The sequence below is a fragment of the Rutidosis leptorrhynchoides genome, chromosome 4 (genome assembly GCF_046630445.1).
Source record: "Rutidosis leptorrhynchoides isolate AG116_Rl617_1_P2 chromosome 4, CSIRO_AGI_Rlap_v1, whole genome shotgun sequence".
Taxonomy (NCBI): Eukaryota; Viridiplantae; Streptophyta; class Magnoliopsida; order Asterales; family Asteraceae; genus Rutidosis; species Rutidosis leptorrhynchoides.
Window position 1 is genome coordinate 457093861 of NC_092336.1, and position 72089 is coordinate 457165949.

The following is a 72089-nucleotide window of genomic DNA, read 5'->3' on the forward strand; positions in this document are numbered from 1 at the left end:
AGAGAGTTGTCTATATCATTGTAACAATTTGTGATATAGTGTATTTTTCTCTTTGGAGGCCGGTGGTTTTTCTCCTGTTTTGGAGTTTCCACGTTAAATCTTGTGTTGTGTATTGTTCTTATTTCTTTACTATTATTATTGGGCTGGGTGGTGGGAATTAGTGAGACCGTAATTTCCCAACAACTGGTATCAGAGCGTCAGGTTGGACGGGGGTCTCGATTATAGGAGTCGGAGTATGCTCTGTGGTTGCCACGGGATTGGATCGTCCACATCAGAAACGAGTTCTATTGATCGTATAGGGTATCTGGTTAGACAATATTTTTTCTGATTCGGAGTAAGTGGTGTCTAGAATTTGTAGTGGACCGGGTGTTGGATTTTCCAATTTAACAGATCCTGTGCGCCACTCCACTACATCTGTCGGCCAGTCGAAACGTGAGCAAAATCAGAGAAAGTGTTGTTTATAGGATACGGATACGATGCCGAAGTTTAGTCCAATGAGGTTTGATGTTGAGAAATTTGATGGGAGGATCAATTTTGGCTTATGGCAGGTTCAAGTCAAGGATGTGTTGATTCAGTCCGGGTTACACAAGGCCTTGAAAGGTAAACCCACCTTTGTTCCCAACAGTGATTCTAGTAGTAAGTTCGATGAAGAAGAATGGGATGATATGGATTTGAGGGCAGCAAGTGTGATTCGTTTGTGTCTTGCAAAGAACATGCTTGTAAATGTGCACGGGTTATCAACGGCAAATGAGCTTTGGGTTAAACTAGAGCAGTTGTACCAGGGCAAGGGCATCTCAAATCAGTTGTGTCTTAAAGAACAATTTCATACCCTGCGTATGGATGGGGGTTCAAAGATTTTAGATCATCTAAGTATTCTTAACGGTATTGTTTGGGAACTGGAGGCTATTGGAGTTAAAACGGATGATGAAGATAAAGCTTTGAGGTTGATATTATCTTTATCATCATCATATGAGCACATGAAACCTATTCTAATGTACGGGAAAGAAACATTGAAGTTTGAAGATGTTACTAGCAAGCTCCTATCCGAGGAGAAAAGATTGGAAGGTAACGGGGTCTCGTCATCAGAAGCTACGGTACTTTTGTGTTCGGATAGGCAGAAGAGAAACTCTAGAAAGAATCTGACATGCTGGAAGTGCGAAAAGACTGGGCATGTAAGGGTTAATTTTCCAGGTGGAGCTAATCCGGCAAATGGCTCCAAATATGCTAACATTGTCACTGTTGTTACGGAGAGTGACGAATTCTTCTGAAGTCACGTCATCCTCATGGTGTGTCCACGCCACCATGGAAAGGGATATTCGTTAGCGGTTCTACAATTGCACATGGGCATTGGTTTGGCATTGATGCAGGTTGTGTGGTGGAAACGGATGTTGTAGCTGATGGAACTTCCAGGGAAAGCCAAACAGGAAGTTGCACCATAACTGTTCAGCTGGTTATACAACATGTGCTGAGGTGAAATTCTTGGAATGTGATATTCTAAGTGCTATACTCTTTATGGTGGAGTATGATAATTCTGTTTAGAGTTATGATTGTCTGTTATGACAATGATTGTCGGGTCTAGAAAATGTTCGATGAAGATGCAAATTTTATTTCTTGGGTTAGAGGTAATGTCATCGGCATGAAGATGAGGATCTTGAAGTTGTCGTCGAGGAAGCATCTACGTCGGTTTCTTTTGCAAAGTGAAAGCATGGTTATCTTCTTCTATCCAAAAGGTGGAGATTTGTTGGTTATAGTTTTAGTTAGAAGAAATGGATATGGTTGCTTTGTATTTATGAATGGATGTTATCCCACATAGGTGGGAGGAAGAAGTGGGAGGGGGTGACTTGGTTATAAAAGGAGTGTTAAGCCTCACTTCCAAATTGCACCAATCAATACACTTTAAGTATTTGATTATTTCTTTCTTTCTTACCCTTGTTTGAAAGTTGTATTAGTTAAATATTTTGGAGAGTGTAGTTGGCTTAAAAGAGTCGTCTATATCATTGTAACAATTTGTGATATAGTGTATTTTTCTCTTTGGGGGCCGATGGTTTTTCTCCTGTTTTGGAGTTTCCACGTTAAATCTTGTGTTGTGTATTGTTCTTATTTCTTTACTGTTATTATTGGACTGGGTGGTGGGAATTAGTGAGACCGTAATTTCCCAACAGAAAGGAGAACATGTTCCTTTTGGTCTACGACATGTTTGACAGAGTATTCAAAACCTGACAACCTAGGGACAAAGTTATCATCCAATAATATGGTGGAGCTATTGACGTTACGATGTATGACAGAGAAACTGCGTTTGTCATCATCGTACATGTGGCTTAATTCGCGTGCAACACCAACACATATCTTCAATCTTTTGATCCATGTGAGTTTCTCTTTGTACGTTTATATGCATCAAGAGACTTCCCTTTGCACAACGCTCGTTTATAATGATCTTCTCACTTTGTTCGTCACAGAACCCGATAAGAGAGACAATATTCTCATGTTTGAGAATCGAAAGCATAGAGATCACCCTCCAGAACTCAGTGACTCCTTGTTGGTTCTTTCGATCTATTCTCCAGGCAGCAATTTTCACCGACTTCCCGGACCACAAGAGCCGTCCCTTGTAAACTTTTCCAAAATCACCTTCCCCAATGAATATGTTATTGCTATTATCAAAGTTGTTGGTGGCTTTACGTACGTGTTCAAGTGGGATTTGTAAGTGAGCCAACTCCCTGATTGAAGATTCCATATTTCTGTTAATCAAAAGATAGAGATCTGAGTACAAACCAATGGAAGTAAAAGTGAAGGGAACTGAGGAAAATATTTAAGAAACCACACACACATATGCGGAGCTACTTATAGGTCTCCTTGTTACAGGACTTTTTCAATAATCTCAACCGTTAATAGAAGAAATTAAGCTGTAATTTCCAAATTAATACTGAGCAGTATAATATAATGCCTATCTGAGACAATGTGGTATACATAACTAGATTAGTACTCCACAGTCTGGATCTTAATGTAATAAAAAATGTATGTTAATCTTTATATACTGTCAAGCTGATCTTCGTTTCAAAGATTATTAAAAATAAAACTGGTATGGTATAAATGGCTCCAAGAATAAAGTGTGGAATGAGAAAGTCTTCAAGAATAAAGTGTGGAACGTGCCGGTTGCGTTGAGTGAAATACAAGTTAAAAGTTTCAAATGGGTGCGAGAAGATACAAAGACAAAGACATCGAGTGGCATACATGGCTCCATAATCCATGTAGTTTTCTTACATAAACGTTATTAACTTGTACATATGGTGCCATCTTGGCACTCGTTGTGTTGTATGTTGAGAACTTTGGTAGTTTTCTTTTTTGAGCGCTACCTCGTTTTCTCTACATCTTACAAAGCATGTGGCATACTGCCACATGTCACACAGCCATTCCCCTTTTATCTTATCGCTTACATGTCACTATACTATTGGCTATATTAATCCACCTACTCACCCCTAATTGTACGACACATGGCAAAAAAAAATCCCCCCATCAAATATCGATTCATATTCAGTTGCCAATTGATCGGATCAAAACATCGATTCACGTTCACCATCGATTCATATTCGAAACATCGGCTTCCAAAGTTCAGACACCGATTCAATTGCCAATTGATCGGATCAACCACACAATGATGATTCAGTCGAAAATGAAAATATGGCGATCAATTGTCCGACGATTGTGTTCCAGATTAAATTTGGCAGCGAACGATGAACGGTTGGTCTAAACCGCAACGATTTAGGGTTTATATGCTTAATGGCGTCAATCATAGCACCAATATGCAATTAAGGTAATTTCTTCAATTTCATGCTCAATTAAAAACATTTTCATTGATTACATTACGGTTGTTCTTCAAACTGATACAGATGGTGAAACACAATCGATCTATGATTTTTCAATCTATGTTTAATTATGTATGTAACTATCTGAAGAATATGTGTGTAATTTTTTTAATGATTTTGGTTACTTTGTATGTTGATGAATTGTTGGTTTATATCTTCTTTGACTATTTTATTTTTGGGAATTTTTAATGTTGATGAATTGATTTTGGGAATTTTGTATGTGCTCTACAAATTCTGTTTTTTTAATTGTTCGATTGATGTTAAATGAACCCTAAAATCATTTTAGTACTTAAATTTTTTTAAGGTTATTGTACAAAACACCCCTTTTTTGATTAAAAAGTTCCAATACAATAGATACGGAGTATTTAGACATTTAGTAGTACATGCTTTGCCCACCTTACAGCAGTTTCATATATGCTTTTATTTTGCTATTTACTTGAAAAATTGAAATTAGGATACTTGGAGCAATGACATCTCATCTTGGGCAAATTGTACATCTGGTGAAGAAGTTTGTCCCGACCCGTAAGTATCTCTTTTAACGTTTGTTTTCAGTTAATTACTTGATCCATTTTATTCCTGAAAATATCTGTTTTTTATTTCTTTCAGGTGGGCTTCTGAAAGCATAAAGTGTTCATGCAATTATGCCCACAGAAATGCTACACCAGGAACCACTTTAGGAGATAATAACTCGATTAATTGCTCATTCCGACTTTATTATGAATAACATAGAATCACTTTTATTATATATATATATATATATATATATATATATATATATATATATATATATATATATATATATATATATATATATATATATATATATATACACCTTACTTATACAAAACGAGATTAACTTTTTTTGGGGTGTAATACCGTACCGAAGGTCGCAAATTGGGCAGATTGCGTAATGTGTTGGGTGTGATTATTGATAATGTCTGAAGTTTATTGATTTTCTAATCCATGAATGTTAGAGTTGAAAGTTTTGTTAACTTCAAAGCAATAATTTTGTGGAACTAGGGGTTAGTTTTTGTTCAAAAACAATGTAATGTATAGGGTTAGTGTGGAATGTAAAATTGTTCATTATACAGTAGGAAAGAATGTGATATTATCTTAAAGTGTTAACCTTCATAAGTAGCTTGGAGTCAATGTAAATACTAATGTTAATATTTTTCAGAATAATATGTTTAAAATCATGAAGTTGATTTTTGTCATGGTTTATTGACCCTTTTGGTATTGTTGGATGTATTCAACCATGAAAATGAAAGGCTGCTTATGTTGGCTCTTTTTAATGGTTATGTATTGTTTTCATCATTATTCAATTACCTTAGACTTTTCGTGCAAATATCACAATTGTTGGTACTATATATGTTTGTAGATCCGATTAAACATTGCAAGACAACTGATGCATCTCATCCCTTATTTTACATCTTTCTTTAGATGTGTTTAATTATTGCACGTTATGTTATGTTAGGATTTAAATGATGTAACTTTGGTTAGTTTATGTTTGACCAGGTCATCATGGTTTATTTATGTTTAAGTAAAGCCATCTTTACATATTTTATGTTGTATTTAGTTATATATAGAGGTTAAATGAACCTTATAAATGTGTTTTTATTTTTATGTCATTTTTGGAGATAATGCTGGAGTCATTGTTAAGCCCAAAGGAGAAATCAAAGGTAATTATTGTTAAGCTGTTGGTAATTGTCACATTGACATAGTATAAAGCTCGGCAAGTGAGGTTTGCCAACATACCACTAGACCTTTTACCATTTAATCTAAGAAATAATAATTATTATTTTATTTTTTATTTTTTTACGTTTTGTTGTGATGTGCGTGTCGGCATAGACCTGAATCCTGACCTTACATATAATCTTGCATTTAGTTTTTGTGGATATGATATTCTATAACCATTGTTTGGTGTTATTTTGTATATATATAGGATCTGCAATTACTTGACCCATTGTAAAAGAGTGTGATGACCCATTGTAATACGTATATGAGCTTAATTATTAATTATCATTACTTAATATTTCTGTTATACAATTATCTAAAACATAGTATAAAGCAAGGGATATATGCTGACGTGTCACTGTTAATTCGTATTTGAAAGCTTTACGCGTTTGAATCAGTTTTATGTTCCACCACGTAAGCTTTCAGGTAGCACGGAATTACTAGGGGAAGCACGGAATCTGTCTTTGACAAGAAGTAATAACTTGCTACATCTAAAGTTAAACGGGTATTGCTAATGTGCCATCTTCTATGGCCTTCATTGAAAAGGTAAATTCCGTCTTGCAATGTTTTGTGATGTTGCTATTGATTTGTTTTATTGCTCTCATTCATCTATGTTTATCCTTGGACAAATTTGTGACTTTTAAATATATGATGGTGTTGTACAAGCACATAAATATTACTCCGTACATTTCTTTACAGCTTGACCAAGATGGGTCAAAGTTGCCACATTGAGTCTAAATATTGTTTTTTCTGAAATTATTTAGTTGAAAGTTTTCTATGTTAATTGATATTTATTATTTATTATAATATAATATAATATAATGTGAAGGGTACAATCTATGGTGCATCAATCCAAAACGAAAGCATATATGATATATAAAGTTCCTGCATAAAGGTGCTAATATTGAATTTAGTGACAAGACTAACTTGCCAAGACATACCACTTTTTTAGTGACATTCGAGATTTTATGTACTTCCATTTTATATTGAATTTATTTAAATGATCTTTTTATACAATTAAAACTTTACTAGGTTATATGTATTGTGTTTTTATTTTTTAACTACTTGAGTCTACTAATATCTTATATTTGTGTAGGTAGTTGAGTATCAAATTGGTGGAGGCTATGCATTTGCCTAACAGTTCTATAGGAGTGGAATTGATTAATATGTTTTGCATGCTTTAAATGGTCGAATATCAATTGTGTGAAGGCTAGGCATGTGCTACTGGAAGTATTCAAGTGTGTGCTACTGGCTATGCATATGAAAGTTTCACCTGGTAATTCACATGAACTGGCATCGATCCCGTATTAGTTGGAGTATGCACGGCCACACATTTGAGCGGTTCCTACATAGTTGAACGTGTTGATTTGTTTTTAGAACTATTACATGATGATTATTTTGTGGTATCCGGTTTCAATTTGCAGGTAAACATTATCGAAGTAATTTTAGGAACTTTATTAACCTCCTATAATCACAAGTCTAATTGTCGTAAGTTTCAAAGTTCCAATAATGCCTTTCGTTATGTGGTTAATACTTGAAGGTAATATTGTTTGAAGGTGGAAGTTTTGACCCATTTATTTCTAATGTGTAGTTTGTGTTGTTGATTTATACATCAAATTAATTGGTAATAATATACAGTGAGAAAAGGAATACTTTTTATGTGTTATGTCTTACACATCTTATATGTACAGGAAATGCAGTTATGTTTTACCCATGTTTTCAAGTAGATAATGAAATGGAATGTTGGTGAAAGAATCTACATACGATCTACGATGTCAATCATTTTGGGGAAAGCTAGAAGTAAAAATGGTATATAAGGTCCTCCTTTGGAAGACAAACTAACGCTATGGAGGTTAGTAGTGGCACTTTTACTCCCGTAATAACACAGTAAACCATACGCTGTAACTTAAGACTACACAACACACTATATTATATCAATGCAGGACAACTAATAAATGTCTGCAACTGCATCTACTCAACAACAGGTTTCCTACTAGCATGTGCTTAAAAAGAAACGATAACATCAACACAAACAAACCTGGTAACGTTGGCTCGAGTTTAATGATTTATATTAACTAGAAGTAGCATATTGTTGGATAACGGGTGAAATAGATAATTTAGTAGGTGTTTTTTTACTGTTCATGTTGCATTTATAATGGGTCGAAAGAGTCTTATACACCTATTAATAAGAATTGGTGTTTCAAATATGATCACAAGTATATTATGTCAACAATAATAATTTAGCTTTGGTCGTTTACTTTTCCCGATTAAATATATTCGTGTACGCTGCCTTGAAAAAACTCACAAGGCACATTTGGTTAGATGAAGTTGGAAGGATATAGTGAAACCATAGTAAACCAATCATGAATCTCAAGTACTATCTACGCAGTATTTTTTATGCCACATTTTTGACATCAGTAGATCATTTATTTCAATGACCCTATACATTTGCACGTAACACACACGTTCTAACGACCCGTCCTAATCCATCTGGACGAATACATTACATTTGATTACATCGCGAGGTACTTGACCTCTATATGATACATTTTACAAACATTGCATTCGTTTTTAAAAGACAAACTTTTATTTCAATGAAAGTTGACGGCATGCATACCATTTCAATACATCCAACTATAATTGACTTAATAATAATCTTGATGAACTCAACGACTCGAATGCAACGTCTTTTGAAATATGTCATGAATGACTCCAAGTAATATCTCTAAAATGAGCAAATGCACAGCGGAAGATTTCTTTCATATCTGAGAATAAACATGCTTTCAAGTGTCAACCAAAAGGTTGGTGAGTTCATTAGTTTATCATAAACATTCATTTCCATCATTTTAATAGACCACAAGATTTCATATATATAATTATACACGTAACCCGAGTACAAAATAACACGCGTAACCCGCGAATTAAAAATCATTCATATAGTGAACGCTTGATAACCGACTTAACTTTAATGCATAGAATATCCCCAAACAGAACTTCTCGTCTGTATAATAATAATAATCTCGAAGTACTAAAGCATCCGTACCCCGGATGGGACTTGTCGAGGTCCATAGATCTATCTTTAGGATTCGCGTCAATTAGGGGCCATACCCGTTTCCTAATTATTAGGTTACCAAGCTAAAAAGGGGTGATATTCAATATTCATAATCCAGCCATAGAATGTAGTTTTTGATCACTTGTGTCTATTTCGTAAAACATTAATAAAATCAGCGCATGTATTCTCAGTCCCAAAGATATATATAAAAAGAGAGTAATGAAACTCACAATACTGTATTTTGTAGTAAAAATACATATGACGATTTTGAACAATGCAGGGTTGGCCTCGGATTCACGAACCTATATCAAGTATATATATTAACACCTCTAATCGTAATCGAACATATTTATATATATTAGATTTATATGTTATAAATGTTATCTTAGTAGATTAGGTGTTTCATTAGTAACTTAATTAAATGTATTTATTTTGTATACTTTAAAGAAATAAATATATTAATATAGTTTTTGTTAAGCATATTTTTATATGACTAATTTTTATAGTCATATTTGATAATAATATTAATAGTAGTATTGATAATAGTAATATAGTTATAATGATAATAATAATAATAATAATAATACTAGTAGTAAAAATAATAATAATGATAATAATGATAGTAATAATAGTAATAATAATAAAATGTAAAATGTAAAATTTTAAATAGGATAAAGATAATAACTTTACTAATAATGTTACATTTTGATAAAAAATGATAGGTTTAATAATAACTTTGATAATTTTAGTTATAATAATATTTTTAATAGAGATGATAATAATAATAATAATTTTAATAATAATAAAAATGATAATTTTTGTAAAAATGATAATAAAGATAATAGTTTTTAATAATACTCATAATACTTAATTAATTAATAATAATAACACTCACACTTAATAATAATAATAATAATAATAATAATAATAATAATAATAATAATAATAATAATAATAATAATAATAATAATAATAATAATAATAATAATAATAATAATAATAACATTTATAATACTTGTAATAATAATTGTAATACTAGTTATAATTAATACTAGTAATAATAATAATAATAATAATAATAATAATAATAATAATAATAATAATAATAATAATAATAATAATAATAATAATAATAATAATAATAATAATAATGACAATAACAATAGTAATGATAATTATAAAAATAAGGATAAGGAGTATACCCTCTTATAAAGCTTTTTATAAAAAAAATGCCCCAAACGGGACTCGAACTCGCGACCTCTCGCTAACCCAACAACCCATCAAATCATCGGACCATTTCTGTTTTTCCTAATTGAACCTGTATCCCATTTATATATATATCCGTTCTATCAGCCCAACCTCAATTTAAAATACGGCCCAATAAATAAATTCCCTAAGATTGCACTAGTCCATCCTACAATGATTCAGCCCAACAATAATCAAGCCTAACTAGCAGCCCAAGAAGGATTCTGTTATAAAAAATATATATATATACCCCCGCCTAGTATCGAACCCGCAACCTCCTGGTAAACCAACGCCTCTTCTATCCACTCTTCCAGCTCTACTTATCTGATTATATAAGGTTTTAAATTTTTATTTAACCTGATTTATCTATTATCACTTATCATCATCAGTTATCATCAACATACAGCATCATCATCATCATCTTACTGTAACACTATAATCATCACCATCAACGTTATATCTCGCCATCACCATCTATATTATATCATCGTATCATCATCAATATTCATCGTCATCATCACTTCATTTCATCGCATCGCTACAGAAACAAATTCATCATTATGTTCGTTATTGGTCATTGGTTATCGGAGATGGTGTTTCATATGATGGTTTGATGAGGTGATCGATGGGGTTTGGTTCTTACGATAGAAACAAATTAGACGTAGGAGAGAGAGAGGAAGAGAGAGAGAGAAGATAAAGTTTACGGTGGTGATGATGGTTTTAATGGAAACAGATTTGTAACGATGGTGGGTTGCTGCAGTAATAATGACGGTGTGTGGTAGTGCGTGTAGGTGTTTGATGTTTCGAATGGGGATGGTTGTTTATCACTCTCCAAACAGGAAAACAGAACAGTTGACACAACAGGAAAAACTCGATGGTTCTAGGTTGTTTACAACTACACAAACCGTAGCAAACGGTGGTTTGTGGTATTGGAAAATAACGAGAAACAGAAAAAGGGTGTTCAGTTCTCATGTGGGTGGTGAGGTGGGTTGTAGCAAGGGTGGCTTATGGTGGCAGATAGTGGTGGTTGACGGCTGTAAAGCAGCAGAAAGAAAGAAAATAACATTAACATCATCATTTATTTATTCACGATGGGTCTGAGGTTTTGATTTCAATTGAAGTTGATGGTGAAGGTGTTGAAGGTGATGATGGTGCTGCAGTGGTGGTCTCGTGGTGTGGGTGGCATATGGTGGTTATGTAGGAAGGTGGTGATTAGTGGTTTATGGTGTGGTGTTCACATATATAACGTGTATATGTATGTATATATAGATTAGATTAGATAGTGTAACTAAAACAAACAAACACAGTAAACTCATGAATAAATATCTCATTTATACTGTGTGCCAAATAGTAGAGCAGCCTCTGATTTGGAATGATGTACCGACACTTTTCACGGATAGCTATATCGTGTCCATTGCTAAACAGTTAATGTTTAAAAGTGTTCCTAAAAATCCTAAATTTTTAGCTTAAGTCTATTTATTTATTCTGGTCATTAATTGTTTGAAACCTGATCAAAAAGGTTCATTAATTATTTGTTTTTTTTTGTCCCAATTAATATGTACAGAATACTAAACTTTAATCTGAAAAAGGTAAAAATATTTTTATCAAAACTAAAATCTTTGTAATTGATTTACAGTTTAACTTTTATTTTAAATCTTCATATATACGTATTAGATCTATATGAACATTAACGAAATGCCAACCGAGTATTACAAATGCTAACTAAATCTACTCGAAACCATTCATTTTCAATATACACTTTCTACATATATATATATATATATATATATATATATATATATATATATATATATATATATATATATATATATATATATATATATATATATATATATATATATACAATTTTAATTAACAAGTTTTATTAAGTAAATAAATATATTAATTATATCTTTTTAAACAAATAAGTATAATATTATATATTTAAAAGTAATATATATATATATATATATATATATATATATATATATATATATTTAATAACATAATGGTTTTTAATTACCTCGAATATTATTTTGCATATCTATTTCCAACAATTAAATCATATATTATTTCAAATAATATTTCAAATTATTATATATATATATATATATATATCTATATATATATATATATATTTAAATATATATATTTATTTACAAATAGTTGTTCGTGAATCGTCGGAAATTGTTGAAGGGTAATTGAGTAAATGAAACAGTTCAAAAATTTTGAGACTCAACATTACAGACTTTGCTTATCGTGTCGAAACTATATAAAGATTAAGTTTAAATTTGGTCGGAAATTTTCGGGTCGTCATAGTACCTACCCGTTAAAGAAATTTCGTCCCGAAATTTGATTAGGATGGTCATGACTGACAATAAGTATGTTTTCATGACGCATACGAGCTAGAAATTAGAGTTTTTATCATTAGTGAGTAATATGGATAAAACAATTCATTTATGTGAAGAGTACGAGTGAAGCTATCACAAAAGAGTGAAATGATTAAATGCAGGTTCGTCTTAACTGGTGACGTAGTCACGGTTGATTTTCGGAATTCAAAGAATTTAGTAGAAAATCTTCGAAATCTAAATAAGATTTGATTCTTCAGAAATTAAGGAAATTAGGATCTTTTTAGGTTAAATGCAATAATCTGTTTCGATTGCTCTGTCGGATATTTCACTATAAATCCACCCTCTTCATTTCCTTTATATTTTGGAGTTCCATACTTTTGTTTTCTCTTCCCGACTTTAAGTCAAGCGAATAATGGTCCAGAATTCGTAGGTATGAAGTTTCGAATGAACATGTGTAAGGTTCTAAGAGAGAAATTGTAATAGCACGATCTTGTTTGGTTAAATTACCAGAATTCAAGGGAAAAGATAGGACTATCAAGAAAATATGTTCTTGATATGTTTATAGACTAGATAGAATGTAAGAGTCATGTAACATGGCACATGATGACGTTATGGTCTGTAAATCATCACGTTTCATTAGAAACTCAGCATGACTTACTGTAATATAATCACGTTGATCAAGTGTCATTATATTATACTAACTCATGCATCAATTTCCAACATTACTTCAAAACATTCATAATTCAAACTCGAATGTTTACAGAATATAGAAACTAACAGTTTCTTATATGATGTAATACTGATATCGCGAAGAAACAAATGATTTTAGATAAGATTAGTTATGAAAATTTCTTCAGAAATATCGAGGATATTTATAATGAAAGATATGATAATATCTTATAATTCTACAATCAAAATGTGATGAAGAAATTCATTCACAATGATTTAGAACAATTACGGAACAAGGCATTCGCTAAAGATTTTATCTGAAATAGAATCATCTGGATTCTTTATGTACAAGTTTAGTCCTTGTGATTTGTTCAGAGTCTCCTTCATGGTTTGTTCAATCTGTTTTTCAATACCAAAATTTTTGAGCTTTTTCAGTATTCAGAGTATAGATTCGTAGACTGGGTGCTTTTCAGAATTTCAGAATGGAAGATCATAATTCTAAGAGATAATTATTATATGTATACATATAACTGTTGATGTAGAAATGTTGCGAGATTCAAAATACTGATTGCTGATTCTCGGTAATTGGTATGGTAATTCTCGTTATAAGATGTGGATGAGTATGTGATAAGGTTTCGATAAAGATAATGATTTTTTGGAAAATTAAGGATCAACAAAATTGTTGGTAAGTTTACTGCTAATGTAGTGGGACATAAACGGTTCTCCGATAACGATGATGAAGGGTAAACTTATATATCATGGTTATAATAAAGCTATTACAAATGAAAGTTGAAATTGATTTGCTGGAGCTGTGACAAAATCAGCTAATTTGGAGAGAGATTGCAAAGTTATTTTTGGTAATAACAACGCCAAAGGAGTTAGTAGTCTAGAACAGATACGTGTTAAACGTTTACTCAGGTTCTGAGTGTTTTCAGGTGCTTAACTATATGCATAAATCTTTTCTTCCGTAGATGAAGTACGGTTGGTTCATCCTCTCGATTGAGGTGTTTTCAAGAATCATGAAAGGTTTGAACGCAGATAGTAATCGTCAAGATACAAATGAGGTTTAGGATGAAATCAAATGGCAAATTTGAAGAATTGTTTAGTTTCATATGTTATAATCAATATTTTAATTTATTTTAATTGTCCAATGTTGGTAGTCCACAGTTGGTAGCCCACAGTTAGCAATTCAATAATTCATATATAGTTGGATATATAACATTCGAATTAATTAGTATGTATCGTGACCCATTGTATACATGTCTCAGAGTCGATCACAACTCAAAGTATATATATTATTGTAGAATCAAACTCAACCCTGTATAGCTAACTCCAGCATTACCGCATATAGAGTGTCTATGGTTATTCCAAATAATATATATAGATGCGCCGATATGATATGTCAAAACCTTGTATACGTGTCCCGATATTTAAAGTGCGTAAAATAAATAACAGAAATTAAATGACGATAAATAAAATTGCGAGAATTAAAATTGCGATAAATAAATTGCAATAAATAAATGTAATAAGGAATTAACAGTTAGCTAGGAACAGTTAGCTAGGATTTTGTTAGCGTGAATTCTTAACAAAATTTCTCATAGTTAATTTGTTTGTTTCTAACAAATTTTATTTTTGTCCATATTTTCTTCATTATGCCACTTGTTGGATTCTGATAGGTCAAAATCCAAATATTAAATTGAATGAAAATGGTTATTCTGCGGTGAACGGATACGTATATCGGTGGATGTAAGTAGGATAGTAAATGACTGTTGAATCAAATTGGAAGAATGTACAGTGTAAATTATTAATGTGAAATCTAAATATTCCTCGGGTATTACCTACCCGTTAAAATATTTTCACCATTAACGATTTGTACAAAAGAACTTTTAATTGCAATCTTTATGAAAACATATATACATATATATTTTTTTCAGATGTAATCGTGAATTTAATGAGTTAATATGATATTAATCTCATTTGCTTTTCGGTTAGAACTAGAGCACATAATCTCTAAAACATTAGAGATTACATAATCGCCATGTCGAACAAAGATAGATGATGTTGAACGTCATGTAGAACGATGATTATTCGAGGTACAGAATGAGATGTTGAGGCATGTGATGTTGAAACTTGAGTGGTTGGTGGTACTGGTTATGCTGCTGATGGTACTGTTGGTGTCGGTGATGTTGTTGAAGCTGGTACGTTTTGCACCATATTTTCCAAATTGATTACTTGGGCGCGAAGTTCGTTGACTTCTTCCATTATTCCGGGATGATTGTCGGTCGGAACAAGCGGATGAATAAGGTTTAGAATTGTGGATAGAATATAATCGTGAATAGCTATCCTGGAAATGAGGCTGAAAATGGTGTTTCGAATAGGTTCGCCGGTAAGTGCTTCAGGTTCTTCGCCAATAGGGTAATATGATGGGTGGAAAGGATCTCCTTCTTCGCATTTCCATTGATTAAGTCGACTACGAACCCATCAGATGAATTGAGGATGGCTGATTGGCTGATTCATTCTGGTGACATTGCTTCCGGAGCTTAGGTGAACATCCATGTCGGAATAGCTGTCGGGTTTCGAAGAAATTGAACTAGTGACGAGTTCCATTTCGTACGATTGAGTAAAGGATTTTTCGATATGAAATGATTTTCGGCTATCGGATGGTATTCTAATTACATAGAATATCTATATATATATATATATATATATATATATATATATATATATATATATATATATATATATATATATATATATATATATATAGAACAAAAGATTTCGTTGATTGCGGAGGAATTTACAGAATATACTAGGTAAAGTTTACAATAACAGATACGCTAATATATGAATTAGCAGATACGCTAAGATATGAATTTTGTCTATACACTATTAATGCAATCAATGCAGTAAGATGTGTCTAGACTAAGAATGATAAGCAATTGATTCCCTAAGAATGATAAGCAGGTAATTTTTGACACGAAATGATAAGCAAAACTTTTGACATGCAGACACGGTCGAAGTCCAGACTCACTAATGCATCTAAACAACTATCAGTTAGACACGCTAATGTGTGACGATCCGGAAATTTCCGACCAAATTTAAACTTTAATCTTTATATTATTCCGACACGATAACCAAAGTTTGTTAAGTTAAATCTCAAGAATTTTAAACTGTGTTCATACATTCATTATAACCTCGACCAAATTCCGACGATTCACGAACCGTTATATAAAAATAGATATGTATATGTATATATATATATTATAACTTGAGAATATTAATAAAGTATTAAACGTATAATACTTTACACGAACGTATTTGTTTCAATAGATTTTCGACGAAATTAAAAAAAAATATATTAAATGATTGAATTATCAGAAACATTGAATTATGATTACAAGTCTCTGTTGAGAGGTCCACTATGATTTGAGAAAATCTATTCCTCTTAACGATATTCAGAATAATTTGTAAAGCTATTTATAAATAAAAACAAAAAGTGTCATTTACGAAAGTTAGACAAAAGTTAGTGGAGAATTGGTTTCCATAATATTCTATTAATCTATTTTCAAACGTACAAAGACGTTTTCAGTTTAAAAAGAACTTTATTATTAAAACGTATATAACTTTTATAAATATCTAGAATCACTTTTGACAACTCATTACTTAACCAGTATAATAAATATAACGATATTTATATTTTATTTCATTAAATATATATATAACGATTTAAATTAATATTATATATATTTATACGCGTATTATACATACATAGTTTTTATACTTTTACTATACTTTAACTTTACCTTTACTTTACTTTTACTTTACTTTAACTTTAATAATTCACTTTAATAATTCATACTTTAATAATTCACTTTAATAATTCATACTTTAATAATTTACTTTAATAATTCATACTTTAATAATTCACTTTAATAATTCATACTTTAATAATTCACTTTAATAATTCACTTTAATAATTCACTTTAATAATTCATACTTTAATAATTCACTTTAATAATTCATACTTTAATAATTCACTTAAATAATTCAAAAATCTATTATAAATAGAATTCAATAGGTTTCATTATTTCATAGAAACTTGAAAATATATTTCTCTAAACTCTCTCAATCGATTTATATATATATATATATATATATATATATATATATATATATATATATATATATATATATATATATATATATATATATATATATATATATATATATATATATATATATATATATATATATTGCTCTGTATTATTTCAAGATATTATTAGAATACATAAAATATTACGACGGAGTGCTGTCCAAGTGATTTCAAAATAGTTTTTTTTTTTGAATGAGTCGAAGCTAAGGAAATTATGGGTTATAGCTATGGAGGCGATGGGTATGGTTCATGGGTATGCTCGTGAGGTCAATCTAGTATTTATCATCTCCGTTGCGTCTATGTACTTTTCTGCAATATTGAATCTCAATATTGATACGTTCGTGAATCCGAGGCCAACCTTGCACTTGTTAAATGACGTTATATGTATTTTTACTACGAAATACAGTATTGTGAGTTTCATTTGCTCCCTTATATATATATTTTTGGGACTGAGAATACATGCGATGTTTTTATAAATGTTTTACGAAATAGGCACAAGTACTAAAACTAATTCTACGTGGGTTTAAACCAGAAATATACCCTTAGCTTGGTAACATTAAACTACTTGTCTATGTACGGTAGGCGCGAATCCTAAAGATAGATCTATTGGGCCTGAAAAACCCCATCCTGACTATGGGATGCTTTAGTACTTCGAGGTTATTTTAAACACACCTGAGCTGGTGTACTTCAGAGGGTAAAACATGAACGTTAAGGCTTGTTACCGGGTGCCTACAACTTATAGAATACTTTTATACACTTGCGAGTGTACATATATTTATAAACGGAAATCTTGTGGTCTATTAATATATTGAAATGATTGTTATGATAAACCTATGAACTCACCAACCTTTTGGTTGACACTTTAAAGCATGTTTATTCTCAGGTATTAAATAAATCTTCCGCTGTGCATTAACTCATTTTAAGGATATTACTTGGAGTCATTCATGGCATATTTTGAAAGACGTTGCATTCGAGTCATTGAGTTCATCAAGATTATTATTAAGCCAATTATAGTTGGATGTATTATGAAATGGTATGCATGCCGTCAACTTTCGTTGTAAAGAAAGTTTGTCTTTTAAAAACGAATGCAATGTTTGTAAAATGTATCATATAGAGGTCAAATACCTCGCGATGTAATCAACTATTGTGAATCGTTTATAATGTATATGAACGGGTCCTTTCAGTTGGTATCAGAGCGGTGGTCTTAGCGAACCAGGTCTGCATTAGTGTGTCTAACTGATAGTCGTTAGGATACATTAGTGAGTCTGGACTTCGACCGTGTCTGCAAGTCAAAAGTTTTGCTCATCATTTTGTCGGAAATTACCTGCTTATCATTCTTAGTCTAGACACATCTTATTGCATTGATTGGATGAATAGTGTATAGACAAAATTCATATCTTAGCGTATCTACTAATTCATATCTTAGCGTATCTGTTACTGTAAACTTTGCCTGACATATTCCGTAAATTCCTCCGTAATCTACGAAACCTTTTGCTCTATATAATTAGAATACCACCCGATAGCCGGAAAATCATTTCATATCGAAAAATTAATCGTACGAAATGGAATTCGTCATTAGTTCAAGTCCCTCGGATTCCGAAATGGAATCCCACTCAAGTTTCGAAAGCAGTGTGACCGGAATGGATCAACCAATTAGTCATCGTCTATTCTGGATGAATTGGGGATGAGTTCGTAGCCTCCTTAATCATTGGAGACAAGAAGAAGGAGATCCCTTCCATCCACCACATTGCCCTCTTGGCGAAGAACCTGAAGCACTTACCGGCGAACCTATCCGAAACACCATTTTCTCTCTTATTTCTAGAGTATCTCGTCGCGATTACATACTACACCAAATTCTAGATTTTATTTATCCACTCGTCCGAACCGACAATCACCCCGGTGTAATAGAAGAAGTCAACGAGCTTCGCGCTCGGGTAGTAGCTTTGGAGAATATGGTGCAAAGGTTACAAACACCAGCAGCATAAACAGTACCACCATTAGCAACACCAATAGTACCATCACCACCACCAACAACAACATCCACATCCCACACCGCAACATCACAATCTGTATCTCAAACATCAACGTCATACGCCCTGTAAATATCCAGGAATATCAACAACAACAAACGAAGAAGTATTAATTCATAAACTTCATTGAAGAGATATCTCTACGGTAGTTATGTAATCTCCAAAATCTTAGAGATTATTTAATTCTGACCGTAAATTGGATAAGTGAACGGAGATGGTAGAGTAGAAACGTTGATCGAAAATGGTGTACGATTTACAAGCTAGAATTGTTTTACCAACATCATCAACAGGACCGTAGCATCATCAACACAGTCAGTGCCGTCAGTATCGTCATAATCAACAGCACCTGTAACATCACAAACTCTGTCAGTTCAAGAATCATTGTGGACATCATTACGAATCAACAACAAATATATTGTATCAACGAGTTATGAAGTATTAACTCATTTCCAATCGAAAGATTTATATGTATATTTTATATGTATAAATTTTTAAACCATAATAAATCTTCCCGTACTAAGCTATTATGTGTGAATCTTAACTACTCAGTTAATTCATATTACAAATATGCAATGATGTACGTCCTTCGTCCGCAACTTAACCATCGTTAATTACAATCTCTATCTCAATTCAATAAAAATCCATTTCATAATAAATCAAGTGTATTATTCGAATATATGTTTGATTTGTACACTTTCATCATCGATGTACTCGAAACTTTTCAAATAACATCATTCGTACCTTGCGAAGTTCACAAGAATTTGACGAAAACCAATAAATAACAAAGTAATGATTCATAATTTCAATATTATTGAAGAAATACTTATGCAATTTATAAAGTTTTAGGGATTACTCAATTCTAGTTCCAACCATAAAACAAATGAGTTTAATTTAATATTAACTCATTAAATCTATATTACATCTAAAGAAAATATACACATATATTTTCATAAAGACTGTAATAAACTTCCTTTGTACAAAATATTAACTGTGAAATTTTTTTTAACGGGTAGGTAATACCCGAGAGATATATAAATTCACAATTAATATGTTACATTTTTCGAAACTGATTCAGCAATCATCAACTATACTCCCTACTTTCACAACAATATCCATTCTTTCATATAAATCAAAACAATCATACTCATTCAAATTCAATTACATATTCTGATTTTGAAATCGCATAATTCAATTCGAAATATAACCAGTATCATCACTCTTAGATTCCTACATCTTTCAAAGCTATACTTTAACTTCAAAACTGTGTTAGAACATCGTATGTATATTAACGATTATAATCTGTGTTCAAGCCCTTCGAAATACCTGAAGACACTTCAAATAATGAACAATCGAGATGATGATCCAACCACATGTTATCCACAGTTACGTACCTGAAAAACTCTTGAAACCAAAGTCATAATTTAACATGTATCCATGTCAGACCTTTTGGCATTTACTAGCTAAAATAACTTTTCAATCCCTTCTAAAAATAGACGGTTTTGTCACAGCTCCAGCAAACCAACTTCAATTGTTCAATCGAATAAGCCTTATTATAATGATTACCCCTTCATCATTATTACCGGGGAACCTTTCATATCTCGCCACATTAGCAGTAAACTTATTAACAACTTCATTGATCTTTGACTTTCCGAAAAATCTTTATATTTATCAAAACCCCATCATTTACTCATCTGCATCTTGTAACGAGAATTTCCATACGAATCATCGGAAATTAGCAATCAGTATTTTGAAATCTCGCAGCATGTCTACGCCAACAATTATATGTGTCTATCTTCTGGACTTATATACTTTGAATGTGAAGTTTCTGAAAAACACCCTAAACTGCGAACTAGTTCTCGAAATACTGATGAAGCAGCAAAAACTATAAACGACCTTAACAGTAAAAATTTTGATGATAAAGAGTAGTGTGTTGGCAAAGCTCAGAAAAAGAGAAGATTTGGTACTGAAAAATACGGATTGAGCAAACCATGAAGAAGGCTGTGGATAAATCACAAGGACGAAATCTACCTTCAAAGAATCCAAATGATTCCGTGTCTGCTGAAGTCATTATCGAATACCTTGCTCCTGACTCTAAACCCTTACGGACAATATTCTTCATCATCCTCTGAAATTAGAAATTTTAAGATATCATCGTATCTTTCATTATAAATATCCTCCATATTTCTGAAGATATTTCCATAATTATTCTTATCTGAAATCATTTACCTCTTCATGCTGTCTGTATTACATCATAAAAGAAACTATTTTAGTTTCTAAATTCTGAAACATTCGAGTTTAAAATAGGAATATTCTTGAAGAAGTGTTGGGAGCTGAAGCATGAGTTAGTATAATATAATGACACTTGATCAACGTGATTATATTATAGTAATTCATGCTGAGTTTCTAAATGGAACATGATGATTCAAAGATCATAACGTCATCATGTGCTATGTTACACGACTCTTGTATTCTCTTTGATCTCTAAATATCAAGAAAATATTTCTTGATGATTCGGCCTTTTTCGAGGTATTCTGGTAATTTGACAAGTCAAGATCGTGCCATTACAATTTCCTTCCTAGAACATTAACAATGTTCATTCCGAAATTTATATCTGCGAATTCTGGACCATTACAAGCGGTGCTTAATCGCAAGAAGAAGAAACGAAAGGACAAAGCTCCGAACTAGAAATGGGAGTATAAATCATAGCAAATAGAAGAGAGCATTAACTGTGGATGACAATGATTATAGAAGAAGCAAGGACTTTGAAATATAAGGGAAGATATAAAACTCAACAATAACCCAGAAATCACAAACCGTATATATCAATGCATATAGCAATATAAAGACACGGGAGAACTAAAAAAACACTATAAAACCAAGAGTATAGTAGAAGTAAATAGATTCTTCCGGAGGCAGATGAAAAAGAAGAGCGACAGATATGAAAGTGAGGAGTATATCAAGAATCAGCACTGGATGAAGCATATTGACAAATACTTTAAAATATGAGTTGAGAAGGTGTGAGTTGTAAGAAAACAAATGAGGTGGATTTATAGTGAAATATCCGGCAGAGAAATCAAAATGAATTATCGCATTAATTCGAAGAGGATCATAATTTCCTTAATCACCGAATAATCAAATCCAATATAGATTACAAAGATTTTCTTTTCAGAGATCAATCGTGATGACGTCAAAAGATACGACGAATCACTATTATCTTATTTCATTCATTTACGATAACTTCACTCACACGCTTCGAGTAATCGAATTATTTTATCCATTCTTCTTGAACATGATAAAACTCTATAATCGTTATAATAACATTCTCATTGTTAGTCATGACGACCTCTATCGAATTTCGGGGACGAAATTTCTTTAACGGGTAAGTACTGTGACGATCCAGAAATTTTCGACCAAATTTAAACTTTAATCTTTATATTATTCCGACACGATAACCAAAGTTTGTTAAGTTAAATCTTAAGAATTTTAAACTGTGTTCATACATTCATTATAACCTCGACCAAATTCCGACGATTCACGAACCGTTATATATAAATAGATATGTATATGTATATATATATATTATAACTTGAGAATATTAATAAAGTATTAAACATATAATACTTTACACGAACATATTTGTTTCAATATGATTTTCGATGAAATTAAAAAAAAATATATTAAATGATTGATATTCAGAAACATTGAATTATGATTACAAGTCTCTGTCGAGAGGTCCACTATGATTTGAGAAAATCTATTCCTCTTAACGATATTCAGAATAATTTGTAAAGCTATTTATAAATAAAAACAAAAAGTGTCATTTACGAAAGTTAGACAAAAGTTAGTGGAGAATTGGTTTCCATAATATTCTATTAATCTATTTTCAAACGTACAAAGACGTTTTCAGTTTAAAAAGAACTTTATTATTAAAATGTATATAACTTTTATAAATATCTAGAATCACTTTTGACAACTCATTACTTAACCAGTATAATAAATATAACGATATTTATATTTTATTTCATTAAATATATATATAATGATTTAAATTAATATTATATATATTTATACGCATATTATACATACATAGTTTTTATACTTTTACTATACTTTAACTTTACCTTTACTTTACTTTTACTTTACTTTAACTTTAATAATTCACTTTAATAATTCATACTTTAATAATTCACTTTAATAATTCATACTTTAATAATTCACTTTAATAATTCATACTTTAATAATTCACTTTAATAATTCACTTTAATAATTCATACTTTAATAATTCACTTTAATAATTCATACTTTAATAATTCACTTTAATAATTCATACTTTAATAATTCACTTTAATAATTTAAAAATCTATTATAAATAGAATTCAATAGGTTTCATTATTTCATAGAAACTTGAAAATATATTTCTCTAAACTCTCTCAATCGATTTATATATATATATATATATATATATATATATATATATATATATATATATATATATATATATATATATATATATATATATATATATATATATATATATATATATATATGCTCTGTATTATTTCAAGATATTATTAGTATACATAAAATATTACGACGGAGTGCTGTCCGAGTGATTTCAAAATAGTTTTTTTTTAATGAGTCGAAGCTAAGGAAATTATGAGTTATAGCTATGGAGGTGATGGGTATGGTTCATGGGTATACTCGTGAGGTCAATCTAGTATTTATCATCTCCGTTGCGTCTATGTACTTTTCTGCAATATTGAATCTCAATATTGATACGTTCGTGAATCCGAGGCCAACCTTGCACTTGTTAAATGACGTTATATGTATTTTTACTACGAAATACAGTATTGTGAGTTTCATTTGCTCCCTTTTATATATATTTTTGGGACTGAGAATACATGCGCTGTTTTTATAAATGTTTTACGAAATAGGCACAAGTACTAAAACTAATTCTACGTGGGTTTAAACCAGAAATATACCCTTAGCTTAGTAACATTAAACTACTTGTCTATGTACGGTAGGCGCGAATCCTAAAGATAGATCTATTGGGCCTGACAAACCCCATCCTAACTATGAGATGCTTTAGTACTTCGAGGTTATTTTAAACACAACTGAGCTGGTGTACTTCAGAGGGTAAAACATGAACGTTAAGGCTTGTTACCGGGTGCCTACAACTTATAGAATACTTTTATACACTTGCGAGTGTACATATATTTATAAACGGAAATCTTGTGGTCTATTAATATATTGAAATGATTGTTATGATAAACCTATGAACTCACCAACCTTTTGGTTGACACTTTAAAGCATGTTTATTCTCAGGTATTAAATAAATCTTCCGCTGTGCATTAGCTCATTTTAAGGATATTACTTGGAGTCATTCATGGCATATTTTGAAAGACGTTGCATTCGAGTCATTGAGTTCATCAAGATTATTATTAAGCCAATTATAGTTGGATGTATTATAAAATGGTGTGCATGTCGTCAACTTTCGTTGTAAAGAAAGTTTGTCTTTTAAAAACGAATGCAATGTTTGTAAAATGTATCATATAGAGGTTAAATACCTCGCGATGTAATCAACTATTGTGAATCGTTTATAATGTATATGAATGGGTCCTTTCATAATGCAAGACCTGGTTCGCTAAGACCACTGCTCTGATACCAACTCTAACGACCCGTCCTAATCCATCTAGACGAATACATTACATTTGGTTACATCGCGAGGTACTTGAGCTCTGTATGATCCATTTTACAAACATTGCATTCGTTTTTAAAAGACAAACTTTCATTTCAATGAAAGTTGACGGCATGCATACTATTTCATAATACATCCAACTATAATTGACTTAATAATAATCTTGATGAACTCAACGACTCGAATGCAACGTATTTTGAAATATGTCATGAATGACTCCAAGTAATATCTCTAAAATGAGCAAATGCACAGCGGAAGATTTCTTTCATACCTGAGAATAAACATGCTTTCAAGTGTCAACCAAAAGGTTGGTGAGTTCATTAGTTTATCATAAACATTCATTTCCATTATTTTAATAGACCACAAGATTTCATATATATAATTGTACACGTAACCCGAGTACAAAATAACACGCGTAACCCGCGAATTAAAAATCATTCATATGGTGAACGTTTGATAACCGACTTAACTTTAATGCATAGAATATCCCCAAACAGAACTTCTCGTCTGTATAATAATAATAATCTCGAAGTATTAAAGCATACGTACCCCGGATGGGACTTGTCGAGGTCCATAGATCTATCTTTAGGATTCGCGTCAATTAGGGGCCATACCCGTTTCCTAATTATTAGGTTACCAAGCTAAAAATGGGTGATATTCAATATTCATAATCCAGTCATAGAATGTAGTTTTTGATCACTTGTGTCTATTTCGTAAAACATTAATAAAATCAGCGCATGTATTCTCATTCCTAAAAATATATATAAAAAGGGAGTAATGAAAATCACAATACTGTATTTTGTAGTAAAAATACATATGACGATTTTTGAACAATGCAGGGTTGGCCTCGGATTCACGAACCTATATCAAGTATATATATTAACACCTCTAATTGTAATCGAACAAATTTATATATATTAGATTTATATATTATAAATGTTATCTTAGTAGATTAGGTGTTTCATTAGTAACTTAATTAAATGTATTTATTTTGTATACTTTAAAGAAATAAATATATTAATATAGTTTTTGTTAAGCATATTTTTATATGACTAATTTTTATAGTCAAATTTGATAATAATATTAATAGTAGTATTGATAATAGTAATATAGTTATAATGATAATAATAATAATAATACTAGTAGTAAAAATAATAATAATGATAATAATGATAGTAATAATAGTAATAATAATAATAATAAAATGTAAATTTTTAAATAGGATAAAGATAATAACTTTACTAATAATGTTACATTTTGAAAAAAAATGATAGGTTTAATAAAAATAATAACTTTGATAATTTTAGTTATAATGATATTTTTAATAGAGATGATAATAATAATAATAATTTTAATATTAATAAAAATGATAATTTTTGTAAAAATGATAATAAAGATAATAGTTTTAATAATACTCATAATACTTAATTAATAATAATAATAACACTCATACTTAATAATAATAATAATAATAATAATAATAATAATAATAATAATAATAATAATAATAATAATAATAACTTTTATAATACTTGTAATAATAATTGTAATACTAGTTATAATTAATACTAGTAATATTACTAATAATAATAATAATAATAATAATAATAATAATAATAATAATAATAATAATAATAATAATAATAATAATAATAATAATAATAATAATAATAATAATGACAATAACAATAGTAATGATAATTATAAAAATAAGGATAAGGAGTATACCCTCTTATAAAGCTTTTTATAAAAAAAATGCTCCAAACGGGACTCGAACTCGCGACCTCTCGCTAACCCAACAACCCATCAAATCATCAGACCATTTCTGTTTTTCCTGATTGAACTTGTATCGCATTTATATATATATATATATATCCGTTCTATCAGCCCAACCTCAATTTAAAATACGGCCCAATAAATAAATTCCCTAAGATTGCACTAGTCCATCCAACAATGATTCGGCCCAACAATAATCAAGCTCAACTAGCAGCCCAAGAAGGATTCTGTTATAAAAAAAATATACCCCCGCCTAGTATCGAACCCGCGACCTCCAGGTAAACCAACGCCTCTCATATCCACTCTTCCAGCTCTACTTATCTAATTATATAAGGTTTTAAATTTTTATTTAACCTGATTTATCTATCGTCACTTATCATCATCAGTTATCATCAACATACAGCATCATCATCATCATCATCTTACTGTAACACTATAATCATCACCATCAACGTTATATCTTGCCATCACCATCTATATTATATCATCGTATCATCATCAATATTCATCGTCATCATCACTTCATTTCATCGCATCGCTACAGAAACAAATTCATCATGATGTTCGTTATTGGTCATTGGTTGTCGGAGATGGTGTTTCATATGATGGTTTGATGAGGTGATCGATGGGGTTTGGTTCTTACGACAGAAACAAATTAGAAGTAGGAGAGAGAGAGAGAAAGAGAGAGAGAGAGAAAAGATAAAGTTTACGGTGGTGACGATGGTTTTAATGGAAACAGAGTTGTAACGATGGTGGGTTGCTGCAGTAATAATGATGGTGTGTGGTGGTGCATGTAGGTGTTTGATGCTTCGAATGGGGATGGTGGTTTATCACTCTCCAAACAGGAAAACGGAACAGTTGACACAACAGGAAAAACTCGATGGTTCTAGGTTGTTTACAACTGCACAAACCGTAGCAAACGGTGGTTTGTGGTATTGGAAAATAACGAGAAACAGAAAAAGGTTGTTCGGTTCTCATGTGGGTGGTGAGGTGGGTTGTAGCAAGGGTGGCTTATGGTGGCGGATAGTGGTGGTTGACGGCTATAAAGCAGCAGAAAGAAAGAAAATAACATTAACATCATCATTTATTTATTCACGATGGGTGTGAGGTTTTGATTTCGGTTGAAGTTGATGGTGAAGGTGTCGAAGGTGATGATGGTGCTACGGTGGTGGTCTCGTGGTGTGAGTGGCATATGGCGGTTATGGAGGAAGGTGGTGATTAGTGGTTTATGGTGTGGTGTTCACATATATAACGTGTATATGTATGTATATATAGATTAGATTAGATAGTGTAACTAAAACAAACAAACACAGTAAACTCATGAATAAATATCTCATTTATACTGTGTGCCAAATAGTAGAGCAGCCACTGATTTGGAATGATGTACCGACACTTTTCACGGATAGCTATATCGTGTCCATTGCTAAACAGTTAACGTTTAAAAGTGTTCCTAAAAATCCTAAATTTTTTAGCTTAAGTCCATTTATTTATTCTGGTCATTAATTGTTTGAAACCTGATCAAAAAGGTTCATAATTATTTGTTTTTTTTTATCCCAATTAATATGTACGGAGTACTAACCTTTAATCTGAAAAAGGTAAAAATATTTTTATCAAAACTAAAATCTTTGTAATTGATTTACAGTTTAATTTTTATTTTAAATCTTCATATATACGTATTAGATCTATATGAACATTAACGAAATGTCAATCGAGTATTACAACTGCTGATTAAATCTACTCGAAACCATTCATTTTCAATATACACTTCTATATATATACAATTTTAATTAACAAGTTTTATTAAGTAAATAAATATATTAATTATATCTTTTTAAACAAATAAGTATAATATTATATATTTAAAAGTAATATATATATATATATATATATATATATATATATATATATATATATATATATATATATATATATATATATATATATATATATATATATTTAATAACATAATGGTTTTTAATTACCTCGCATATTATTTTGCATATCTATTTCCAACAAGTAAATCATATATTATTTTCAAATAATATTTAAAATTATTATATATATATATATATATATATATATATATACAAATAGTTGTTCGTGAATCGTCGGAAATGGTCGAAGGATAATTGAGTAAGTGAAACAGTTCAAAAATTTTGAGACTCAACATTACAGACTTTGCTTATCGTGTCGAAACTATATAAAGATTAAGTTAAATTTGATCGGAAATTTCTGGGTCGTCACACACGTTCGGGCGGAAACCCGAACCCGATCGATGGTACCCGGGAACACATCCATTCGGGCAGTGATTCGGGTAGAGGTACGTGAACGAATCCGGTAAAACCTCCCTATAGGGTCAATATATACCACCATTGTTGGTGTTCAATTGTTTTAAAGAAAATCATGTCATCTCTAAGGATCGAACCCATGACCTCTCCATATCTCAGGACACAAAGTGGTGAACCGTTGGGCTATGCCCGCAAGTTCAAAGAGTTTATAGTTATATAATATTAACAACCGTTTATGAAATGAAACTACAGGTTAGACAAAATGTGGGTGGATGATCATATGAGTTTTCACCGAATCATTTTTAATCATTTAAGTGAATGGCTGCATTCAAGTATGCCTGGAAGATTGTAAGTGGTTTAAACTTCTAAACTGATGCTTATGGTGATTGTGTAAGTAGCTTCATAATTCTCAAGTTTGTTTTGCACACCAGTTTGTGGTTATGTCTCATTGAAATTGACATAACTTACTTTGCAATATGATATACTATATCCATGTCCATCTAATAACACTTGCATTACAATTTATATTTAGTTACAAGTATTGCATCAACGGGCATTGGAAATTGTATCACATAGTTAATCGGTATCAATACTAATATTTTCAAATACTATTTTATAGAGCTGTCATGCAACGCACATGCTCATAATTTATGTGTTATGTCTAAAACAAAGTTTAAGTTATCCAACACTTGATGATGTGTTTTGTGTAAAACAAAAATACTTAAGCAATTCACCCACAACAAAAAAAAATTATACTCTCTTTATCATACCATTAATTACTATAACATATGTGTTTTCAGTTTGTTTGATTAAAAGTCGTCGTGCAACGCACAGGCTCTTAAAGGCTAGTTTATTAATAAAATGTTTGATTGCCTTTAAAAAAAAAACTGGTATGGTATAAAAGCAATGAGGTTGAATGTAGGACTAAGAAATATAAAATGTTAATTAACATCTAATAATGAATGCAATGAGCTGGAATGATTAGGATGCTTTAACTACAAAGTAACAATTACATTTTTTTTATTAATAAAGACTACTATGAAATATTAATAATTGATTTATTTAATTCCTCCAAGTAAACAAGATATTAAAAAAACTGAACATGATTAAGATACATGGTATCAATTAGAACGTGATTAAGATACATGGTATTGATAATTATTTGATTATTTGATTCTAATCTAATTGATACCAATAACAAATAATAAACCGGGTTACCATATTGAGTTAACCAAGTCCCAGACTCCCCGCCACCATCTTCTTTTTAACACAATCGCAGCAGCATGAAGCGTATTCCAAACCATAGTCGGTCCACATTCCCAAAATTAACAAACTCCAGATGATTTTTCGTGAACCGATACAACTCAATTCGCTATTAGGCGATGGTTAGGCATCAAAATGAACAACATAACGGTTTTTCGGATCATACAAACCAGAAATTAAGTATGCACAAAATAATTCACATTTAGAATGAAATTAGGTCATTGGAGTGTGAAAAGAACTGGCGATTGTGAGATTTGGAGGCAATCTAATGACGGATCGTGATTTTAATTGAAGGTATTGACTATTGTGATTTGTGTGTGAGAAATCGAAGTGAGAGTTTGTGATCTGTTTATTATTATTTTTTATTTTTTTTTATTTTTTGTAATTTGTAGGATTAGTATTTTCTATTTTTTTTTAAAAAGAATTAGGCCGTTAGCTCCTCATGTTTGTCAAAATATGCACGATAGTCTTTTTGGAGCATTTAGTCACTCAACTCCGCAAATGTTTCATGGTTGGTCCCATAACCTCACAGCCGTTACATATTTCCGTTAAATTTTATCATGTGCCTTACGGGTATTTTCGTCATGTTTTGTAATTGTCAAGTAGCCCGAAATTTGTGGAGTCAAATAAATTGTTGGGTGGATAATGATTTTTTAGATTTCAAGTCATGGGAGGAGTGGTTCGATTGATGGTCTTAGTGGCGTGCTTCCTTGAATTCGAATGAAAGAGTTCATGTTATTGTTGTTGTGGCTCTTTGATTTGTTTGGAGACATTGAAAAATTGTCTTGTTTGAGGATTTGCCGATGAAGAAACTTGATATAAGTGTACTTATGGCAGTAAATCAAAAACCATGTCAGTTGACTCTTTAATGGCGTATCGATCAAGTTGATTATAAAAAAAATCCTACTATTCAGTTTGAGGGAAAATATTAGAAATAAACAAAATATGAAAACAATGGCCATTTACCATAAATAGAAGTATTCAAAAAGTGTCAATTGTTAGCAAAAGGCTTAAGAATATAACTCTTAGGGCCTGTTTACATTTCACTTAATAGTCATTTATGTACAGCTCTTAATTCAATAAGTAAAAATTATTGTTTCTTTATAACTTAATCTGCCACTTAATCTGAAAATTGATTTGTTATACCCCTTCAGAATAAGAGGCAAATGAAAACAGAGCTTAATTCGGAAAAAGAGTAAACAGGCCCTTGGAGTCACCTCTATAGGGTCATACCATATTTAGAGTAATCAATGCAAAATGTAATCAATTAAAACTATATATCGTTCTTTGATAACACAATTCAGTATTCAGTATCAAGTTAATAAAATCAATATAAATCAGTTTATTCAAAACAATACATCATTCCTTGATAAATCAATCGCTTCAGATTCAAACAAATGCATTTTTAGCTCATGACATATTTGACATGGTAATAACTTCCTCCATCCACAGTCCACTTTTCTGAAGCTTGAATACTATTAGTAAACTAATTGTATCCGATGAAAACATTTGACTTTAACGAGGCCTACTCTTGATATGAAATGGTAGAAACTCAATCAGTTTTTGAAATCTGCATATAGAATTCATTCATTAGTACTTAGCCATGCTCATGAGGGAAAATTTTGATAATCAATTTACGTAACTTTAGTAAATTGGACATTTGATAATATAAAAACAAAGCTACTCATGAGAAATTATGAAAACAAAGTAATGATGAAGTAGTACAAAAATACACATATCAAACTCCTACTGTACTAAGGGCTGGGATTAATAAAAGTTGTAAAAGCATACGTCTCTAAAAGCACTATAATAATTTAATTACTTTCCTAAAGATAAGTTTACTTATATGAAGTGAACTATGTCTAATTATGTTATACACTATGCATGCAACTAACAGAATCTGCCTTTGTAAAAGCCTTTAATAACTTACTTGGAATTCCAATGTCTTCTTAAGTTGTTCCAGAACTTCTTTAGATGTTGGTCGATTTTCTCTATCGTCATTTAAGCATTCGTAGGCAATCTTTTGAAATGCACTCAGTGCCTTCGGCACAATCTGCTCCTTTATAGCCTCGAAAACCACCTCATTGTGTTTTCCTTCTTCGAATCTCTGTTTAATGAAACTAGGCAGAAACTGACCTTCATGTTCCCGAAACCAAAATGTTGATCTTCCACACAATATCTCAAATAAGACAACACCGAATGAATAGATATCGAATTCCATGGTTAAGAAGCCAGATTTTCGGTAAAGTGGGTCAACGTAGCCCTCTATGCTGCACGCATTAGCGATTATATATTCGGTTTTCTGATTTATTGCACTTATCAGAGAAAGCCCATAATCAGCTAATTTTGCTTTCCACTCGTCATTCAAAAGAATGTTTTCAGTTTTGATGTCTCTATGTATTACCGATGCCTGTGTTGCAACTCCTCCATGAAGGAACGCCAATGCGGATGCAACATCAATGCATATGTTGAGTCTTTTAATCCAAGTAAGACTAGTAGTATCATTCAAGTACCTATCAAGGCTTCCTCTCGACGCATAATCATAAACGATGACTTTTTTATCTTTTTCATCACAATAGCCAACAAGACGGATGACATTCTCATGCTTGTATTTGAAAAGAATTTGGAGTTCATTCTGAAATTGTTTTTCCCCTTGAGCACTTGTTTTATCCAATCGTTTTGCAACAATGGTATCAAATCCATCACCTTTAGGAAGTTTTCCTCTATAAACGTTCCCAAAGCCTCCTTTTCCAATCCGGTTGACAACATGAAAGTTTTTTGTCGCCTTTGTTATGTCTTCAAGTGAAATTATGGGATCATCTTCATTGTTTCCTGTAAGCCATGATGCAGCAAATAATATAAATAACTTTATAACAGCTCAAATTGAGAAGTGTAATACGCATATTCATTACTTCAAAATTACATATATGTTTATGCATACACCTTAAGCAAAAAAAAAAACTGTAAGAATTATATATGCCTGATATATATGCCTTATGTATTATATATTCACCTGTATTTATAAAAGTATATAGACAAATTAAATGACATAATTGTTCCGTTTGATCAAATGATATATAAAAGGTCATGTTATTAAAGGTGCATCTTACTTGAAATAATAAGGCTTTCTCAAGCTCGCGGACAACCACTTTCATCGTTGGACGTTGGTCCACAGTTTCTGCCAAACATTCATATGCAATTTTTATAAATGTTTCCAAGGAATCCTTATTGGCTCCTCTACTTAGCGTAAACTTGTAATCACCCGTACTTCCTTCCTTTATGATAGGATCTATCATTTCCATTACAGTTTTCTCATTGAAACGTCGTCGTGCTTCACATGCTAAACTTTCTTTATAGAAAATTAGGTCATCGGCTAGCCTCCCACAAAGAAGTTCAAACAAAATTACTCCGAGACTATATACATCTGTTCCTCTTGTAACTATACCATTCTTCACAAATTCTGGACCAGTGTATCCATTTTTATAAATCGTTTTAAAATAGAAAACACGTTTATCTTGATTCTGAGACAGGAGCATTGAGTTCTCAAAATCATAAATTTTCGCCCCATAGTTCTCGTCCAACCCAATGTTGCGGCTCCCCATAGAACAGATCACTATCATCTTTTGATCTTCCATCTCATGGTGAAGATATTTCAATCCTTTTGCAACATCAAGGCTAATTTTCAAACGCTTAACCCAAGTAAGATTAATTGGGTTGTCTTTGATGTTCCTATCAAGATGTTCATTAAGAAATCCATATGGAGCATGCTCAACGACAAGGCACTTGAAGGGATAATCTACACAAAATCCAAGTAGAGTGACTATGTTCGGATGCTTACAGTTAATAAGCATTTCAACTTCTTTAAAGAAAACTGAGCTTTCTCGTGCCAATAATTGTTTTGTACATACAGTTTTTTTTCTCTTGGGTAGTTCACCTTCGTTATTCTTCCCTTCCACAGAAGAAATATCATCTTCATTAAAACGTTGGAGTTCAACTTCATACATTAAAGAGCATGCCATGACATGTGACTTCGATGCTAGACTTGTAGCCTCTTTTATTTCATCTACTGGAATCTTCAAATGCTTCAATTTATTTACCTGTGTCATTGTGATTACCACCGATAAGGGGAAAAAAGTGTTACGGGTTATACTAGATGTAGCTAAATGTTAAGACTCAAATTATGATGTGTATTGTAGTTAGAGTATGTAATGTAAGGGGGATGGTATGGTGGTATAAATACCATCACCTCATGTGTTTTTGATAAGCCTTTTGTCACAATTAACACACAAAATATGTGTTTCCCTCTTCTCTCTCCTTAATTCTCCCTAACACATTGTAACTACCCTTTCACCTATTGAATCTTGTCACTAAGTTGTTTATCTTTCAGATTCATCATCATCATCATAACTGTTTTTCATCTTCATCATAGTTACAGATTATCCATATACACACATTCATTATCAAACACCTTAACTGTGATCATCGGATCTGATTCAAGATCAAAACATGAATTAAAGCTAAACTGAGATTAACACTAAACAATATATATGAATGAACACCAAATAAAAAAAAGGGTTAAAGTCACATATTGGCTATATACTTTCTCAAATGTTCAGATGTCGGCCATATACCTATTTGCGTACCAGTGTCGTCTACAACCTTTAAAACAATGTACCGATGTCGCCCACTATACTTTTTTTTACATGTAACGAAAACAATTGATGACGTGGCTTCTAAGTAGTCATGACACATCGGTGATACATCGGAACAGAAACTGAAAGTATATGGACGACACCGGAACACAACTGAAAGTATATGAGCGACATCGGGACATTTAAAATGGAAACAAAAAGTTAAATAATTACCTTTACCGGTTCAGCAGGTAACCGGTAACAAAATGTTAACATTAGTACATTTTATGAAAGTTTGTAGACGACAGTGGAAACGCAAATAGGCATATGAGCGATATCGGGACATTTAAAAAAGTATATAGCCAATTTGTGGCTTTAACCCTAAAAAAACAAATTGTGTCATTGGTATTACTCCATCCGTCCACTTATAAGTATCAACGTTGAAGATACACAAAGCTTTAGGAAACTCTGTTGACATTTGTTATTTTGTTACGGTATGAGTTAGCAATAAAATAGGAAAATTTTTTATTTTATTTCTTAGTTAAATTACAGTTCAAGTTGGGTGTGTCAGCTTGTCTTAAAAAAATAAAAATAAATAATACGGAGTAATAATAATAATGAAGCGCTTTTTGGAAGGGTAAAATAGGACCTGATAAGGGAAGAGAATTTTATTAAAAGGCTCAAATGTTTACTAAAGGAATTATATGCTTAATTTATCATTTGATTAATTAAATATAAAATTTTCCCATTAACTAATAGATAGATGTAAAATAAACAACCGGGTACATGGTCCTTGCGGATCGGGAAATTGTTCAAAATACACTTTTTTTAAGGCTTCAAACAAAATACACTTTTTTTTTAAAAAATTGTCTTTTTACACCATTCGGTAGACGGATTTCCGTCTACCACCTTTATCTGTCGTCTACTACCATTTTTACAAAGTAGTCGACGGTGAAATAAAGGTGGTAGACGAATTCCCGTCTACTGGCAGGGTTAGTAGACAGCGAGAACAAAGCAGTAGACAGACATTTACAAAGTAGTCGACCGTCTACTGCCTTGTTGTTGCTGTCCACTGCCTCGTTCTTGCTGTCTACTGCCTTGTTAGTGTCTTCCGTCTACCACCTTTATCTGTCGTCTACTACCATTTTTACAAAGTAGTCGACGGTGAGATAAAGGTGGTAGACGAATTCCCGTCTACTGGCAGGGTTAGTAGACAGCGAGAACAAAGCAGTAGACAGACATTTACAAAGTAGTCGACTGTCTACTGCCTTGTTGTTACTGTCTACTGCCTTATTGTTGCTGTCTACTGCCTTGTTAGTGTCTGTCTACAGCAACAACAAGGCAGTAGACAGCAAGAACGAGGCAGTAGACAGCAACAACAAGGCAGTAGACGGTCGACTACTTTGTAAATGTCTGTCTACTGCTTTGTTCTCGCTGTCTACTAACCCTGCCAGTAGACGGGAATTCGTCTACCACCTTTATCTCACCGTCGACTACTTGTAAAAATAGTAGTAGACGACAGATAAAGGTGGTAGACGGAAATCCGTCTACCGAATGGTGTAAAAAGACAATTTTTTTAAAAAAAGTGTATTTTGTTTGAAACCTTAAAAAAAAGTGTATTTTGAACAATTACCCCTTGCAGATCTGATAAAAACTCCACACATTTAAGATAGCTAAAGTAACAGTAGAGTACGTACATATGTTATTTTATCAACATCATCTCCATCATCTTTATCTTCCGAATCAACATATTCTTTTTGCATCAAATAAGGAGAACTAAAGTCACGAATTTCCACAAGTGGAAATTGATTGTTGGATATCTTCTTCTCTTCCTTTGTGAAATAATTAAAACAAATGGAAGTAAACAAACACGCAAAAAAAAAAAAAAAAAAAGACAAAAAAAAAAAAAAACTTTTAATGTTGTTTACAATGTAAAAATATTGACTTACTTGTAAAATCAAAGCCTGCTGGAGCTCATTTGCAACGACATTCATTGTTGGCTTTTGGTCAGGGGCGGAGCCACATGTTGAGTAGGGGTGGCCTGTGCCACCACTCAACTCTTCAGTGCAATAAGAATAGAGGGCATCAGTCATTGTAAAGAACTTGGAAATTAACTTGTATAGACATTTAAGCTTGAGGTATGGGGTCCCTGTGTTGTGACTTGTGAGGAAGAAGGCCCGGTTTTCTAGACTTTTGTTTGATCTTTCTAGAATGTTTGTTTTGTTATCCTTCATTGTTATACAAATAAACATTTAGAGACCTCTGTTTGATTACTATACCAACTTAAATCCCTCAATTTTATTACTATACCAACATAAACCCCTACTACAGATAAGTCAAGAACTTTCTGTACATATTACTCCGTTGAAGTGCCAGTAATATTTAGATGTTTAAAACTTTTAGGGTATAGATTTTCGTAAGTAACTATTTCCAAAGATATTTAATTTCTTTTGTGCTGATATATACGTTTTTGTTTGTGTTTGATTAGTGATCGCTTAATTTTTTTCTTTCTTAGTATGTAGTCGAATGAATAATCAATTTCTTAACGTTTATGTTTACGTTAACATAAAAATGAAGCACTTGTTAGTGTTATAGATGAAACAATTATGGATGGGTTTTAGTAAAAAAAATATCATAAGAGATATTTGTGTTAAAAGTAACTTGATCTTTACGTATTCAAATTAAAAATTTTAATTTGATATGTTTTGCTATTATTTTGTGACACCAGTAAACTAAAATCCTGGATCCGCCCCTGCTTTTGGTCATCAGGTTTCAGAACACATTCAGATGCAATTTCGATAAATTTATTCAAAGAAGCTAAGCAGGCTCCACTATCGTTCTTGATTGTCGAATCTAGCATCGAATATATCTGTCCGTCGTTGATGTATTTTGGTAAATAAGTTTCTACACTCCAGTCAAACACCTTGTCACAAAAATCTGTATACGTTCTTTTCCCAAATAGAACCACTAACAATAATTCTCCTAAACAACGTACAGATATACGTCTTTGTAAGTTAACCTTTCCAAGATGTTCGCCAAGTGTAATCTTTGCCCCCCAATTCTCGTCCAACACAATATCTTGGCTGCTAATAAAATAGATATTTTTCAGCATTCGGTCTCCCATTTCACACTCAATATATTTCAATGCATGTGCAACATCAAGACAAATTTTCAATCGTTTTTCCCAAGTAAGAACAGACTTGTCTTTGACATTTTCCCAATAATCATCAAGGTACCCATTATTAGACGCGTGCGCAGTGACAAGGATCATCTTAAAATCTTCATCACAAAATCCAATTACATTGACTATGTTGCGATGCTTGAAAGTAGTAAGCATTTCAAGTTCCCAATGAAAGTTTTCTACTACATAATCATTGTATCTAGCCAAAAAGTGTTTTATAACTACAGAGGAAGAATTTACTTTATCTAATTGATTGAGTGTAGTTTGGTACAAGTCAAAAGAATTGCTACTCTTAATCTTGTATTCATTAGAAAAGTTATTTGTGGCCAACATTATATCACTCAGTGGAATCTTCAAGTGACTCTGTTGGAAGCTTCAACGAGCCCAACACACCCACTATAGAGGACCTAAGTTATACTCACTCACTACACCAACACTTTGACGTTGGTTAGCCTTTAATTTTATAAATCCTTAGTGCACAATGTACTTAGGCGACAGTGTCGACCATATATCTTTAGGCGGTATAACCGACCATGTATTACTTAGGCGGCAAAGCCGACCATATAATAGATACAACACAAGTGCACTAAGAACTTAAACACAAATTGAGGCTTAACCGGGAAACTTTAACAAAGAACACTTTTATTAATACAAAGAAACAATTACAATATTATGGACTCAACTCACACTCTTACTTCTTCACAACTTCTACTTCTAACTCTTCTTCACTTCTTACTTCTTCTCTACTTCACACTTCACTTACTCACACATTTTCACAACTTCACACACCACAAATGAAATCTCCTCCCATATTTATACTACTCCATGGAACATTCTAGAACCTAGATATTTCCATGGATATATAAATATCTAGATATTTCTACAACCTACAAATATCTAGATTTTTCTTTTGCATTTCAATTTCTAGATTTTTCTCTCATATTCTAATATCTAGATATTTTCTTATACATATTAATATCTACATATTTTACCCATATACATTTACTAATTCCATATTATTCTAAATTTGCATTGTATTTTAACACTCCCCCTCAATGCAAATTTTCTTCCAACGATGTCTTGCAGACCATTCCAAGTGCTTCTCTGAATTTTGTAAACTTCGGTTTACTTAGGCTCTTGGTGAATATATCTGCTACCTGTTCATCTGTCTTTGTTGGCACCATCTTGATCTCCCCTTCAAGGACCTTCTCGCGAACATAGTGATAGTGTACTTCTATATGTTTTGTTCTTGCGTCAAAGACTGGATTCTCTGCTAGACGTATAGCTGATAGGTTATCGCAGAAAAGCTCTACTTGATAGTCTGTTGATTGATGAAGATCTTTCATTAGTTGTTTCAACCATGTAATTTCTTGTGTTGCTGACGATGCCGATCGATATTCTGCTTCAGTGCTTGACAAGGATACTGTTGGTTGTCTCTTGCTGCACCATGATATTACTCCTGATCCAAGACTAAACATGTATCCAGTTGTTGACCGTCGTGTATCATAGTCTCCAGCGTAATCGGCGTCACAATATCCAGTCACGTGACATTCTTTTGTTTTCTTGTACAAAATGCCAAAGTTAATAGTGCCTTTAACATACCTTAAGATGCGTCGTACAACATCAAGGTGAGGCTTCTTCGGATTTCTCATGTATCGACTAACCACTCCAACTGCATAAGATATGTCTAGCCGGCTTAGTGTGAGATAAATAAGACTTCCGACCATCTTTCGATACATGGTAACATCTTGAAGACTTTTTCCTTCATCTGCTCGTAGTTTTGTATTCGGATCCATCGGAGTTGAGATAGGTTTGCAATTACGCATTCCGTACTTTTGTAGAAGATCTCGCGCATATTTCTGTTGTCCCAGAAATAATCCTTCTCTTTTCTGCTCTATTTCGAGTCCAAGAAAATGTTTGAGTTCTCCAAGCTCCTTCATATGAAATCTGATAGACAGATTCTCTCTTGTTCTTTGGAACTCCTCATAGTGATCTCCCGTGATGATTAAGTCATCCACATATACTAGCACTATGGCTAGTTTTCCTTGATCTTGTTTCACAAATAAACTAGAATCTAAAGGAGCAACTGTGAAATCACTTTGTACTAAGAACTCGCCAATCTTCCCGTACCAAGCTCTTGGAGCCTGCTTCAAGCCGTATAGTGCTTTCTTTAATTTGCAGACATGGTCAGGATGGGACTTATTCTCAAAGCCTTTTGGTTGCTCCATATAAATTTCTTTGTCAAGTTCTCCATGTAAGAAAGCGTTCTTGACATCCATCTGCCACAGCTTCCAAGATTTGCTAGCGGCTAAAGCTAGTAGAGCTCGAACTGTTGTGATCTTCGCCACTGGACTAAACGTTTCTTCATAATCCAGCCCATATTGTTGAGAAAAACCTCTAGCAACAAGTCGAGCTTTATACCTTTCAATGGAGCCATCTGATCGAGTCTTCACCTTGTAAACCCATTTACAAGATATTGGTTTTACATCTTTTGGCTTTTGAACTAAACTCCATGTCTGGTTTTCTTTTAGTGCATTAATTTCTTCTTCCATCGCTTTCTGCCATTCTTGACTTTGTGCTGCTTCTTCATAAGTGGAAGGCTCAATATGTATTAATTCATCCGCATGAGCAGCATTGGCATACCTCAGATTAGGTTGCCTCGGCCTTGTTGATCTCCGTAATTCTTGCACATGCTCCTCGGCATCTATTTGGCTTGGACGAACCTCTTCGAATGTAGATTGATGTACCCCAGTTTTCCATGGACTCGTTTCCTTAGAGTACGATCCATCTCCTTCTTTAATTGGATCTGATATGTGCTCTTTATGTTCTTCTTTCTCTTCTGGAACTTCTTCTAATCCATGAGATTCTGGAAGCTCTATCTTTTGAGGTGACCACCATGAAGAAGCTTCATCAAATACCACATTTTTTGAAGTATGACACTTCCCAGTATTTGGATCACAACATCTCCATCCTTTTCTTGATTCATCATAACCGACAAAAATGCACCGAATTGCCTTCTTATCAAATTTGCTTCGTAGATGATCTGGTACGAAGACGTAGCATACACATCCAAAAACCTTGAGATGGTTGACGGTTGGCTTGATCTTCCATAATCTTTCATATGGTGAAATATATCCCAGCTTTGTTTGTGGGAGTCTGTTAATCACGTATGAAGCCGTCCTCATACATTCGGCCCAAAATTTTCCTGGTACATTCTTACCATGAAGCATACTTCGACAGGTTTCAGCAAGATGACTATTCTTACGTTCTGCCACTCCATTCTGTTGTGGAGTATTAGGGCAAGTTAATTGCCTTCTGATCTTGTGCTTCTTAAGATAGATATTGAACTCGGTTGATAAATATTCTCCTCCATTATCTGTGCGTAAGCATCGAATCTTAGTATTGAGCTCACTTTCTACCTTGTTCTTGAACTCTTTAAACTTCAGAAAAGTCTCCGACTTCTCCTTCATGAAGTAAACCCACACATATCTTGAGAAGTCATCAATGAATGTCACCATATATTTCATACCTCCAAGTGATGTTTGTTTCACTGGGCCGAAAACATCTGAGTGTATGAGCTCTAGTGGTGTCTTGGACTGATGCGCTGACTCCTTGAATGGCAATTGGTGAGCTTTGCCAAATTGACATCCAGCACATATTGTATCTGTTCGGATATCAATTTGAGGAAGCCCATTTACTATGCGTTTTACCATCATCTCCTTTAACTTGTTGTAGCCCACATGCCCAAGACGTTCATGCCAAAGATCAGCCGTCTCATTCTTTCGAGTCTTATCCACATAAGCTGTTTCAGCAGATAATACATAGACCGATTCTATTCTTCTTCCATGCATAACTGGATTGCCAACCACCTTTACTCTCTTGAATACGGACACATCTTCTGGTCCAAAGAGCACATAGTTCCCTTCTGCTGTCAATTGTGGTACTGACAGTAAATTTTTCTTTAGGCCAGGGACAAGATACACCCTCTCGAGTTGGAGCTTTTGAGAGTCGCCTTCATTTGGAATTATTGTCTTTCCAATGTGAGAAATAGACAACCTTGAATTGTTGGCTGTCAACACGACTCTCTTTCCTTTGTAATCCTCTATTTCTTGCAGCTTTGTCCCATTGTTGGTCATATGATTTGAGCACCCAGAATCGATGATCCAATCATCTTTGTAGTTTATTTTTGACTTTAAAGTTGTTGTAAGAGCTTGATCATCTATGTCAGCTTCAACAGAGAGTCTAGCTTCTGCATCCCATGTTTCCTCATTAATGGATGCTTCGAATGTGACCTCTTTCTTCTCATCTCTTGCGGCGGCCACATTTCCTTCGAAAGTTCTCCTTCTTGGGAATCTACAATCTCGATCAAAATGACCCTTCTTGCCACAATTGAAGCATTCACCATTCTTTCTCTTATCATTTTCCCCGTATTGTTGACGATGATCTCTTCTTCCTTGTTGAGCTCCCCCTGAAGCATTGCCTTTTGATTTTGGGTGACCCTTCCACCCATATGTCTTACTTTCTTTCATCGCCTCTTGTCTTCGAGATGTTGCTTTCTTCTTATTGGTGAAGAGTGCATCTTCTCCGTCTTTTATGGTTACTTCATTCATCTGCTTGGCTAATGCCTCTTGATTAGCCAATAGATTCTCCAGCTCTATTAATGATGGTTGAGTAGGCCATCCTCTCACAGCGGCTATAAATCCATTATACTCGGATCTTAAGCCGTGGATGATAATTCTCTTCATCCTTGCATCACTCACTTTCTCTTCAGGAGCAAGCTGAGATATCTCACGACAAATAGATTTCACCTTGGTGAAATACTGAGAAATGGATAGACTTCCTTGTGAGATACCTGCGAGCTCATTTTCCAAGAGCTGGAGGCGTGCTTCATTCTTCTTTGAAAACAATTTTTCAAAAGTTTCCCAAGCTGCCTTTGGTGTTTTCTCATCACGGATGTGCTCCAATAGATCCTCCTCGATTGTAGTCTTCAATATAAATAAAGCCTTCCCAGCCTTGATGTTCCATTTTCTCAAGGCTTCGGCATTTTCTTTCGGTGGAGGCGTTGTGTCACTGCCAGCAACTATTTCCCATAAATCATGTCCTTGTAGGTAGGATTCTATGCAAGTCCGCCAATAACCATAGTTGTGGTTATTGAGACTCTTGATTCCACTGCTCGTACTTGCAAGATCTGTCATCATGACGTCCAACGTCCAATAAGCTTGGTCCCTGACCGATGAGCTTTCACAGTTCCTAACTGTGCTCCGACAGAATTTCCCTTAGAGCCTTGGTGAAAACAAGTCGATGTAAACGTCCAACGTTTACCAATGAGTACCTCCACTAGCAATGGTCCCGAACGACCCGCTCTGATACCAATTGTTGGAAGCTTCAACGAGCCCAACACACCCACTATAGAGGACCTAGGTTATACTCACTCACTACACCAACACTTTGACGTTGGTTAGCCTTTAATTTTATAAATCCTTAGTGCACAATGTACTTAGGCGACAGTGTCGACCATATATCTTTAGGCGGTATAACCGACCATGTATTACTTAGGCGGCAAAGCCGACCATATAATAGATACAACACAAGTGCACTAAGAACTTAAACACAAATTGAGGCTTAACCGGGAAACTTTAACAAAGAACACTTTTATTAATACAGAGAAACAGTTACAATATTATGGACTCAACTCACACTCTTACTTCTTCACAACTTCTACTTCTAACTCTTCTTCACTTCTTACTTCTTCTCTACTTCACACTTCACTTACTCACACCTTTTCACAACTTCACACACCACAAATGAAATCTCCTCCCATATTTATACTACTCCATGGAACATTCTAGAACCTAGATATTTCCATGGATATATAAATATCTAGATATTTCTACAACCTACAAATATCTAGATTTTTCTTTTACATTTCAATTTCTAGATTTTTCTCTCATATTCTAATATCTAGATATTTTCTTATACATATTAATATCTAGATATTTTACCCATATACATTTACTAATTCCATATTATTCTAAATTTGCATTGTATTTTAACAGACTCAGTTGAGTAGTCAATTGTTTCAGTTCAATTTTCTGCAACACATGAGGGGAAAGGGTGTTACTGTCTGTAATTGCATGCAAAAAGCTGAAACAACGTAATAACCATATTAATCATCACTCTAATAATATTGAATATCTATCAATTGTAATTGTAATGTAATAGCAGCTAGTCAACCCAAACAATGCAACCCGAGTAATCACGTGTAAGTAACAGTAAAAGTAATACAGAGTAATGACTACTAACAAAGCAAACAAGATAATAAACAAGAACAAATACGGCTAAATCTAGGGTGTAAACGAGCCAAGCCGAAACCAAAATTAAGCTGAAACAAAAAGTACTGAAAATCATTGTTGAAGATGATATTTTGGAAAGAATAATAAATTGAGAAAACACCATTTTACCCTTTTACATGTGTTAGTTATATTTTGGTTAGAAGGAAAAATGGAGTTTTGTCCCACATTGGTAGAAGAGTGAAGTTGGAGGTGAACTCTTTGGCTATAAAAGGAGGCCATGGGATTACTTCCAAATTGAACCAATCAATACACTTTAAGTATTTGATTATTTCTTTCTTTCTTACTCTTGTTTGAGAGTTGTATTAGTTAAATATTTTGGAGAGTGTAGTTGGCTTAAGAGAGCCGTCTATATCATTGTAACAATTTGTGATATAGTGAATTTCTCTCTTTGGGAGCCGGTGATTTTTCTCCTGCTTTGGAGTTTCCATGTTAAATTCTTGTGTTGTGGTGTTCTTATTTCTTTACTGTTTTTCATTGGGCAGTTTCGGGAATTAGTGAGACCGTAATTTCCCAACAACTGGTATCAGAGCATCAGGTTTGACGGGGGTCTCGGTTATAGGAGTCGGAGTATGCTCTGTGGTTGCCACGAGAGTGGATCGTCCACATCAGAAACGAGTTCTATTGATCGTATAGGGTATCTGGTTAGAAAATATTTTTTCTGATTCATAGTAATAGTTGGATTTGTTAGTGGCGAGTTGTGAATTTCCTATTTAAAGGGTCCTGGCTACCTGCTACATCTTTTGGCTATTCGAAACGTGAGCAAAATCAGAGAAAGTGTTGTTTATAGGATACGGATACGATGTCGAAGTTTAGTCTCCAATGAGGTTTGATGTAGAGAAATTTGATGGGATGATCAATATTGGCTTATGGCAGGTTTAAGTCAAGGATGTGTTGATTCAGTCCGGGTTACACAAGGCATTGAAAGGTAAACCCACCTTTGTTCCCGGCAGTGATTCTAGCAGTAAGTTCGATGAAGAAGAATGGGATGATATGGATTTGAGGGCAGCAAGTGCGATTCGTTTGTGTCTTGCAAAGAACGTGCTTGCAAATGTGCACGGGTTATCAACGGCAAAGGAGCTTTGGGTTAAACTAGAGCAGTTGTACTAGGGCAAGGGCATCTCAAATCGGTTGTGTCTTAAAGAACAATTTCATACTCTGCGTATGGATGGGGGTTCAAAGATTTCATATCATCTAAGTATTCTTAACGGTATTGTTTCAAAACTGGAGGCTATTGGAGTCAAAACGGATGATGAAGATAAAGCTTTGAGGTTGATATTATCTTTATCATCGTCTTATGAATACATGAAACCTATTTTGATGTATGGGAAGAAAACTCTGAAGTTTGAAGACGTTACTAGCAAGCTCCTATCCGAGGAGAAAAGATTGGAAGGTAACGGGGTCTTGTCATCAGGAGATACGATAGTGTTGTGTTCGGATAAGCGAAAGAGAAACTCTGGGAAGAATCTGGTATGCTGGAGGTGCGGGAAGACTGGGCATGTAAGGGTTAATTGTCCAGGTGGAGCTAATCCGGCAAATGGCCCCAAAGACGCTAACATTGTCTCCGTTGTTACGGAGAGTGACGAATTCCTCTGAAGTCACGTCATCCTCATGGTGTGTCCGCGCCACCGTGGAAAGGGATGTTCGTTAGCGGTTCCAAAATTACACATGGGCATTGGTTTGGCATTGATGCAGGTTGTGTGGTGGAAACTGATGTTGTAGCTGATGGGACTTTCGGGAAAGCCAAACAGGGAAGTTGCACCATAAAGTTTCATCTGGTTATTCAACAACATGTGCCGAGGTGAAATGCTTGGAATGTGATATTCTAAGTGCTATACTCTTAATGGTGGAGTATGACAATTCTTGTTAAGAGTTATGATTGTCTGTGATGATGATGATTGTCGGTTTAGACAATGTTCGGTAAAGATGCAAGTTTTGTCTCTTGGGAGATAATGTCAACAACATGAAGATGAGGATCTTGAAGTTGTCGTCGAGGAAGCGTCTACATCGGTTATCTTTGCAATGTGGAAGCATGATTATTTTCTTCTATCCAAAAGGTGGAGATTTGTTAGTTATATTTTGGTTAGAAGGAAAAATAGAGTTTTGTCCCACATTGGTAGAAGAGTGAAGTTGGAGGTGAACTCATTGGCTATAAAAGGAGGCCATGGGATTACTTCCAAATTGCACCAATCAATACACTTTAAGTATTTGATTATTTCTTTCTTTCTTACTCTTGTTTGAGAGTTTTATTAGTTAAATATTTTAGAGAGTGTAGTTGGCTTAAGAGAGCCGTCTATATCATTGTAACAATTTGTGATATAGTGAATTTCTCTCTTTGGGGGCCGGTGGTTTTTCTCCTGTTTTGGAGTTTCCACGTTAAATTCTTGTGTTGTGGTGTTCTTATATCTTTACTGTTATTGTTGGGCTGGGTGATGGGAATTAGTGAGACCGTAATTTCCAACAACATGTTTTGCACATTTTTATATTTCAAAGAGTTGTTAATGGGTTAGAGGCAGGGAACATATGAATGCACTTTTAAGTATGTCAGGGTCAGTGTAGTATTTGAAAGATAAGAGCTATTAGTATAATTTTGTTTAAAGTAGAAGGAACATCAATATAATTTACTCTAAAAATTACTATGATAAATGCTACAAAAAAAAAAAAAAAAAAAAATTAGGAAAGAGATCGAAGGATCTTACTGAACTATCAAATGACTCTTGATATCTAAATGCCTCAGTAAGTTCACGGAAAGTACTGTTTATATTTGGACGATGTACTCGCTCATTCTTTATGCAAAAATACGCTGCTTTTGAGAAACTGGTGAGTGATATTTGGGACATATAATTCCATAGATCAGGATGAATTATCCTTTCCAGTGTTTCTTTTTCATAATGAGATCTGGCCAACGATGATAAAAATCTCTTATCCTTATCTTCATCTGAAATAAATGCTTTCCTCCCGCATAACACTTCCCATAAAACAATGCCAAATGAGTAGATATCTGACTTCAACGTCACACCTCCGGTTTTAGTAATTTCTGGGTCCATATACCCTCTTGTGTCAATGGTGTCCGAAAGGAGGACCTGCTCCTTTTGGCCTACGACATGTTTGAGAGAGTATTCAAAACCCGATAACTTAGGGACAAGGTTATTATCCAATAATATGGTGGAGCTATTGACGTTACGATGTATGACAGAGTAAAGGCGTTCTTCTTCATCATCGTGCATGTAGCTTAATGCGCGCGCAACACCAACACATATACTAAATCTTTGGATCCATGTGAGTCTCTCTTTGTTTATATGCATCAAGAGACTTCCGTTTGCACAACGCTTGTTTATAATGATATTCTCATTTTGTTCGTCACAGAACCCAATAATAGAGACAATATTCTCATGTTTGAGAATCGAAAGCATAGAGATCTCCCTCCAGAACTCAGTGACTCGTTGATTCTTTTGATCTAATCTCCGGGCAGCAATTTTCAATGACTTTCCGGACCACAAGAGCCGTCCCTTGTAAACTTTTCCGAAATCACCTTCCCCAATGATATTGCTATTATCAAAGTTGTTGGTGGCCTTACGTACGTTTTCAAGTGGGATTTGTAAGTGAGCCAACTCCCTGATTGTAGATTCCATATTTCTGTTAATCAAAAGATAGAGATCTGAGTACAAACCAATGGAAGTAAAGAAAGGAAGGGTTTTTCAGAAGTTGAATTTTGATAATAATAAAAGTCAAAGGCAGTCAACCGAAGCAACATGTATCAAGCAAAATGCAGTTAAGAATAATTTTGGTATTAAAGACAATATTGATGTGGAGGAAACAGATTGGAATGTGGAGTCCCAGAAAAGTCAAAATCATAATGTTTTGAGGAAAGGAGATAAAGGGAAGGGCATTGATGGTGAAGGTAATAATAAGACATATTCTAAAGATAATATTGAAACAAACAATCCTTTTTATGTATTAGTAGATGATGAAGGTAATACTGATGGTAATACTGATGGTAATACTGATGAGATTATAATTGAAGAATCTATAAATGATAAATTTGATGATAGGTGGAACTTACGGAATTCAGAAAAAAAGAAACTAAAAAGTTATTTGGATAAACATAATCCCCCAGGAAAAGAAGTAATCGATCAATGGTTGCCACACGAGTTCAAGTATTTTAGGACTCAATGGATTGCTGCTGGATTTGGTAACTTTGATAAAGATGGCATGGTTATTGGCGATTGATGTTAAGTTTGATAATAATGCTCCGAAATTAGGGTATTCATCTTGTTAGTTTCTTACTTTATGTCTAGTATAGGTCCTCGAGTTTCACTCAAATTAGTGTTACTCGTATTGTAATCCTCTTTGTATCATTTCCTTATCAATAAAATTAGCTTGCTTTTCAAAAAAAAAAAAAAAAAAAGTGAAGGGAACTGAAGAAAATATATAAGAAACCACACATATATGCGGAGCTACTTATAGGTCTCCTTGTTACAGGACTTTTTGAATAATCTTAACTGTTAATAGAAGAAATTAAGCTGTAATTTAGAAATTAATACTGGGTAGTATAATATAATGCCTATCTGAGACCATGTGGTATACATAACTAGATTACTACTCCAGTCTGGATCTTAATGTAATAAAAAATGTATGTCAATCTTTATATACAGTCAAGCTGATCTTCGTTTCAAAGATTATTAAAAATAAAACTGGTATGGTATAAATCCAATGAGGTTGAATGTAGGACTAAGAATTATAAAATGTTAATTAACATCTAATAATGAATGCAATGAGCTGGAATGATTAGGATACTTTAACTGCAAAATAACAATTACATTTTTTATTAATAGTCTACAATGAAATATTAATAATTGATTTATTTAATTCCGCGAAGTAAACAAGATATTAAAAAACTGAACATGATTAAGATACATGGTATCAATTAGAACGTGATTAAGATACATGGTATCGAATATTATTTGATTATTTGATTCTAATCTAATTGATACCAGTTAAAAATAATAAACCGGGTTACCATATTGAGTTAACCAGGTCCCAGACTCCCAGCCACATCTCTTTTTAACAAAATTGCAGCAGCATGAAGCGTATTCCAAACCATAGTCGGTCCACATTCCCAAATTTAACAAACATCAGATTATTTTTCGTGAACCGACACAACTCAATTCGCTCTTAAGGCAATGATTCAGCATCTAAATGAACAACACAACGGTTATTCAGATCATACAAACTATCATGTTTCGAACCAGATATTAAGTATCAGGGCCGGTCCTGAGAATTCGGATGCCCTGTACGAAATGGTCGAAAGTATGCCCCCTATCAAAAATTTGAATAACACAATACGATGTTTTTAAGGTTTTGAAGCTTAATCAAGCTAACCGACTCATCCATATGTCAATCTTTTCTGAATAGATAAAATGTTACAACATAATTTGCAAAGATAAACAATGAATGCATGTTACAGCTTATGAATCCCTAAAATGATGTCTATGTGCATATCTTGATGTAGAAAATTTAATTTTTTTTAATCATAATCATAATCATAATCATAATCTACATTAGATGAAAGTCTAATTTCGATACTTAACATTGCTATTCAAAAATTCCTTGTAAATATTGAGTAAATTCTTCTTGTTGTCTTTTTCTTTATCTATTTTAGGCGGTACATGGTTTATACAAGAAGGCATAATTGTTTCATTCATCAACAATATTAGTATAAACAAATAAATAATTCTAACAAAAATTACTCAAATAAACAAGTTACACAAAATAAAGAAAGTTCAAGTAGTCAAATTAAAGAAAGAAAGACGAAGCATGAAAACAGAAAAAATAATAATAATAATATAATAATAATAATAATAATAATAATAATAATAATGATGATGATGATGATGATGATGATGATGATGATGATGATGATTTAGATATAGGAAATAAATAAATAAAAAGAAAAAGGTAAGAAAACACCTTTAAAGATGTGGTTATAGGCAATGACACGTTTCCTTGTTGACTATCTGACATTCTGACTCGGATACATACAAGTTTTTTGCTTCTTCAACAATCAACACTTATTATCCTTGGTTCATCAATGGCGGAAAAAAAAAACAAAAAACAGAGCGACGGCAATCCACAAAAGAAAAAGAATCATATAAATATCTCGATCGAGACTGAGGAGACGACGTTTGAGCAGAATACCAAATATTAATAACTCGCTTGCTGTAATTTTGGGCCCCTAAAATACATGGGCCCTGTACAAATGTACACTTTGTAACCCCATTGGGCCAGCCCTGTTAAGTATGCAAATCGCGGCGGTGGAGGCAAAGTTGAAACCGGAATTGGGGGATTAGTATTTTTCTACTTAGTATTCTCTCTATATACTAATTCTCAAAGTCCCCACTTGCCCTCTTAAGTTATTGCAGCGTTCGTCCTCAATAGTCTTCTCACATATAATATATTTAGGCTATGTTCCAGAGCTCTAAAATGAGAATAAAGGAATTGATTTGGAAGGAAATCAAAATAACAAATGTATTCTCAAGTTTGTACAGGAAAGAATGGAATTGATTTGGAAGGGTATTTTACTCTTGATCTCTTCCTTAAAATTGAAAGGATTTGAAATCCCTTCCCTTCATTTCCCTTCATTCCCCTTCATTTCGTTTAAAAAAAACTGGGGAACATACCCTTAATCTTTTTCTTATTTTTTGTTTTACAAAGGGAATTGATATTTTCAAACTTATTTTTGATAGATCCACACAAATTCACTAAATTACCCTTAATGATGTGTTATATAAATTTTTCATTTCAAATTATCGGAGGGTATAACTGAATAGCAACATATATGTGTGGATCTATCAAAATCATATTCGGAAATATCACCTTCCTTTTACAAACCAATCAGAAACAAGAAGACTCTTACATTTACGAAAATGCCCTTCAACATACTTCGTGTAATTAACTGGTAAAGATTCCATCTCTTTCTTTTGAGCCACAATGTCTCTTCAAACCTCCTACACCCCCAAATTATTTTGACAATTGATTACGGCGTATTCTGGCCATTCACCACCACCAATAAATCCACAGCGACTTTCCGAACATGATCGTACAAACTTTGTTAGATCTTACATAGCAACGCCTGCCTACGCGCCACCCAACTACTATTCGTGGTGTGGTGGTTGTTGCCGTTTGAATCGCTAGATAAGGGTGAGATGTTAGGGTTTTTTTTTTTTTTTTTTTTTTTTTTTTTTTTTTTTTTGCAATTTACAGTTTTCAATTGTTGATTCTCTATGTTAGGGTTTCACGAGACTCAAAATTTTGGTTTTTATTTATAAGTCATGTTTTCTGGATTTTATGTTGGTTGAATTTCTATTTTGTAATGTGTTGCTAATGTTAATAGAAGCTCTTGATAGTACGCAGGAAACAATTGGTTATTTTGGTGTATACTTAAGAATGTTGGTGAAAGATGATTATGAAAAATGGTGGGTAAATCATATTGAGTCGATTAATAAAAGACGATGTGTTACGATCCACATTAGTTAAGGTTTGGGATCCCACATCGGAGGGTGAACAAACTTAATTAGTGGTTATAAACTTGGGTGTTCCCTCCTCCTTCAAGCTAGCTTTTGGGAGTGAGTTCTACACTTGGGTTTATAACTTGGTCGGGCTCTCCTCCGGATTCCTTTCTTCCCTTCTTACTTAGGAGACCCAGGGTTGGCTTTGGATCTTATCCGGTTCGTCCCAGTAAGATCATATCACGATGATGCAATTTTGAGTATTTAGATAGCTGCCTTTTTGTTTATTTTTGTGCGATTTTTTGGTAGAAGCCATAAACCCATAAGGCCATAAGCAAGCTTTTAGTCTACTTTAGTAATTGTTTGCTTTTCTATGAAGATTCTATGTGAAACCAATATGTCTATACGTAACTCGAATGAAAAAATGTGTTTTACAAGAGTTATATTTTGTACACATTTACTTTACCTATGAACTTTTCTAGCATTATCATTCTGGAATTGTGATGAGATGCAGTGATGATAAATAATTGTCATCCATGTACATGTTTCAATTGTTTACCTAACAAAAACTTGGTTTATTTTTTATTTTTCATAAATCTCAGCTTTAAGATCATTGGCCTGTAGTGAATACGAAGTCATTGGCAGCTTCATATTTGGGTTTTCTGTTATCTGCTCTCCCCGTGTGATGGTAATAGTTTTTGCCTTTTCATTAATTTCTATTGTCCTTTGTATGTGTGTTTGAACCATTGACCAGTTTTAGAAAATATACAAACCAAAGCAAAAAAATGTGATTGATGGATCATGTGGGGTAAGGTTTTAAGTTATGTTATTAGTATTTTTTTCACTTTGTCCTTTCATGATTGAGTATGAATCACAGTTAATTGCAGTTAAAATTCATGTAAATTTAGTGCAACAAAACAATGAAGTCAACCTAACCAATCACAAGGTAATGTAACTTTGACCCATTTTGTGATGTTGTGCTTTTATGCATTATTAATACATCTTGGTTGACTATTGACCCATCTGAACTGTTTGACCCATTCGAGACTAAGTATAACCTAAATTAACATGTTTATCTTTGAATAGGTTTACATAACGAAAACTTCGGCCCTTGAAACCTTTAGAAATGTATTGTCTTTCATAACTGAACCATCTCACTTGATTTTTTTTAACAGGATGCATTCCTCCACTTGAAGGTTCTTTAGATTGTATTTATTTCCTCGATCACCGCCAGCTAAAAACCACTCTTCTTGGTCTTACAAAGGTATTAATGTAGGGAATGTATATCTTTGTACTATTCCTGCTGATAATACCAACCCTGAAGACATGAGATACCAACCCTGAAGACATGAGATATGATGTAGGGAATGTATATCTTTGTACTATTCCTGCTGATAATACCAACCCTGAAGACATGAGATATGATGCAAGTTGCTTATGGATCCATAGACGATGATCTTTATTCAAGTAATTTGCTTACTTATGTCATACTTTTAAGTATGGATACATCTAAATTGTAGGCTATACTTTTTGTTAGTTTACATATGATTTATAAGTTTATGTATATAGCTGCAAATGGGTAGAAACCTCGCTGTCGTAATGTTAATTTGCTCGATCTTTGAATGCCCATTTGTAGTTTACTAGAGTTTAGTTGCATACAATGTTTTCGTTAACAAACAATAACAAGGAACATATGGTCATTATACATGAGTACTAGATAAATGCTGATGTTATATTTTGTGTGAATGTTCATTTTGCGAAAAACACCAAGCTAACTAAAAGCCCTTCACGCACATCATCAGGTGGCAAACGGCGACCCACGATCAGCCCGCTTATACAACTTATTAGCAAATGTAAAACATATAACATCTAACATCTAAATAAGACACGGATTTGAAGATTTGCAAAGTTGGTTGTGAGTTTATTGAAAGTAACAGCAGCAACAAAACGACCACCCTTCAGTTCATTACGGTTATTCAAAACTCGCAGCGAAGCGCGATGCGCTAATCTATTTTTTTCTAAAAAGAATTAGGCCGTTAGCTCCTCGTGTTGTCAAAATATGCACGATAGTTCTTGGAGCAGTTTGTCACTCAACTACGCAAATGTTTCATGGTTGGTCCCAAAGCCTAACAGCCGTTACATTTTTTCTTTAAATTTTATCATGTGCCTTATGGGAATTTTCGTCTTGTTTTATATATTGTGAAGTAGCCCGAAAATTGTGGAGTCGGATAAATTGTTGGGTGGACAATGATTTTTTAGATTTTAAGTCATGGGAGGAATGGTTCGATTGATGGTCTCAGTGGCGTGCTTTTTTGAATTCGAACGAAAGAGTTCATGTTATTGTTGTTGCAGCTCTTTGATTTGTTTGGAGACTTTGAAACATTGTCTTGTTTGATGATTTGCCGATGAAGAAACTTGATTTAAGTGTATTTATGGCAGTAAATCAAAAACCCAATGTTATGATATTTCCTCAGTCACATCACTCGAAAATCTCCTCAAGGGCGTGTCGAATAAACCGAAGATATCAAAAGTGTGGCAAGCCTGTGTTTGGGTTTGCGCCTATAAATTGTGGCAAAATCGCAACAATAAATTTTTTCAGAAAAGTAGTTGGACAGGAGCCACCCTGATGAACGAGATTCAAGCAAAAGCTTTCGATTGGATATCTAGTAGATCAAAGAATCACTCCTTAGATTGGTTGCAATGGATTTCCAACCCATGTAATTACAATGATCATGGTTAATTGTAGGTTGTAATAGGCTTTCCATTTCTCTGTTTTGTTTGTTCCTTTCGGTTACTAGTCAGGTTGCTAATCTTGGCTAGCTTATTACTTGTATCTTGTAAATATTCCTTATAATGAAAGTTGCTTGCTTTTCAAAAAAAAAAAAAAAAAAAAAAAAAAAAAAAACCATGTCAGTTGACTCTTTAATGGCACCCAAAAACCATGTCAGTTGACTCTTTAATGGCGTATCGATCAAGTTGAATATAAAAGATCTTGAATAGTTTGAGTGAGGGAAAATGTTAGAAATAAACAAAATATGGAAACAAGGGCCATTTACCATAAATAGAAGTATTCAAAAAGTGTCAATTGTTAGCAAAAGGCTTAAGAATATAACTCTTAGGGCTTGTTTACATTTCACTTAATAGTCATTTCTCTACATTTCTTAATTCAATAAGTAAAAAATTATTGTTTCTTTGTCACTTAATATGTCATTTAATCTGCCACTTAATCTGAAAATTGGTCTGTTTTCACGAGACATGAAATCATACACCCCTTCAGAATAAGAGGGCAAATGAAAACATAGCTTAATTCGGAAAAATAGTAAACAGGCCCTTGGAGTCACCTCCATAGGGTCATACCAAATTTAGAGTAATCAATTCAAAATGTAATCAATTAAAACTATATATATCGTTCTTTGATAACACAATTCAATATTCAGTATCAAGTTAATAAAATCAATATAAATCAGTTTATTCAAAACAATATATCATTCCTTGATAAATCATCCGCTTCAGATTCAAACAAATGCATTTTTAGCTCATGACATATTTGACATTATAATAACTTCCTCCATCCACAGTCCACTTTTCTGAAGCTTGAATACCAGTAGTAAACTAATTGTATCCGACGAAAACATTTGACTTTAACAAGGCCTACTCTTGATATGAAATGGTAGAAACTCAATCACTTTTTGAAATCTGCATATAGAAGTCATTTGGACATTTGATTATCAATTTACGTGACTTTAGTAATTTGGACATTTGATAATATAAAAACAAAGCTACTCATGAGCAATTATGAAAACAATGTAATGATGAAGTGGTACAAGGATACGTTTATCAAACTCCTACTGTACTAAGGGCTAGGATTGATGAAAGTTGTAAAAGGATATGTCTCCAAAAGCACTATGAAATAATTTAAATACTTTACCAAAGTATTTATATGAAGTGAACTATGTCTTTATACACTTGAAGGCATAGTTCACTTATAAGTTAATAATTAATTTTATTTGGTAAATATAAATATGCATGCAACTAAAGGAATTCTGCCATTGTAAAAGCCTATGATAACTTACTTGGAATTCCAATGTCTTCTTAAGTTGTTCCAGAACTTCTTTAGTTGTCGGTCGATTTTCTCTATCGTCATTCAAGCACCGGTGGGCAATTGTTTGAAATGTACTAAGACCCTTCGGCACAATTTGGGCCTTTATAGCCTCAAAAACCACCTCCTTATGTTTTCCTTCTTCGAATCTTTGTTTAATGAAACTAGGCAGAAACTGACCTTCATATTTGTAGAACCAAAATGTTGATCTTCCACACAAAATCTCAAATAAAACAACACCGAAAGAATAAATATCGGATTCCATGGTTAAGAAGCCAGATTTTCTATAAAGTGGGTCCACGTAGCCCTCTGTGCCGCACGCATTAGCGATGATATATTCCGCTTTCTGATTTATTGCACTAATCATCGAAATCCCATAATCAGCTAATTTCGCTTTCCACTCATCATTCAATAGAATGTTTTCAGTTTTGATGTCTCTATGTATTACCGATGCCTGTGTTGCAACTCCTCCATGAAGGAATTCCAATGCGGTTGCAACATCAATGCATATGTTAAGCCGTTTAATCCAAGTAAGACTAGTATCATTCAAGTACCTATCAAGGCTTCCTCTCGCCGCGAACTCATAAACGATGACTTTTTCATCATCTTCATCACAATAGCCAACAAGACGGATGACATTATCATGCTTATAATTAAAAAGAATTTGGAGTTCATTCCGAAATTGTTGTTCCCCTTGACCACCTTTTTTATCCAATCGCTTTGCAACAATGGTATCGAATCCATCACCTTTATGAAGTTTTCCTCTATAAACGTTCCCAAAGCCTCCTTTTCCAATCCAATTGCCAACATGGAAGTTTCGTGTCGCCTTTTTTATGATATCAAGTGAAATTCTGAGATCATTCTCACTATTTTCCTGTCAGCCATGATGCAGAAACTAAAATAAATAACTTTAAAACAACATCAAATTGAGAAGTAAAATACTCATAATCATTACTCCAGTAGTACACACACACACATATATATATGTGTGTGTGTGTGTATATGTGTGTGTGTTTACATACACCTCAAAACGAAACTTAATGAATTTTATATGTCTAATACATGTGCCTTATGCATTAAATATGCACCTTGTAATATAAAAGTGTATGAGAAGACTAATTCAATGAAAGTGTATGAGAAGACTAATTCAATGATTCCATTTTTTCCATTTGATAACATAATATATTAAGAGAAATAAAGGTCAAGTTATTAACTTACTTGAAATAGTAAGGCTTTCTGAAGCTCCTCGACCACCACTATCATCGTTGGACGTTGGTCCGCAGTTTCTGCCAAACATTTATATGCAATGCGTATAAATGTTTCCAAAGAATCCTTATTTGCTCCTCTACTTAGGGTAAACTTGTAATCACCACTTCCTTCCTTGATGATCGGATCTATCAATTCCATTATCGTTTTCTCATTAAAACGTCGTTGTGCCACATATGCAAGCCCTCTGTCGTAATCTTCTTTAACGTAAATTGGGTCATCGGCTAACCTCCCACAAAGAAGTTCAAACAAAACTACGCCAAAACTATATACATCTGTTCCTCTTCTAACCATACGATTCTTCTTAAACTGTGGATCAGTGTATACAGTTTCATCAATCCTTTTGAATTTGAAAACATCCGCATCTTGATTCGGAGACAGGAGCATTGAGTTCTTAAAAGAATAAATCTTCGCCCCCCAGTCCTTGTCCAAGCCAATGCTGCTGCTTGTCATAGAACAGTTTATTATCATGTTTTGATTTTCCATTTCATGGTGAAGATATTTCAATCCATTTGCAACATCAAGGCAAATTTTCAAACGCTTAACCCAATTAAGATTAATCAGGTTGTCTTTGACTTTCTCAAGATGTTCATTAAGAAATCCATTAGGAGCATGCTCAATGACAAGGTACTTCCAGTAATCAACACAAAATCCATATAGAGTGACTATGTTCCGATGCTTACAGTTAATAAGCATTTCAACTTCAGTGAATAACATTTTCCGTGTCAATAAATGTTTTATACATACAGTTTTCCGTCTCTTTGGCACTTTACCTTTTTTATTCTTCCCTTTCGCAGGGGAAATATCATCATTAAAACGTTGGAGTTCAACTTCATATGTACAATACTTTTCCAAGTAATTTGGGTGCTCTTTCAAAGTGGCATCTTTTATTTCATTTACTGGAATCTTCAAATGGGTCAATTTGTTTTCCTGTCATTGTGATTACATATAAGGGGAAAAGGGTGTTACATGTTATACTAGCTGTAGCTAAATAATGAATGAAGACCAAACAAACTGTGTCATTGGTATTATTTCTTCCCTCCAATTGTAAGTGTCAACTTTGAAGATACACAAAGCTTTAAGAAACCCCGTTAACTTTATTATCTATCAATAAAATATCATGTATCTTTAGTTTAAGCATAAATTGAACACTTGATTTAGGACAATCCAAGATAACATTGTGGATATTTGTTACGGTATGAGGTAGCAATAAAATAGGATAAATTTTGGGTTTATTTATTTAAGTTAATTGAAGATTCAAGTTGGGTGTGTAAGGTTGTGTTTTAAAAACATATAATGAAACGCTTTATCAAGGGTAAAATAGGACCGGATAAGTGAAGAGAATTTTGTTGTAAGGGTGAAATGTTTACGAAAGGAGTTGTATGCTTAATTTATTATTTGATAGCATATAAAAAATTCCCATTAACTAATTAACTAACAGATTGTTGGTGATTTTAGTGTCATCCAACTATCATTTTAGCTGATTGTGATTTACTAGAAAGCATGAGTTGACTAGTGATACTTAACATGGGTTCGGTGAGTGCGGAGTGCACGCCCATAAGAGTGAACTAGACACTGGTGCACGGTAATGGCAGGGTAAGCTTGCGGGGTCTAAGGGACAGCGCCCCTGGTAGGGTCCAAGAGGCAGAGCCCCTGGCTGGGGCCCCACTCCCAGGTGAGCGGGCGGGGGTCGAGGGGGCAGCGCCCCGAAACAAAAACGTTTTGAGTGATACGTTTTAATGAAACGTTTAAAGAAAACGTTTTTTCCCGCTCTTATGGACAGTCATAACCATTCAAAAATTACCGCCGATCAAAACTGATTTATATCATCAGTTTGAAAAACTGCTTTCATACTTTTTCAATTTACACACAAACATATACGAAATCTATACACTAAATCGTGTTCTTCTTGTCTGGAAACGATCTGCATTTCTAGTCTTATCCCAATTGAAATTTCGTGTAACCCGAGACAAGGAGAGTCGGAATATTCAATTAGGAAAGTGTTTCAAGATTCTAGAAATTTCCGGATTATCTGTTTACATACCCTATTTCTAACAAACTAATTGAATATTTTCGTTGATAATCATGAGTGGAGAATCGGTGAAGGAGATGACTGCAAAGTTTTCAAAGTTGGACAATTTTGATGGTATTGATTTCAGGCGCTGGCAGAAGAAGATGCACTTTCTTCTCACAACTTTGATGGTTGTTTATGTTCTGTCTACCCCCATGCCAGAAGCGGTTGAAGATGAAACCTTGGAGCAATACAGGAAAAGAGCAAAGTGGGAAAACGATGAATACATATGTCGCGGTCATATTCTTAACGGTATGTCTGATGTCCTCTTTGATGTTTATCAAACTGCTGAATCTGCAAAGGGATTATGGGAGTCACTTGAATCTAAATACATGGCAGAAGACGCTTCTAGTAAGAAGTTTCTTGTCAGTAATTTTAATAATTATAAGATGGTAGATTCGAGGCCTGTTATGGAACAGTTCCATGAAATTCAAAGAATTTTGGGACAGATGTCTCAACATAATTTGAAAATGGATGAATCTATCTCGGTGCCATGTATTATTGACAAACTGCCCCCTTCGTGGCAAGTTTTTAAAAACACTTTAAAACACAAAAAGGAAGAAATGTCGTTGACTGAATTGGGAGGCCACTTACGTATTGAGGAAGCAATACGGGTTGAAGAAAGTGGTAAGGGAAAGGGTAAAGAAGCGGTATCATCATCTGTCAATATGACAGAAGATGGTAACCGTGAGAACAAAAAGAACAACAAACGGTCCAATGGAAAGAAACGTAAGTTTAATGGAAAGAACAATGATTCCAACAAGAAGGAAAAAAAGGCTTGTTGGAAGTGTGGAAAATACGGCCATTTCAAGAAAGAATGTTATTCTAATAAGAACAAGGGCGGAGCAAGCACGTCTGGTTCGGGAAATGGGTCTAAGGACCACGTTTCTAACCAAGGTCAGAATTCTGATTATAATCTAAATTCTGTTCAGAATTATGTATCACATATTTCTGAGGCATTTTATGTGCAGGATGATAACGTTGCTTGGTGGATTGATTCTGGTGCCACATGTCATGCTTGTAAGGATCGTTGCTGGTTCAAGACTTTCAAACCAGATAATGATGTGTTGTACATAGACAACGAATCAGTCACTCCTGTTCTTGGTCGTGGGAATATTGTTTTAGATTTTAGTTCTGGAAAAACTATTACTTTAAGTAATGTATTGTATGTACCCGGGTTGAGAAAGAATCTGATTTCCAATCCTATCTTATATGGGTGTGGTTATAAACAAGTGTTCGAATCCGACAAGTATATCTTGTCGAAGGGTGGTATGTTTGTAGGATTTGGTTATTATAACAATGGTATGTTTATGTTGAATCTTAAGAATATTCCTGATGTTGTTAATTCTGCTTGTATGATTAGTTCTAATGCAAATGAATCCTGCTTATGGCATGCACGTTTAGGACATGTACATTATAAAAGAATGTATGAAATGTCTAAAGATAATTTGATTCCTAATTTTGATTAGAATTTGGAAAAATGTAAAACTTGTATGTTGAACAAAATCACTAAGACTCCATTTAAAGAAATAAACAGGACTTTTTTGCCTTTAGAACTAATTCATAGTGATTTATGTGATTTCCATGCTACACCTTCACTAGGTAATAAGAAGTATGTGATCACATTTATAGATGATGCGTCTAGGTATTGCTATGTTTATCTTTTGCATGCTAAAGATGAAGCATTAGACAAATTTAAGATCTATAAAACTGAAGTAGAATTGCAACTAAATGGTTTAATTAAGACATTGCGTACTGATAGAGGTGGTGAGTATTATGATCCGGTTTATTTTCAGTCCGTGGGGATCATACATCAAACTACGGCTCCTTATACACCACAGCAAAATGGTATGGCTGAGAAGAAAAATAGAGCTCTCAAAGAAATGGTTAATTCCATGATGTCCTACTCTGGTTTGAGTGAGGGGTTTTGGGGAGAAGCCATGTTAACGACTTGTTATATCTTGAATAGGGTTCCTAACAAAAGGGGCAAGACTACTCCTTATGAGCTTTGGTATAAGAAACGACCAAGTTTGCATTACTTACGAGTTTGGGGATGTCGGGCTGTTGTGAGACTAGCCGAACCCAAAAGGAAGACTTTGGGTGAAAGAGGTATTGATTGTATTTTTATTGGATATGCTGAGAATTCCAAGGCATATAGGTTCTTTGTGATAGAACCTAATGATTCTGTTTCGGTTAATACCGTTATATAATCAAGCGAAGCGATCTTTGACGAGTCTCGTTTACATCAATTCCTAGACCAAAGGATGTTATTTCTCATTCACATGAGACTGTTCAAGGAGAACACGTGGAGGAAATTCCTAGTGTAATACCCGAACCTCGTAGGGGCACTAGAATTAGGACGCCCAAATCATATGGTTCTGATTTTCAACTTTACTTAGTTGAAGGATCTAGAGATTGTGTTCAATCTCAATTTTCTTACTGTTATAGTATAGAAGATGATCCTAGAACCTTTGATGAGGCTATGAGGTATCGTGATGTTGCTTTCTGGAAGGAAGCAATTCGCGATGAGATGGACTCTATTTTGAAAAATAATACTTGGGAGTTGACTGATTTACCACCTGGGTGTAAACCTTTGGGTAACAAATGGATCTTCAAGAGGAAGATGAAAGTCGATGGTACTATTGACAAGTTTAAAGCTAGTTTGGTGATCCAAGGCTTAAGACAAAGGGAAGGTATTGATTATTTTGATACCTATGCTCCGGTTGCTTGTATCACTACTATTAGGTTATTGATATCACTTTCTGCGATTCATAACCTAGTGATCCATCAAATGAATGTCAAAACAGCATTCTTAAATGGTGATTTGGAGGAGGAAGTGTATATGAAACAACCGGAAGGATTTGTTATTCCCAGGCAAGAGAATAAAGTGTGCAAGTTGATTAAATCGTTGTATGGGCTGAAACAAGCCCCGAAGCAGTGGCATCAAAAGTTTGATGATGTGGTATTGTCCAATGGTTTTCAACTAAACCAATCTGACAAATGTGTGTAGAGCAAATTTGATCAATCTGGAAATGGTGTGATCATTTGCTTGTATGTTGATGACATGTTGATCTTTGGTACTGACCAAGATCAAGTTGATCGAACAAAGAAGTTTTTGTCATCACAGTTTTCCATGAAAGATATGGGAGTGGCCGATGTGATTCTTGGAATAAGGATCAAGCATGGTGAGAGGAGTACCTCGATTACGCAATCTCATTATATTGAGAAGATACTTAAAAGGTTTGACGTTGATAACTTGTAACACCCCAGCTTAACATGACCACAATATTGTCCGCTTTGCCTGCAGGCGCACGGCTTTTTCTTGGCTACCACACACGAGAAGCACTTTCCCAGGAGGTCACCCATCCTGGTAGTGCTCTCGCCCGAGCACGCTTAACCACAACGTACTCGCACTTCTACTCAGCCTGTGATCCCAAAACGCGTTGTGTCATTTAAGCGTGAGTATTACCTTATAATCCCATGATCACTCATGTTCGTGGGCGATGTGGGATTTGCCTAGGGTGTTACATTCACCCCCCTTAGGGACTCATCGTCCTCGATGAGGTTTGCCCCACCACCCCCAACGGCACATGAGAAGCTCTGATACCATCTGTAACGACCCGGCCAAATCGTCATTGCCGGCGCCGTTAACTTAGGTCCCGTTATGTGGTCAGAGTCCCTAAATGAGACTCGTTTGACCAAAATTATGTCGTATTCATTTAAAACGTACAAGACTTACAAAGTTTAGTTTACCAAACGGATCGACAACAAGTTTAAGTTTACAAAATATGTAAAGTATAAATGAAATAATTTGCGACATAATTAGTTTAAAATCACGGTTGCTATAAATAACGTAAGTATGTATGCTTTAAATTTGAATCTAAAAGTGCTATCGCTAGCGTATGTGTGTATGCTTGACTCCAAGCAAGTAATCAAAGTGTGCGGAAGCATGTATCAAGTAGCCAAGTATGAACCTGAGAAACATATAGAAAACTGTCAACGAAAAACGTTGGTGAAATCATAGGTGTATTTGTAAAAGTATGTTTTTGAACCACAAGATTTAGTATAAACCGATTATCAAGCATATACATCTCAAAAGATGTGTTTGTATCACGAGCATCCAATTATCAAAGCTTAACTGAATCTTACCTCTGCATATAGTGTTAGAACCTACACTATTTCCCGAAAATACGTTTCATTCATCCGAATGAGGGTTCGTCAAACCCGTATGGCCACACAACATAAGTTCACGCTTACACCCTACAAGTATAACTGATGATAATTGGACTTGCGGATTTTTGTTCTAACTCGTACGTATCTTTGCTTTCGTATTTGTGTTCAAAGTATAATAGTATAAACCGTATAAAATGTATACAAAGTATATGTTTCTCAGCCCACGATTTAAAAGTATAAAAGTTATTGAAAAGGTGGGACTATGATCTCATCTCAAGTGCACGAGTATAAATGTACTTCACAAAGTAAACGTGTGCATGAAAGTTGTTTAGTCTTGACCTAAACAAGTAAGTTGTAACAATTAACCGGTTACGATACAAGGTAGGGCGAAATGTGTTCAATTAGTCCTATGGCTCGTTACGACTCGATTATATAGCATGTGAGTCAAATTGTCAAGTTCCATGCAAGAATCAAGTGTAAAAGAAGATTAGAACGATTGCATAAGTATTTGGTTAAGTTTGACTTTTAGTCAAACTTAACCAAATACTTATGCAATCGTTCTAATCTTCTTTTACACTTGATTCTTGCATGGAACTTGACAATTTGACTCACATGCTATATAATCGAGTCGTAACGAGCCATAGGACTAATTGAACACATTTTGCCCTACCTTGTATCGTAACCGGTTAATTGTTACAACTTACTTGTTTAGGTCAAGACTAAACAACTTTCATGCACACGTTTACTTTGTGAAGTACATTTATACTCGTGCACTTGAGGTGAGATCATAGTCCCACCTTTTTAATAACTTTTATACTTTTAAATCGTGGGCTGAGAAACATATACTTTGTATACATTTTATACGGTTTATACTATTATACTTTGAACACAAATACGAAAGCAAAGATACGTACGAGTTAGAACAAAAATCCGTAAGTCCAATTATCATCAGTTATACTTGTAGGGTGTAAGCGTGAACTTATGTTGTGTGGCCATACGGGTTTGACGAACCCTCATTCGGATGAATGAAACGTATTTTCGGGAAATAGTGTAGGTTCTAACACTATATGCAGAGGTAAGATTCAGTTAAGCTTTGATAATTGGATGCTCGTGATACAAACACATCTTTTGAGATGTATATGCTTGATAATCGGTTTATACTAAATCTTGTGGTTCAAAAACATACTTTTACAAATACACCTATGATTTCACCAACGTTTTTCGTTGACAGTTTTCTATATGTTTCTCAGGTTCATACTTGGCTACTTGATACATGCTTCCGCACACTTTGATTACTTGCTTAGAGTCAAGCATACACGCATACGCTAGCGATAGCACTTTTAGATTCAAATTTAAAGCATACATACTTACGTTATTTATAGCAACCGTTTTATAGCAACCGTGATTTTAAACTAATTATGTCGCAAATTATTTCATTTATACTTTACATATTTTGTAAACTTAAACTTGTTGTCGATCCGTTTGGTAAACTAAACATTGTAAGTCTTGTACGTTTCAAATTGAATACGACATAATTTTGGTCAAACGCGACTCATTTAGGGACTATGACCACGTAACGGGACCTAAGTTAACGGCGCCGGCAATGACGATTTGGCCGGGTCGTTACATAACTGTTCACCTGTTAATACTCCCGTTGATTCGAGTGTGAAGTTAGTGCCCAATGAGGGCAAAGCTGTGTCACCACTTGAATAATCTCGAGCTATTGGATGTTTAATGTATGCTATGACTAGCACACGACCCGACATTGCTTATGTCGTGGGAAGGTTGAGTAGATTTACTAGTAATCCCACTACTCTTCATTGGCATGCTATCATTAGAGTATTCAAGTATTTACGAGGTACCATAGATTATGGTATTACTTATTCAGGATTTCCTTCGGTTATAGAAGGATATTCGGATGCAAGTTGGATTACCAACGTCGAAGATCATTCATCGACGACAGGTTGGGTATTCCTACTTAGAGGAGGTGCTATATCGTGGGCTTTGAAGAAGCAAAAGTGCATTACAAATTCGACTATGGTGTCAGAATTTGTTGCTTTGGCAGCAGCTGGTAAGGAAGCTGAGTGGTTGAGAAATTTGATTTATGAGATTCCTTTGTGGCCAAAGCCTATATCTCCTATCTCAGTCCATTGTGACAGTTCGTTTACTGTGTCTAAGGCATATAGTCATATGTACAATGGAAAGTCGCGACACTTAGGTCTTAGACATAGTATGATTCGTGAGTTGATCATGAATGGTGTGATATCTGTGGATTTTGTGAGATCTCAAGAAAAGTTAGCAGATCATCTAACCAAAGCATTAGCCCGAGACTTAGTGCACAAGTCGGCTATTGGAGTGGGATTGAAGTCCACCAAAATCTTCCAAAGTGAGACACCCAATTCCCTTCTAGTAAAACGCCAGAAGCTGAATTTCAATGTGGAAAGCTTACTTTCTGAAGATTGAAACACATAATTATTCTGATCCCGAGGTAGTTGAGGTAGGTTGAAGTTTATCTTCTTAATAGTTCTTTTGAAAAATTGCATATGCAGATGTAAGATGTAGAAGAACTACCGAGGTGAGCATGAAGTTTTTTCGCTTCAAAGGAGCTTTGGACTTAGCTACCGATATGTTCACTGAAGGATAGGGACGCATGGCTTATAAAAGTGTCAAGTGTGTATTAGATTAGTGTAAGAAACTGATGTGTGTATTACTCTCTCGTTTTTATATGGGTTGAAGGGTTTAATTTCTGAAACACCCCGATTCTCGAATTCTGGATGATGTAATATACTAAGATGAAAATTTAATTTCTGAAACATTTTCATTTATGCATTGGTTTGTCTGTTTATTGATGTCATTTAGTAAATCAAGGATTACACTAAAATGGTGGGGGGGGGGGGGGGGTGGTTTGTTGGTGATTTTAGTGTCATTCAACTATCATTTTAGCTGATTGTAATTTACTAGAAAGCAGGAGTTGACTAGTGATACTTAACATGGGTTCGGTGAGTGCGGAGTGCACGCCCATAAGAGTGAACTAGACAATGGCGCAAGGTAATGGCGGGGTCAAGGGGGCTGCGCCCCCTTGCGGGGTCAAACGGGCAGCGCCCCTGGCTGGGGCCCCGCTCCCAGGTGAGCGGGCGGGGGTCGAGGGGGCAGCGCCCCGAAACAAAAACGTTTTGAGTGATACGTTTTAATGAAACGTTTAAAAAAACGTTTTTTCCCGCTCTTATGGACAGTCATAACCATTCAAAAATAACCGCCGATCAAAACTGATTTATATCATCAGTTTGAAAAACTGCTTTCATACTTTTTCAATTTACACAGAAACATATACGAAATCTATACACTAAATCATGTTCTTCTTGTCTGGAAACGATTTGCATTTCTAGTCTTATCCCAATTGAAATTTCGTGTAACCCGAAACAAGGAGGGTCGAAATATTCAATTAGGAAAATGTTTCACGATTCTAGAAATATCCGGATTATCTGTTTAGATACTCTATTTCTAACACAGATGTAAAGATATATATCAGAGATAATCCCTATTTCCTATAATATACAAAGAAAAACTCAAAGATAGCTAAAGTAACAGTAAAGTACGTACCCATGTTATTTCACTTTCATCATCTTCATCGTCTTTCGAATCAACATATTCTTTTAACATCAAATAAGAAGAACTAAAGTCACGAATTTCCACAGGTGGAAATTGATTGTTGGATATCTGCTTCTCTTCCTTTATGAAATACAAAGGGAAGTAAACACAGACGCAAAAGAAAATGGCAACAAATATGTGATTTTTAACTACTATCAGTCTTAATTTTTGTGACACATTCAGATGTCATGTAAATTTCTAGCTTGTGTAATCGACTACTGTTGTTGATCATCGGAATTAAATAATTATATTAGCATTCCTAACATATATTACAATGTTGTTTACGATGTAGAATATATTGACTTACTTGTAAGAGTAACGCCTGCTGGAGCTCATTGACAACGACATTAATTGTTGGCTTTTGGCCATAAGGTTTCAAGACACATTCAGATGCAATATCAATAAATTTCTTCAAAGAAGGTACACGAGCTCCACTATCGTTCTTGATTGTCGAATCTAGCATCGAAAAAATCTGTCTGGTGTTGATATATGTTGGTAAAGAAGTTTCTATTCTCCTGCCAAACGTCTTGGGATAAAAATCGGAATTCGCATCTTCCCCAAATAGAACCTCTAGCAAAACTGCTCCAAAATAATGTACATCTAGAACTCTTTCGAACTTACCCGTCGTTAGAAGATTATCGTCAAATATAATCTTTGCCCCCCAGTTATCGTCTAACGCAATATTTTTGCTTTTTATATCACAGTGTTGTATCATCATTCGGTCTTCCATTTCACAGTGAATATATTTCAATGCATGTGCAACATCAAGACAGATTTTCAATCGTTTTTCCCAAGTAAGAACAGACTTGTCTTTGACATTGCGCCAATAATCATCAAGGTTCCCATTATTAGACACGTGCTGAGTGACAAGGATCATCTTAGAACCTTCATCACAAAATCCAACTAGACTGACTATGTTGGGATGCTTGCAAGTAGTAAGCATTTCAAGTTCCTTATAGAAATCTTCTAATAGTTGAACTACGTGTCTAACCAACAAGTGTTTTATAACTACGGATGACGAATTTACTTTATCCAAATGGTCGAGTTTAGTTTGATATAGGTCAAAATTTTGATTACTCTCTATCTTGTATTCTTGAGAAAAGTCATTTGTTGCCAACATTATATCACTCAGTGGAATCTTCAAGTGACTCAGTTTATTTGAAAGTTTATTTATCTGCAACACAGGTATTACTGTCAAGTCACTCAATGTATATTGTAATGCAATAGTACATGCAACACAGGTATTACTGTCAAGTCACTCAATGTATATTGTAATGCAATAGTACACACAATCCGGAATCCGAGTAATCACGAGAAACAATAAAAGGAATAATAGTTATTATATCGGCTAAAAAGTCACGTTTATACCCCCCGATATTGAGCCATAAAATGATAAATTTACCAACTTTATAAAATATTATTGCGTTTATTCATTTCATTTTGTAGATCAAGTGATCACGAAGGCGATGCAAGAAGAATGGAAGAAAACGGACTTAAAATGAAGAAAATAGAGCATAAATGGTGAAAAACAAGTTACGAGCCCGGAAACAAGCCAAGCCAGATTGAACGTGCCCAGCCTGCCCACACGGCCATGCACCCCGACCACACCCAAGCAAACAAGTGCACGGCTGGCTTACCCTGCCTGCTTCCACGGGGAGACCATGTGCCGGACCCCCTTCCATGGCTTCCCCACTGCCAGGATTTGCCTATTTAAAGGCCACTCGTTTCTCATTTTCACAACATCCAACAATTCATTCTCACTTAAAAGACACTTTTGATTAGAATTTAGTAGTTTTGTAATATTACGGAGGATATCTCTGAGACCCTGCGATAAAGGGCGAATCTTCTGTACGCACTGCTTTTCAGGTTGTAATCTATTTACGCATTTTTTAAAACATGTCTTGTAAATATCTATGTTTGAATATGCGTTTTAAAACTACCATGCTAGCGTAAGATATTAGTATGTTGCTACGATATAAATTTAGGCTAAAGTAATTATGTAAACGTAGTACGATTGCAGTTGTTATGCTGAAACTGTGAGACTGATAAACCCGTATGTCTAGATTTTAAGGACTATACAACCTAGGTAGTGGTCGATACATGTCCAACTATATAAAATTAGCTACCTCATAGGATCTAGGGCCCTTAGCTATTCTATGCTAGAAGCATCTATGAACTCAGTATGGCCGGTGTTTCCGAAAGGCATTCTTTGCGCTTTTGAGACAAGGAACCTAGGAATTGAGACAGGAAAGGTCTAGCATGCCCCGAAATTGTTCCCGAGAGATCTCTTAGGACCTTTACGACTTATCCCCTTGCATCCAACCGTAGGATTCATTTCTATTGCATGTTCTTATTTAATTGTTGCCCTATGAAGGTTTCTCGCAGTTCTCGCCCTTTTTGTGGTTCTCGTTTGAATCTGCCTCGAAGTCTCGAGCCTTTCCATTTACGTTCGTATGGTGTTTTGGGTTCTTTTATTTTCCGATGAAAGGACGTTAGTTATATAGTTTTCGTTATATTTGCCAAAAAAGTTAAAATTCAATATAATTTACTCTAACAAATTAATATGATAAATGTTACAAAAATAAAAATTAAAACAAAAGGGGAAAAATATAGAAAGATCTTACCGAATTATTAAATGACACCTGAAATTCCAATGACTCCTCAAGTTCAGAAATAATGCTATTCATATCTGGACGATGTACTCGCTCATTCTTTATGCAAGAATATGCTACTTCTGAGAAGCTGGTGAGTGAATTCTCGGACATATGATTACATAGATCATGATGGATTATTAGTTTCAGTACTGTGTTATTATGATGACGATAATGATATCTGACCAATGATGCTAAAAACATCTTATCATCATCATAATTTAAAATAAATGCTTTCCTACCGCATAACACCTCCCATAAAACAATTCCAAATGAGTAGATGTCTGACTTAAGCGTCACACCTCCGGTTTTAGTAGTTTCTGGGTCCATATACCCTATTGTACCAATAGCATTTGAAAGGAGAACCTCCTCCTTTCGGTCAACGGCATGTTTGACAGAGTATTCAAAACCTGACAACCTAGGGACAAAGTTATCATCCAATAATATGGTGGAGCTATTGACGTTACAATGTATGATAGAGTAACTGCGTCCTTCATCATCATGCATGTAGCTTAATGCACGCGCAACACCAACACATATCTTCAATCTTTGGATCCATGTGAGTTTCTCTTTGTTTATATGCATCAAGAGACTTCCCTTTGCACAACGCTTGTTTATAATGATCTTCTCATTTTGTTCATCACAGAACCCGATAATAGAGACAATATTTTCATGTTTGAGAATCGAAAGCATAGAGATCTCCCTCCAGAACTCAGTGACTCCTTGTTGGTCCTTACGGTCTAGTCTTCGAGCAGCAATTTTCACCAACTTGCCGGACCGCAAGAGCTGTCCTCTGTACACTTTCCCAAAATCACCTTTCCCGATGATATTGCTATTATCAAAGTTGTCAGTGGCCTTAAGTACATTTTCAAGAGGGATTTGTAAGTGAGCAAACTCCCTGATCGTAGATTCCATATTTCTGTTAATCAAATGATAGTGATTTGAGTACAGACTAGTGGATTACAAATGGAAGTAAAAGTGAAGGGAATTGAAGAAAATATATAAGAAACTGCACACACATATGCAGGCTACTTGTAGATCTCCTTGTAGAGGACTTTTTTTTTAATAATAATCTTAGCTATTAATAAATAAATAAAGTTGTAATTTTGAATATAATAGTTAAGATGTTACATATAATGACAACCTATATGAGACCATCTGTTATATATAACTAGTAGATCACTATTACAAAGTCGGAATCTTAGTTTTTAAGAATACATGTATATGTATACTAATCTTTTTATATTGTCAAGTTGATCTTCGTTTCATATAAAATCAAAATTCAAACCGGTATGGTATGAATGCAATGAGGTTGAATGTAGGACTAAGAATTATAAAATGTTAATTAAAATCTAATAATGGATTCAATGAGCTGGAATGATTAGGATGCATTAACTACAACTTGACGATTACATTTTTATTCTAATCAAGTTTCTACTATGAAATCTATCTATAGTTAATATTAAAATATCTATCTATAGTTAATATTAAAATGCTAAAATGATTATGTCATTATTAGGCTAATTCCTTTGTTAAGAAAAAATCAAAAAGAAAAAATCTAAGCATAGTGAGTGATGTCATTAAGCTAAATAATTTTGAATTAAAATTAAATTTTATTAATTAATTATTATTATTAAATCTTATTAATAATTATTTTAATTATTAAAATAAAATTGAATTATTTTGAATTGAGTATGCTTTTAAAATAAAATGACAACCAATATCTTCTCTTATGATTTGATATGAATTGTTTAATATGCATTTTAGGTGTTTGATGAAATGTTCAACTGATGAGTTTCTTAGTCGGACTATGTGATTTCACGGATCATCAAACTAAATAACTTTAGCATTTACGTTCACTTAATACATAAAATATATAATTAAACTGTTTCGTTTAAACAAACCTGTGATTCTACGGGTCATTTCACTAATATCTATCTTCTATAAGTTCTATTAAAATCTTATAATGATGATGTCATTATTAGACTAATTCTTTTGTTAAGAAAAAATTAAAAATAAAAAAATCTAGATCATTTAGATGATGTCATTAATCCTAAATATTTTATAATTAAAAAAAATTGTACTTATAGTAACTAACTTAAATAAATTATTACTCCGAGTAGTCAATATATTAGCTATAATTACGAAATAATTATTGTAAATAATGTAAATAATTTTTTATAATTATTGTAAATAATTATTAACATGTTTATTGTATAATATACGAAACATTATGTACAACCTTATGATAAGACACCCTCATGATCATATGTACAATATTTGAAGCATTATATACAATCTTATGTTAAACACCTCCATTAACATATGTACGAAATTTGAAGCATTATGTACAACTTTATGATAAAAAATCCTCATGACCATATATACAAAC

The 72089-nt window shown here is 33.7% G+C and overlaps 3 protein-coding genes and 1 long non-coding RNA gene across 4 annotated transcripts; 1 reads left to right on the forward strand and 3 right to left on the reverse strand.

Moving 5' to 3' along the window:
- Nucleotides 1-31671: 31671 nt before the first annotated feature.
- Nucleotides 31672-34225, reverse strand: LOC139842213 (probable serine/threonine-protein kinase PBL26). Its single transcript, XM_071832383.1, has 3 exons — nt 33382-34225; nt 32050-32951; nt 31672-31689 (listed from the first exon to the last, which is right to left on the reverse strand). Exons 1-3 carry the CDS (start codon nt 34223-34225, stop codon nt 31672-31674), a joined length of 1764 nt encoding a protein of 587 aa, XP_071688484.1.
- A 12692-nt stretch (nt 34226-46917) lies between these two features.
- Nucleotides 46918-47913, reverse strand: LOC139842214 (probable receptor-like protein kinase At5g59700). The gene is made up of 2 exons (XM_071832384.1): nt 46981-47913; nt 46918-46929 (listed from the first exon to the last, which is right to left on the reverse strand). The coding sequence occupies exons 1-2, from the start codon at nt 47911-47913 to the stop codon at nt 46918-46920; spliced, it is 945 nt and encodes a 314-aa protein (XP_071688485.1).
- A 3362-nt stretch (nt 47914-51275) lies between these two features.
- On the forward strand, nt 51276-53117 carry LOC139845139 (uncharacterized). Its single transcript, XR_011758216.1, has 3 exons — nt 51276-51481; nt 52392-52477; nt 52965-53117. It is a non-coding gene; the product is annotated as an uncharacterized lncRNA (long non-coding RNA).
- A 1408-nt stretch (nt 53118-54525) lies between these two features.
- On the reverse strand, nt 54526-57871 carry LOC139842215 (putative receptor-like protein kinase At1g72540). The gene is made up of 4 exons (XM_071832385.1): nt 57107-57871; nt 55863-56762; nt 55476-55485; nt 54526-54656 (listed from the first exon to the last, which is right to left on the reverse strand). Exons 1-4 carry the CDS (start codon nt 57869-57871, stop codon nt 54526-54528), a joined length of 1806 nt encoding a protein of 601 aa, XP_071688486.1.
- Nucleotides 57872-72089: the final 14218 nt, after the last annotated feature.

Bases quoted from the DNA above. Each gene is read 5' to 3' on its own strand.
- LOC139842213 (XM_071832383.1), bottom strand. From the start codon at position 34,225: ATGACACAGGTAAATAAATTGAAGCATTTGAAGATTCCAGTAGATGAA. The intron at 32,952-33,381 runs GTGATTACAAGT...CATGGCTTACAG, and splicing joins CATAAAGGAAGGAAGTACGG to GAAACAATGAAGATGATCCC.
- LOC139842214 (XM_071832384.1), bottom strand. From the start codon at position 47,913: ATGGAATCTACAATCAGGGAGTTGGCTCACTTACAAATCCCACTTGAA.
- LOC139842215 (XM_071832385.1), bottom strand. From the start codon at position 57,871: ATGTTATTCACTGAAGTTGAAATGCTTATTAACTGTAAGCATCGGAAC. The intron at 56,763-57,106 runs GTAAGTTAATAA...CATGGCTGACAG, and splicing joins AGAAAGCCTTACTATTTCAA to GAAAATAGTGAGAATGATCT.